At 48.2% G+C, this 71,822-nt stretch overlaps 7 non-coding genes across 7 annotated transcripts; 3 read left to right on the forward strand and 4 right to left on the reverse strand.

Annotated features, from left to right (window-relative positions):
- Positions 1-1,576: 1,576 nt before the first annotated feature.
- Positions 1,577-1,649, forward strand: trnak-uuu (transfer RNA lysine (anticodon UUU)). The gene has a single exon. It is a non-coding gene; the product is annotated as a tRNA-Lys (tRNA).
- Positions 1,650-9,742: 8,093 nt separating this feature from the next.
- trnar-ccu (transfer RNA arginine (anticodon CCU)) lies at positions 9,743-9,815 on the reverse strand. The gene has a single exon. It is a non-coding gene; the product is annotated as a tRNA-Arg (tRNA).
- A 7,215-nt stretch (positions 9,816-17,030) lies between these two features.
- trnap-cgg (transfer RNA proline (anticodon CGG)) lies at positions 17,031-17,102 on the reverse strand. The gene has a single exon. It is a non-coding gene; the product is annotated as a tRNA-Pro (tRNA).
- Positions 17,103-22,197: 5,095 nt separating this feature from the next.
- Positions 22,198-22,270, forward strand: trnar-ccu (transfer RNA arginine (anticodon CCU)). The gene has a single exon. It is a non-coding gene; the product is annotated as a tRNA-Arg (tRNA).
- Positions 22,271-30,331: 8,061 nt separating this feature from the next.
- trnak-uuu (transfer RNA lysine (anticodon UUU)) lies at positions 30,332-30,404 on the reverse strand. Its single transcript has one exon. It is a non-coding gene; the product is annotated as a tRNA-Lys (tRNA).
- Positions 30,405-58,291: 27,887 nt separating this feature from the next.
- trnak-uuu (transfer RNA lysine (anticodon UUU)) lies at positions 58,292-58,364 on the forward strand. The gene has a single exon. It is a non-coding gene; the product is annotated as a tRNA-Lys (tRNA).
- Positions 58,365-66,720: 8,356 nt separating this feature from the next.
- Positions 66,721-66,793, reverse strand: trnar-ccu (transfer RNA arginine (anticodon CCU)). The gene has a single exon. It is a non-coding gene; the product is annotated as a tRNA-Arg (tRNA).
- Between the last annotated feature and the right edge of the window lie 5,029 nt (positions 66,794-71,822).

Here is a 71,822-nt window from a genome sequence, read left to right on the forward strand (position 1 = left end):
GCGGTCGCCGTCTCTCAGAAAGGGCACGGGAGAGCGTGTTCCGGCTATCGGGGTATCGCACTTCTCGGCCTCCCGGGGAAAGTCTATGCCAGTGTGCTGGAAAGGAGGCTCCGGCTGACAGCTGAACCTCACGTTGAAGAGGAGCAATGCGGGCTCCGTCCGGGCCGTGGAGCAGCGGAGCAGCTTTTTACCCTCTCGCCGATAACTGAGGGGGCACGGGAGTTCGCTAATCCAGTCTCCACGTGTAGCGTGGACTTGGATGAGGCCTACGGCCGCGTTCGCCGAGAAATTCCGCGCGAGGCAGTTCGGGAGTACGGGGTGCCGGGGCCACTGCTGCGGGTCAATCGGCCTTCGCAACACACCGAGCGAGAGCCGCGTCCGCACACTCGGCATCAAGTCAAGCCCGTTCAGCGTGGCTGTTGGACTCCGCCGAGCTTGCGCCTTGCCCCCCTCACCCGCTTGTGGTCTTCATGGGCAGCACATCAAGGCGCGGCCGAGGTCAGGAGGAGGGCATTCTGCGTGAGGGCCGGAAGGTGCTCTGGTACCAAGTACACTTATGAGCATCCTTGCGTTCGAACATGGTGTTTGTTATGGACAAGCCACGACTAGCACAGAAGTCCAATAACATTTCACCATTCGGGTTCAGATTGGGCAAGCCGTTCTTCCCAATCACCCTCCCCCGCCAGATTTTCCAGTCATTGCCAACGTGAGCATTGAAGTCCCCCGGCAGGACTATGGAGTGTGTAGGTGGGGTCCTGTCCAGAACTCCACCCACCTTCTCCAAGAAGGCCGAATACTCTGAGCTGCTGTTTGGTGCATAAGTGCACACACAACAGTCAAAGTCTTCCTCTCTGCGACCCTAAGTCGCACTGAGGCGACCCTCTCGCCCACCAGGGCAAACTCCAACTGTATGGCAGCCAGCCGGGGGCTTGTGAGTATCCCCACGCCCGCCCGGTGCCTCTCGCCTCGTGCAACTCCTGAGTAGGAGAGGGACCACCCCTTATCGAGGAGTTTTGTTCCAGAGCCAACACTGTGAGTGGAGGTGAGCCCAAGTATATCCAGTTGGTATTTCTCAACCTCCCGCACCAGTTCCGGCTCCGTCCCCCCAAGCGAGGTGACATTCCACGTACCAAGAGCCAGTTTCCGTCACGAGGGGCTACGACGCCATGCGCCACCCCGCTCCCTCCTGCTCCCTCCCGCCGCCTCCCGCTGCCAGGTATACATTGCACCGGACCCCCATGCCGGACCTTTCAGGTGGTCCCCCCACCGATGCCTTTTCGGGCTGAGCCCGGCCGGGGTACGTGGGCTGCCCGGCCACCAGGTGCTCGCCTAGGAACACTACCCCCAGGCCTGGCTCCAGGGGTAGGTCCCGGTGACGCTATTCCGGGCAGGGTAAACGATCTCGTGTTTACCTTTTCCATGGAGGTTTTTGGATCGTGTTAGTCTGGATCTTCACTCCAGACCTGTTCGCCTTGGGAAACCCTACGAGGAGCATAGTGTTCCTGACGATGTAGGTCTGGAGTTCCCTAGATCACACGAGCCCTTCCACCACGCCAAGCGCCCACTTACGCTAAAGGCCTGGGTAGCTCAGTTGGTAGAGCATCAGACTTTTAATCTGAGGGTCCAGGGTTCAAGTCCCTGTCCAGGCGTAATGTTCAGTGTTCATCTGAGGCTCTCTAAGGTCCCAAGTGTGTATGCAGTAGTGTCACCTTTGAGTAATAATGTAAGTTCTGATGTGTAAGGAGAAGCCATACACTCTCTAACTCAACAGCAGTGAGGAGTTTTGTTATTTTTTTAAATTAGAATTTTATTGTTGATTAACTTATTTATTTTATTTTCCCCTCTGTTTTGTTTCGCACCCGAGGAACCGCTCTCTCTTACCCCTCACTTTTTCAGGCTCCAGTGAGGGCTCCCACCTGGAAGCGCGATTATTCTCTGGGAACAGTCACTCTTCAATGTTTCATTTCTGTAGCAGGATTGCACTGGATTTTAATTCTCCCCCGTGTTTAACACTTTTGTGACTCCAGGTGTTTATTCAGAACTGTTTATTCTTCTCTTGAGTCTCTTTTTGTCCCGTTTGGTGCGTGATTTTAATATGTGACATCGATCGCGTATACTGAAAGTCATGACTGCTTTTTGTTGGACTCTCGTGAGCATTTCACAAGAGAGAGGCAAAAGTGCGCTCCGCTTTGTGCGGCCAAAGCCCAAGCAGGCGCCGCATGCTCGAGCGTTCTTTGCGTGAGCCTTTCACGGGTAGCAGCTACAAGTAGGGCATAGGCGGCACATCTACTCGTTTGCAGCCCTACCGCCCTGAATATGTCCTGTCTTGAAAGGTAAGCAAAGTGGGGCCTGTTACGTGCTTGGATGGGAGACCGCCTGGGAATACCAGGTGTTGTCAACTTTTTTTTTTTTTTTTTAAATATAATTTTACTATTGATTTACTATGTGGTGGCGCAGTGGGTTAGGCCGGGACCTGCTCTGCGGTGGGTCTGGGGTTCAAGTCCCACTTGGGGTGCCTTGCGATGGACTGGCGTCCCGTCCTGGGTGTGTCCCCTTGTCCTCCAGCCTTACGCCCTGTGTTGCCGGGTAGGCTCCGGTTCCCTGCGACCCTGTATGGGACAAGCGGTTCTGAAAATGTGTGTGTGTGTATAATTTTACTATTGATTTACTATGTGGTGGTGCAGTGGGTTAGGCCGGGACCTGCTCTGCGGTGGGTCTGGGGTTCAAGTCCCACTTGGGGTGCCTTGCGACGGACCGGCGTCCCGTCCTGGGTGCATCCCCTTCCCCTCTGGCTTTGCGCCCTGTGTTATCGGGTAGGCTCTGGTTCCCTGCAACCCCATATGGGACAAGGGGTTCTGAAACTGTGAAATGTTTTTTTTTTTTTTTTTTTTTTTTTTAATAGGGAGGGGAAAAAAAAAAAAAAAAAAAAAAAACTTACAACACCTGGTATTCCCAGGCAGTCTCCCATCCAAGTACTAACCAGGCCTGACCCTGCTTAGCTTCCGAGAACAGACAACTTATTAACTGTCTATTTCTGGAATTTTCCACTTAGCTTTTTTTGGACCACAGTTAACTGCAGGTAACTGGGAACCGCTGTGTTGTTTCTTTGTGGTCAACGAACACAGAGCAGAGCGTCCAGAGCCAGGCAGAGCATGGAGTCACACACCAGTTGCTGAGATGGCGTCTTTGGAAAGAATGGAATCCCTGTTCAACGCAAGTTCTATTCTGAATGTATCGTCTGACGGCACACCTGTGTGTTATGTAACATGTTTTGTTTGGTTGCACCTGCTGACATTTTAGAAACAGTTCATTTGCTTGGAATGCGTAACAAATAATGACTTGGTGCGGAAAGTCCGCGATTTTGAAGAGCGCATTAAGAATTTGATTTCTACACGAGAAACGGAGAGTTGGTTGGACTCGGTGTGTCCCGATGCCTCCGTAGTGTCGAACTCGGCGTCGACCCTTACAGGCCCCAGTACAGCTAATGAGAAGCCGGGTACCCCGGAGCGCTCTCACGGCGACTGGGTCACGGTTCAGAGTAAGAAGTCGAATAAAGCGAAGCCGAAGCTACGGGTTCCTGGTTTGGGTTCTCCCGTCCAAACCCAAAATAGATTTTCGGCTCTAAGCAGTTCACCTAATAATAATAGTAATAATAATAATAATAATAATAATAATAATGTGCTCATTTTGGGATATTCGGCTGTCCGAAATGTTAAGGTCCGGGGGCCTGGGAATCGAAATGTAAATGTAAAGGTAAAGTGTTTCTCACGCACACGTGTGTCCGACGTGAAGGCTCGTGTCAGTTCTCTGGCCGATAATGCCGTGTCGACTATGACGGTGCATGTTGGTGGTAATGATATTCGTCATCAGCAGTCTGAGGTGTTAAAGAGCCAATTTATTTCTATGTGTAACAAGGCCAGAAGCAAATGTCGTAATCTAATAGTGTCTGGTCCTTTACCTAGACTCTTCATGGGGGACATGGTGTACAGTAGATTGGTGTCTTTTAACAGGTGGTTAGAGACGTGGTGCCGCTCCGACCGTATATCATTTGTCAATAACTAGGATGGTTTCTGGGAATGGCCCAGGTTTTTCACGCGTGATGGTGTACACCTCAACTGGAGGGGTTCATTTGTTCTGTCCCAGAACTTGGCCTTCAAGTTGGGAAAGAACAATCAGAAGCCCTTTCTAAACTCTGTAGCAATTAAAGACAGTAACTGTCAAGTTAATCTTCCAAAACTTCAACGTGGTTCTATGATTGAGTGCTAATAATGCTGGCTCGTGAACCAGGTCCCTCTGTGAGACTTCTGTGTCAACAATGCGGACGGCCCACTTCTTTAAGAAACCCTTACGCAACATTCTGCACGCAGAAGAAACGAGTTTATCTGTTCTTCCAGATGTTGCACTGCAAGATTCACAGCCTTCTGCTAATCAGAGAGAACAAGAAAAATGTAGATTTGCAGCCTTGTATGGCAAAGGCACTTGGACAGAAGGGTCTAATTCCTAAATCTTAAAGGAGAACAACATGACCACTCCAGTGGTATGTTGACCGAAATCCATAACACAATGGGTGGGGTCAGAAAAAAAGACTCCAGAGACTGGCAATGGAGCAATGAAAGACACCTACCTGCATGGCAGTTCCGAAGGCATGACCAAAGTCAATTCCGATCATTCCTCCTGTCTCCATGTTGATCAAGAAGTTGGACAAATGGCGGTCTCCGATGCCTAAGAGCCAGTGACTAACACACGAGGGCATGTGACGCCGTGAAGTGGGACCTCAAGAAAAGGAAGGCCTCTGGTGATGTGCTCATCTTGACGAAAGCTCTCCTGAACAATGGAGACACTTAAATCAATGGTCAGAGGCTTGCGGATCATTCCGGTAAAGCCCGACTTCTCTTGTGTCTAGAGCTGTGACAGTCTGCCTTGGGTTGGTAAACAGAGTTGGGTTTGGCAAACTGGTGGAAGACCAGAAAAAAGAAAAAATGTTTCTGTGAGTGGTTCTGTTTGGCCAGTAAGGAATGTGAAGTACAGTGACAGTGGGAACCATCAACTGAATCATACGTAAAACCAACGGTTCTGCATTTCTTCTGATCGACATCACCTCATCATCCTTTGTATTTAGAATGACTTAAAATTCTTACCCTCATCCCCTAAACCAATCATTATCTGTGCTGCTCCAGTGAATGTACTTAACTGATGTGAAGCTCTTCAAAAGAGAAAAAAAAGTACGTACCCACACTGTATTTCTGCAGCTTAGTTTCTGTTGTTACTGGGATAATGTTGAATGCTCACCTTAGAAGATCCTCTGGTACAAGATTCTCTGTTTTCCTGAAATTGGCTACAGTCTCATCTCGTTTGGCTTTCCTTTGAGATATAAGATCATTCAATGAGAATCAAAACCATAGTAAAATGAAGAGAAACGCCAAAGATCCTGCCAAGGATACACAGCTATACTAATACATTCTACAATACTGGCACAAGTTTAATGAAGTCATTTAAAATTCTGAATGAGACTTTTTAAAAATATTATTTCAGTCTTTTTTGTTCATCTTTATCAAGAGTGCTAAAAATTGGAGGTTATATGTCACGTTTAAGTTCAGGCTCACAAACAGAAAAATTAACAGAAAAATAGTTCTAAGGTGAGGCAGATGACAGAAGGGCTTTGCTGTAGCCATACGTATACACACACACACACACACACACACACACACACACACACATTTTCAGAACCGCTTGCCCCTTACGGGGTCACGGGGAACCGGAGCCTACCCGGCAACACAAGGCGTAAGGCCGAAGGGGGAGGGGACACACCCAGGACGGGACGCCAGTCCGTCATACGTATACTCTCTATATATATTATACATATACATATACATATATATATATATATATATATATATATATATATATAAAAACAATACTAATTCAACAGTATTTGCTTATAAGGTTCCACATAGCGCAGCAACCCTACAGTCTTCCCAGCCACTTTGTCCAGCGAGGTTTCAAAGGCGTCCGCAGTAATGCGGTCATTGTGCCGGTCTGTTGTGGTGAAGAAGGAGCTGAGTCGTAAGGCGAAGCTCTCAATTTACCGGTCGATCTACGTTCCTACCCTCACCTATGGTCATGAACTTTGGATGATGACCGAAAGAATGAGATCGCGCATACAAGTGGCAGAAATGAGTTTCCTCCGCGGAGTGGCTGGGCGCACCCTTAGGGATAGGGTGAGGAGCTCAGTCACCTGGGAGGAGCTCGGAGTAGAGCCGCTGCTCCTCCGCATCAAGATAAGCCAGTTGAGGTGGCTTGGGCACCTGTTCCGGATGCCTCCTGGACGCCTCCCTGGGGAGGTGTTCCGGGCATGTCCCACTGGGAGGAGGCCTCGGGGCAGCAGACCCAGGACACGTTGGAGAGACTACGTCTCCCAGCTGGCCTGGGAACGCCTTGGGGTTCCCCCAGAGGAGCTGGAGGAAGTGTGCGGGGAGAGGGAAATCTGGGGGGCTCTGCTTGGACTACTGCCCCTGCGACCCGGTCCCGGATAAGCGGAGGAAGATGGATGGATGGATGGATGGATGGATGGATGGATGGATGGATGGATGGATGGAGGTTTCCTACAATAGTGCTTCAATAAAATTTTTCATAACCTATTTGCTTCTAACTAGTCACATTGATTAATGCAGCTGGGACTTTCCTCCAAAGGAACTTACCATGTTAAGATACCTCTTCAGCCATTTACACAGCTGAAGAATTTCATCAGAGTAATCGAGGGTAGGTACTTTGCTCAAGGGAACTGTAACAGTAGCTGAGATTCAAACCTACCAACATCAGGTCAAGAGGCAGCAGCACTCACCGCGACGCTACCAAGTGTCTCCGTGGGCTTTAAAAGGCAAACAGTTAAGGCAGTCAAGATGACATTAACCACTTTTTTTTAGTGTTTACAAACACTTTTACCACGGCAACTCATCAACACGTTTCAAATGCACAGAGGTTCTCGGTTCCGGCTCCGTTGTGGTGGAATGACCTTCCCCTCTCACTCAGAACTGCCTACTTTTAAAAAGGGTCTGAAAACTCATCTCTTCCGGACCCATTTCGCCCAAGATCTCTCCAGCTCATGTATGGTTTAAATGTTCATGCACCATAACTTCATGAACGTCACCAGATAAAGCCTTCACTCAGCCACTACTCTGGCATCTTATTTGCTTGCTTGTGTATCTTCTAATATTAAAAAAAAATAAATAAATAAAATAAATAAATAAATAAATAAAAATTTTTAAAAACAAAATTGCTAGGAGGATATCGGGATTTGTCTATCTTGTGTTTTATGCACCTCCTTGAATGATGAACCTCGGTGCAGCAAGTGGTAGGTAACAAACTAGGTTTACGTGGGTCATATGTCTCTTAATGTAATGCATAAATTGTACTTTTGCTGAGATGTACGTCGCTTTGGTCAAAAGTGTCTGCCAAATGAATAAATGTAAATGTAAATGTGGCTCCAAACACTTGAGGTAGAATCCACACACAGGAAATTAAGCTGACGTGATGATGCCATTGAAAGTCCTGAGATGACACCCATGAGCTACAGACTTTACACCAAGGATCTTCAAAGACCCGTGAAGGTAAACGTTAAGCGCAGGCTAAGGCAGTACCTCTCTGCATCGTTGTGCTCTTCCTCAGACATCCTGCTGCAAAGGAAATCCTTCAAGGTGCAGGTATTTTCCATCCACTCAATGAGACCAACGCTGAGGGCAGAACCACAATGTATCGGATATGTATCGCACAGATGCCGCACAACGTTTCCCAGACACAAACCCATGGACACCATAACTAATTAAACACTGTGCCTTACTGACCATTGAGAGCTGACCTTAGAGTTGAGGCTAATTTGTTGAAATCATCAACACCCCACAGTAAACTGGTAAATTTCTTAATTTGATTTATTATGGAAAGTAACCTAAATGATTACAGTGTGATATCCAGCATTGTTAACACTAATCAGTATTAATCTGTAAGTGACCTATTTAATTTGCTACATAAATTTCATTGACTGGATCCAAAAAACAAAGGCCATTATTCAAGATGCCTAGACAATAAAACAAAATTGCAAAATGTATAAGAAAAAAAACAATTAGGACAGTTGTATTAAAGCAATAACCACACACGTGCACACGCACAGAGAAAAATGCGAAAACGAGAGCGCACCGTGTTGTCATGGGGATGACTTTATAGATACGCAGCACCATGTTCTTCTGAGAGCAGGTGGCGTCACTCCGAAGGATGGTGTTCATGATGCTAAAAAGCTGCTCGATGCGCTGGTGGAAAGGAGCTTTTGTGCTGTTTTGACCACGGTTTCGATGGTGTTGGGCCCGGGATAAGTCCTCGCTGATGTTGAGCCCCACCTACTAAACACAGCCCACCCTCTCCACTGCCGTCCCACTGATTAGAACAAGTGTGCGGTCTCCTCCCACAGTCATCTCCTTGGTTTTACTAACGTTCAGAGAAGAGGTTGTCGTGCTGACATGGTACTGAACGCTGAGCTGTAATCAAGAAGCAACATTCTCACATATGCCCCTTTCCTGTCCATGTGTGAGAAGGCAGTATGGAGGGCAGTGGCAATAGCACCCTCCGTAGACCTGTTCTGGCAATATGCAAGTGCAGTGGGCCTAGGGTGTCAGGTGGCGAAGAGGGGATGTGAGATTTGACTAACCGCTCAAAGCACTGCTGCGGTGAGGTAAGGGTGCCTCCCAACTTGACACAGCCCACACGGTTGCACTGCACAGCACGCTTCTTTGCCAAAGAAACCGTAGAGTATCGGCAAGAGTCGCATGAGTTTCCGGCAAACAAACTTGAGGAAGAGAGAATCATTATGTCGGATTTGTTCCTGACAAAGTGTCCCGCTGCAGCCTCTTTCGTTCTGATCCCGGCCCAAAGTAGGTGGTACGAATGGGATTCAGTTCCACATATATCACTGGGGAAGACAGGAAACTCAGAATGGAAAGATTTGGGTATTTAAGGTTGAAGGCATCGACTCACCCGTAAACACCATAGCAGTGTGGTACCGGAATAATCTCCTGTTACAAGATGACAACGAGGAGGACCATATGCAACCATGTCGTGTGAATGTTTCATGCTCAAAGGCGGAAATGTGGTGTGAGAAATTGTTCGTTCAAGTGTGGTGTGAAAATATGTTCAAGTAGTCAATATTTTCAAGTGCTTAATATGTTCTAAAGTGATGTAAGAGTTATGACGTTCAGAAAATATATGCTGTCCGTTTAACGCAATGGAGAAACGTTGATAGGGAAAACAAAACACAAAGAAATTTTAACCTTTACGATGCGTCCCGGCAGACTTCTAAAGCAGGGACAAACTGTTTGGAGGGACGTAGAAGACCGGCAAATAGAGAGCTTTGCCTTACGGCTCAGCTCCTGCCTTCACCACCACAGTCCGGTACAGCAACCGCATTACTGCGGCCGCTGCCACCTCACTTGTGAATAAGACCCCAAGATGCTTAAACTCCTCCACCTGGAGCAAATTTTCTGCCCTCACCTGAATGAGAGGGGGCAACACAACCTTTTTCCATGAGAGAAGCATAGATTCAAACTGAAAGGTGATGATCCTCATACCAACCACATCAATATCAACACATCCACTCCATAACCTTTTTGGCTTGCTGGTTTTTTTTTTTTTTTTTTTCCCCCTCCTCTCCCCCCCACCAGACACTGAGGAGACCACTACCAACACATCCTTTTCACCCCACCCCAGATGGGACTTGAACCCACAACCCCTGGCTTAGGAGATCAGTGCCTTATCCATTAGGCCACTGGGGCTAAACTCAGCAGAATACCTAAAGGAAGTGTAAATGAAGAGGAACACCACAGTGATGCTTGGTTCTTACATTTTTCAGTAATGCCTTTCAGTTTAACTGTGAAGCCAGAATACACTAAAAACTCCCAAGTGTTGTTCCAACAACAAGGTGTCGCCTGCCTTATGACACTGTGGCAAACGGATGTGTACTTCAGAAGAAAGGAATTATATCATGCGGGCATATGAACTAGAAATGGATAACAGAGTGTTAATTGAACCGCGAGCGACTTTGCATCGTCATGGCAATACAGAAACGCGGATGTGTCTTGCGGAAGAAATTCGACATGACTCAAACAACGGACCCAAGATAGGAGAGAGTATCTTACTTTGTCTCTCCCCAGCTGGAGAGAGAGTCCTTCGTCCCCTGTGCTGGACTTAAGGGAGTCTCCCCGAGCATCCAAAGCACACTCCTTACGTACATCTAGAGACGCATGCTAAGTGCGCACATGCGCACACACACACACACACACACACACACACACACACACACACACACACACACACACACACACACACACACACACACAAATAGTCTTAACCGCTTGCCTCATACAGGGTTGTAGGGAGCCAGAGCCTAACCCAGCAACTGAGGGCATAAGGGGACACACTCAGAACAGGACACCAGTCCATCGTAAGGCACCCCAAGCAGGGCTCAAACCCCAGATCCCCTGGAAAACAGGACCTGGTCCAATCCCCACTGCGCCACTGCGCCACTGCACTAGTGCACCCCCCTCTCATGCTAAGCATATGGTGGCATTTCTCATTGGCTTTCTCTCTGCATGATCAGCACGTGCTCAGCTCGTGTTTGCTTCGAATTTGTTACTTACTTATCTGGTACGTTCCCTACAGGCTAGAGTGAGCTATGCACATTAACCTTATTTATTTTCTTGTTTTTTCGCTACCAGCCAGTGTCTGGTTAGTGTCTGAGTTGGGGGCGCAGTTTCGGTACATTCCTGCTTCTTGCGCAGCGGGCTTCCTGCAGCAGTCGTGGAACAAATCAGTTGCACAAAATTGCACAATTTTCTTTTTTTTTTTTTTTTTTTAATATAAAGTGGAGGGAACTGTTTGGTGGGGCATGAGGGGTATGTGGGGTTTTGGGAGGGATGGAGTACTGGTGGCGTGGTTGGTTTGTGTCCAGCCCCCCTTGATTTTGGCACAAGGGGTTGAACATCTTTCCCTGTGTATTATTGCATGTTGGTTCTAGGTGACTAGTGACTGCTGTGAGCAGGGCAGCTGGCGGCATGGGAAAGATCGTGTGACAGCAAGGAGAGACTGCTGGCAGGAGGGAACAGACCCCACTAGGGGCTGACATGGGCTAGCAACCTGTGTCAGCAGCATCTTGTGCTTTTGAGTAGCAGGAGGTGCGCCCTGTTTAAGCTACAGACACACAAATGTTATCAATACCCCAAGAGTCAGTGAGAGCAGGGGTGGAAGACGACTCATCGGTGGATATAACGGCTTTAGACCTTGGCGTGAACTTGACCATGAGTCAGGGGGAAAGCACGAACACAACCACGCCAAGTAGGGGTGGATCGGTGCTGCAGGTGTGTATTTGTGGTTGGAGGAAGGTGACTTCAGTGAGGGGCCTAAGAATTCATCAAGACAAGAAGAAGTGTTTAGGGGGACGAGGCAGGGGCCCCCCATTGATCGCCACGACCTACGGAGTGGTCCAGATAAGTCAGGTGAAGTCCAGGGGCAGGTTGCACACCAAAGACCACAGGACATCAATACCTCTGTCTTAGAGGAGACAAGACCAAAGATGGATGCACAAGGCAGCATCGATCATGGAGAGGATGCGGGGCAGATGATACCAAGATGAGAACAAAAACCTAAGGTGAGATGGCCAGGCGCCACTGACTGTAAGGAGTGGACCTCTAAAAACAATGACTTGAGAGGGATTTTAAATGGCCTGAAGGGTACGGCTGAGTCTAAGATAAACCAACTGGGTGAGATTATATACGACTATGGGAAGAAGAGGTTCGAGGTGTTCGAGAAGAAGCGTAAGGGTGAGCAGAGCATGTTAAGGTCAAGACGGCAGATGGAAATTGAGAGGTTGATTCAGGAAAGAAGACACTTAAAAAAGCTTTGGAAACGAGCAGATGAGGAAGGTAGAAGTGGCATTAATATTTTGCAGGAAGAATTGAAACGTAGATTGGTAGTGTTGAGGAGAGCGGAAAAGCTTAGATTGAGGAGGAAGAAGAAGGAGCAAGCTATGGTGGCAATTTTTAAGGACCCATTGAAATTTGTGAAGTCCTTGCTTGAGCAAGAGAAGTCTGGTTGTTTAAATGTTCAAAGGAGGGAGTTGGAGAGCTGTCTGCTGGAAATGCACACCGATGGTGAAAGTGAGAGGGTTTTTAAAGTACCTGCAGATATTCCTCCATTAGGGGAGATCGTGGCACAAATGGACATGTGTCCTCCAAGGTTGAAAGAAGTACAAGAGGTGGTGCGGCGTGCGAGGGCAGAATCTGCACCAGGACCCAATGGGGTTCCTTAATGGGTTTATAAAGGTGCCTGGATGTTTTACAGTTTTTGTGGAAGCAGATGGTGGTCGTATGGAAAAAAGGTATCATTCCAAAAGAATGGCGGCGAGCAGGAGGGGTATTTATACCCACAACGAGAAAGATGAGGTAGAAATAGGGCAATTCAGGCCAATGTGCCTTCTTAATGTTGAAGGGAAAATATTTTTTAGTGTTGTGGCGCAGAGGTTGCCTGCATATTTGTTGGCCAGCAACTTAATTGACACATCTGTGCAGAAAGCAGGAATTGCGGGTTTTTCAGGCTGTTTAGAGCATTTTTGTATGATCTGGCACCAGATAAAGGAGGCCAAGATGGAAGGTGAAGACCTCCACGTGATTTTTTTGGACTTGGCGAACGCCTTTGGTTCAGTGCTGCATGTTTTGTTGTGGAGGGCATTTGTTTTCTTTTAAAGTCCCAGAGTGTATTACGAGACTGGTTAAGGTGTATTTTGAAGACATCCAGTTTTATTTTTGTACCAAACAATACACCGCAACTTGGCAGCGGGTTGGGGATTGGCATAATGGCCGGATGCACAATCTCGCCTCTGGCTTTTACCATGGCTATGGAGGTGATAATAAGGGCGTCGAGATGGGTGGTTGGGGATATGAGGCTGAAGGATGGTTCTCGCCTTCCGCCAATCAGAGCGTATATGGACGATATGACTGTGCTTGCTACTACTGTCCCATGTACTCGTCGCTTATTAATGAAGTTCAATGGAAATCAAAAGTTGGCCGGACTGAAAATTAAACCTAGCAAAGTGTAGGAGCTTGTCAATAGTTAAAGGAAAGTTATCGCAGGAGAATTTCCAGATCGATGGAGAAAAGGTTCCGTCAGTAGCTGAAAGGCCAATTAAAAGCTTGGGTCGATGGTATGATTCCTCACTCAGCGACAGGGAGCAGGTTAAAAGATTAAGGGAGAATGTAGTGCAGGCAATTAATAGGATTGATTAATCTTTTTTACCAGGGAAGCTGAAGGTTTGATGCCTGCAGTTTGGTTTGTTGCCTCGTATTAGATGGCCGCTAACTATATACGAGGTTTCTGTGTCAGGGGCTGAAAGACTGGAAAGGCTTATGAGCAAAGCTATTAGGAGAGGGTCTTGGAATTACCGCTGACTAGTCTTGTGGAAGAATTCAAGTGTGCCAAGGTTGGCTTGGAATTAACATTGTCAAGCACAAGAGACCCAGTGGTGAGATCGATTCCTGTAAGTTTAAAAACAGGATGTAAGTGGGATCCACGGGAAGCTGTTGCGCATGCACAGACAGCGCTTGAGCACAGAGATGTGGTCGGTCAGGTGCAGGTAGGTAGGGCGGGGCTTGGTGCCGGCGATCGAATGAAGTTGCGGAGTAAAGCTAAGTTGCCGGAGAGGGGAAAGATGGTGATTGGTTTTATCCGCGAACAGGAAGAGGAGACGAGGCGGGTAAGTGCGACGCCACATGGTGTGCAAGGGCGATGTTTGGCTTGGGAGCATGTGGAGAAACGGAAGATCAGCTGGCGTGATCTGTGGGCGATGGACGCCGGTCGTATTAAGTTTCTCATCGGAGCCACCAACGATGTACTCCCTACTCCACAGAATCTTAAATCGCTGGGTAGGTACGGAGCCGACTTGCAGCTTGTGTGGTGGTATAGCCTCTTTGAGGCATATTTTGTCTGCATGTAACTGTTAGTTTATCTCAGGGAAGATATACTTGGAGGCATAATGAAGTGCTAAAATCCTTGGCATGCTTGTTGGAGAACAAGCGGGTTGAAGTCAATTCACTCCCGTGTTGCGGGAGAAATAAGGTAATTTCTTTTGTGCAGGAGGGGGAGAGCGTTGCATGCCATGCGAGTGGACGCGGCGGTACGTGTTTTAAGTGGGGTGACGTGTGAGACTGGAAGTTGGTAGCGGACGTGGGAAAACAGCTGCAGATGCCGCAGTGCATTGCGGTCACGGCATTGAGACCCGATATTGTCCTGTACTCCGAGGGCGCACGGATAGTGTGCTTCATTGAATTAACGATACCCTTCGAAGATGCATTAGAAGATGCCTTTGAGAGGAAGAAACTGAAGTACACTGAGTTGGCTGGTGAGGTGAGGGAGCGAGGCTGGCAGTGCGTTATTAGACCGGTGGAGATTGGTGCAAGAGGGTTTGTTGCAAAATCAACCACGTCACTACTGTTGGATTTTGGTTTCAGGGGTCAGTCGTTAAGAGCAGCGATTAAAAGCTTGTCAGAGGTAGCAGAAAGATCCAGTCAGTGGTTGTGGAGGCAGCAGGGTGTTTGGGGGAAGCACACCTGAGTGGGGAATACTCGCCTATGTGAACATCAAATGGTTCGAGTTTTGTTGTCACTTCCATATGCTGATGTGGTGTGTTGGTTGGTTTGTTGGTGGTCAATGTGTGGCTGGGGTGGGAGGTCTTTTGGTGGATGGAGTCACCGGGATGGCACTGGGGGCATGGGTCTGGGACGCCACATCTCGCCGTTGAGCCTTCTGGAGGTGCTCACTCTTCTGACTCAGATTCTTCTTCACGAGGTTCAAGTTCACGAGCTTTCTCGCCTAGCTCGTCCCGGTCGGGTATTAGGGCACAATCATCTTCGTCGTTTATCCCCTGTGCCATTGCTGTAGTCGTGAACGTTGTTTCAGCAATAGCAGCCTTAACACACGACAAGCAACACATCAATAACAGGAAGACGGATAAAATAGCAAGAAGTATTCATAATAAGAGAGTTTCAATAGACCACCCCACCAGCTGCTTATTCCTAGCCAGTCCCAGAGTTCGTCACCGTTCTTAAAATCACGAAACTGAGAACCAACTTCCATAACGTTACCCGCCAACGAGTTTATACGCTCGGAATTGCCCGGGACATACGTGCAACATTCTGATCCGACGTTAACGTTTATTCATTTAGCACACGCTATTTCTCCAAAGCGACTTCCAAGGAACTCTATGTAGTGTCATCAGCCCACACACCTTATTCACCAAGGTGACTCGCACCGCTAGATACACTACTTACAATGGGTCACTCATCCATACATCAGTGGAATACACTCACACACTATGGGTGAACCACACTACACGCTACAACAGCACATGTTGCTCCTTCTGCGGCCAGAGGATAATCTACTGCCATTCGCCTTTGCATAGCAACAGCATTAATGTCCTTAAGGCTCTCAGTCGTACCGTTGGCTATTTCTTCTGATGCTTGTGCTGAATAGAGCGTCTGCCGAGCAGCTTTACCGATACCACGCGTTGGGAACAATACCAGAAAATATCTCTCCCGTTTCAGAAAGTCCAGTTTTCACCAAGGGGGGACTATTTCTCCGATAGCGGAGGAGACGAGAATCTGGACGCCACGGAGGTTGGGACAACTTTCGAACGTGGGGCACTACATAGGACAAATAACAGGAACCTCCGGACTGATTCTTTGGAAGCCATGGCTAGGCGCATTTACCACACACCCAGAAAGTACCGTTTGGCAAAATAAGTCACCGTGAAGGTAACATTAAAGGTATTTTCCTGCGTACCGTTGGACATTGGAAGAAGCTGTTGCGAACTATCAGGGCTTGTTTGCCTGGCCATGTAGGTGCATTTAGAACTACCCACACGTGTGACAGAGCCAGGCTGACTTCTGACGACACAGATCGTTCCATTCAGGTTGGCTCTAAGAGTCACGTAAGGGTGTAATTTGTCTTTAGTCAAATTCGGCGTGGAAAAGTCGCGATAGTATCCCAAGGAGACAGGATTACCCGGTTGGCTCACACTAAATATTTTACTGTTAGAGGCCTCACGCGGAGTGGCTATGAGTGTACGAATTCCTCATACACTTTTCCAGAAGTCACCGGTGCCGTGTAACAGGACACCGCGATGCAAAGCTGCTGTGGGGTAAAGGTTCGGGAAACGGCTCCATCCACAAAACCCTAGGGGTAAAGGCATGAGTGGTAGTCCAGATGACACTGATTTTGGCACATGAGTACAGGCCCAGCAACTGGTGCTATTGTCAGCAGCTGCATAACCCTTGCTCAGAGCCAGGAAAGCGCTGACGCCATGCGAGCCTTCCTCATGTAGATGGGGACAGTTTGCGTCCCCCGTGGATTTCGTCGGCTTGCGAAGGAACCCTGCAAATTTCACGAGGCGTTTGTTGTCGAAGAGGGAAAGCCGCATTTCTTCCCACGCCAGGTTGCAGGGCTCACACTGCAAAAGAGAACCTCCCCCAGGCACCTTTAATGAAATACAGTTTCCCAGACCGTGGCTTGAGCCCATGACCCTCAGCTTAAGACTCTTGCACACTACTGACTGAGCTAGGCAGGAACATCACTGCTACCAGCACTCCTGTGGAAGTGCAAGCAAGCTGAAGTGTGCAAATTCAGGAGGAGCACAAGCAAAATGCAGCTCCAGAATCCATCTTGCTACCTTCTGACTTGCTGGAAAGCAGCATCAGAGCAAGCCTTAAAGCTTCCTCCTGCATGGAGGGAACAGCTGGTTGACTCCTGAGGTGCCAGGAAGAAGGCACTGCTTCCACACACATACAGGAGGACCAGCCTGGCCTGCTCTACCAGGGATCTTTCCCCTCCTCAGCAGGAGCCTTCCCGCAAGCCCCTTGGCCCATGCTGAACCTTCCCGCAACACTCCTGCTGCCAGTACACTTTCAAGAGCTCAACTGACACAGCCAAGCAGGGAGCTGGGCGGGCTCGTCCGGGATTTGAACCCGGGACCTCTCACACCCGAAGCGAGAATCATACCCCTAGACCAACGAGCCCCTGACTCTCTCTTTGTCCCCCCTTCCTCGGCCTGCTGTCGGGAACTGCATCATCCATGGCATTTGTACCCGGCTTGAGATTCTTACCAAACGCCTTTGAGATTTTTAAATGAAGCGTACCGCTTTGCGCCAGTCGACAGAGCCACTCTACAATGGAGACGGCGCAGTGACGCCCCTCGGCAGGGGTTTCTTCCTCTTCCCAGCAACGTCCAGTAGCGCTTGCGGCCTGCCGTCCGGTCGAGGGAAGACGGCGCGCATAGCGGAACGACTCGAATCTCCGACCTCCAGGCCACACAGGTTCTTCTTTCGTGCTCCCTCGACGTTCAGAGCCTTCGCTGGAGAAACACCAGCGTCGGTGGGGTGCACTACCTTCAGGCGCCCGGGAGACAAAGCGGCCTTCCCCGACACCTAAGCACAGGTGGTGCAAGTCAATCAATCAATCAATCAATCAATTGGTCAAAGGTTTAGTCACCAAATGCACAACAATAGAGCATGCAGCAGTGGTTGCTGCGATGAAATGTCTTTGAGTGCGTGTGGTAGGGTGATTTTTTAAAAAAAAAAATAAAAGGAACAACATACCTCAAGATTACAAATAACGTTTTCAATTTGCAGCGCAACAGAAATCTGGTAACACCAATAACTATGAAGTGAAACTACTTAACGAAAACCGGATGAGTTGCTGCATTCGGATGCCGCTCGACTGTTCGGGCGTCTAACAGCCTGGAGATAGACGTTATCCCGCAGTCTGTTTGATTTTGATTTGATGTTTTGGCAATATTTAGCGGACGGCAGGAGAGAAAACGGTGCGTGACCAGGATGACTGGGCTCCTTGAGGATAGCCCAGGCCTTCTTCAGGCATCTGGCTGCGTAGATGTCCCGGATGTTTGGAAGCTCAGAGCCACCGATGAGCTGTGCCGACTTCACCGCCCTCTGCGGTTCCTCACAATGCTGGGCCGAGCAGCTCCCATACCAGGCAGTGATGCAGCCGGTCGGGATGCTCTCGGCTGTACGCCTGTAGAAATTAGCCCCGGATCCGGGATGGCATGCCAAACTTGTTCAGCCTACGGAGAGAGGACAGGCGCTTCCGTGCTGTTTTGACCACGGTGTCGGTGGTGACGACATTCAGTCACAGCGCCTAGGATGAAGGGGGGACGAGCGGTGAAGGAACTGGTCTATTGACCGCTCCGACCTGGTGCCCCACATCAGTTCAATTCAATTTATGTTTATAGAGCGCTCTTCTCACAGAGGTTAACTGGCAGACTATTCCACAGTTTTGGGTTTGTTGGACGAATAGTCGCGAACCTCTCACTTACTCCTCGTGCCGTCTTTCCTGGCATGAGAAGCACCGTTTCTGCAACCCGGGCCTATGTGTTCCTGTTTCATGAAATTGATATTTTGGATGCCACAGAGACAATAAGAGACTACATTAACGTTTTGTATGGACACAGTTGTTGAGAAGAAAGCTGTAACTGTATTTCCTAAGAACAAAAGTTATATAACAAGGGAGGTCAAGGAGTCTTTAAACAGGACGAGGTTGGTTTTCATCAATCAAGATAAAATGGAATTAAAATTAGTCCAAAAGGAATTAAATGCGTTGTTGAAGGGGACAAGGAAAAAACACAGAGCAAACTGTAGAACAAAATTTTAATTCAGGGGACTCCAAAAAACTTTGGGTTGCTATAAAAGTAGTAACCAATACGGAATCCCCCGAAAAAGGCTCATGACTAGCAATGACCAACAAAGAGCAGATGACTGAAATGACTATTTTCTTAGGTTCGAGTCACCTTCGGTGTGAATGGTAGATCAGGACTCTATCATGTGTAATTCAGATCAGAGATTAGAGGTAGCTCCACACGCAGTTAGTTTGCTATTTAGAGGCATACGAGCCAAGAAATCCACAGGTCCTGATGGAATTTCTGGTTTTTTGCTGAAAACTTGTGCCAGTGAACTTCCTCCAGCATTCTGCCCTATTTTCCAGAAATCATTTGACTCGCATACCAATCCATCTTTGTGGAAAAAACTAGAATTACGCCGGTTCCCAAGAAAAATTGCCCAGTTGAGAATTGTGATTTTAGACCTGTGACTTTTGACTTCAAATGTTATGAAATGTTTTGAAAGACTTGTTGTAACTGTTCTAAAGGATGAGATTAAATTATCCCTTGACCCGTTTCAGTTCATCTTTAAGGCTGGGCGGGGCACCGAGGACGCCATTAATTGTATCACTCATTTGGTGAATAGGCATTTAGAAGATATGCACGCATTTGCACGTTTACTTTTTATAGATTTTAGTTTGGCTTTTAACACACTTCAACCCCAGCTACTAATTAGGAAGCTGACAGAGTTAAAAGTGAATCCCTTTTGCATTAAGTGGTTTCATTCGTTTCTAACAAATTGAACACAACAAGTTACGGTCAACAATTCTTATTCTGAGGTGAAGACTACCAATATGGGGGCCCCGCAAGGTTGTGTTAGCGCACCCATTTTATTTACATTAGACACTAATGAGTGTTTAACTAGTCAGGATAACAGTACTTTTCTGATGTTGCCAGGTTTGTGGGGTGGTGTGACGATAATTGCTTGATTTTAAATGAAATGAAGACTGTTGAAATGATCTTTGACCCCAGATCTGTGGGGGATCATAGACCTGTAATAATACATGGTAATATTACTGAACAGGTTTCTTCATATAAATACTTGGTTGTTTGTTTATATAGATAATTTGTTATGCTGGTCTTCTCACATAAACAGTCTGTGTTCGAAAACTTCAGCAGAGACTACATTTTTTGCGAAGGTTAAAAGTATTTGGGGTTAACCAGAAGATTTTGTTTCTGTTTTACCAGTCTGTTTTTGAGAGCTTGCTAAGATATGGTATTACAGCATGGCATGGAAACTTGACTGTCCAATCAAAATCGAAACTTGCACGACTAGTACATACTGCTCTAAAAATTATAGGGTGGGAAGAGGAACGACGCATGCAGGAGTTGTACGAGGTATCTATTTTAAAAGAAGCGAAACAAAAAAATTGCTGCTAATGACACACATATTTTACATGAGAATTTCAACATGTTACCCTCAGGGAGACGATTTAGGATTTTGATGTGTAAATCAAATTGTTATGAAAATTCTTTTGTGCCATCTGAGGTTAAGTTTTTGAATAGAGAATTCTAAAACTGAGATTTAGATTGGGATTCAGTAGATTTTTCATATCTTTTGATTGTTGTTTTATTTATTCTTATTTTAATGTATGATATGATATGTATTGTTTTATGTGAGTCCAACGTTGCGCACTGGCCGTGTCATGGTTGTCCAAGACAAATTTCCCATAAATGGGACAATAAAGTATATTCTATTCTATTCTATTCTATTCTATTCTATTCTATTCTACCTGCAGCTGTGTCACGTATTCTGTCCGAATCGATCGGTGCACCGCAGGACGGGCCAGCCCTAACTTTTGCTCGGGCTCGGTCACCAGCAGGTCCCCTAGACCTAGGAGGGTTGCCCCCTTAGTCGGGTTCCTCGCGGCACACGGGTCGGTCCCGGCAGAAGGTCGTGATCCCGGACGAGCCCCCAAAACTGTGGTAGGAAAAATGAGAATTGTCATACAGATAGATCACTCGGTCACTTGAGTTGCAGAAAACCTTATTTATTCGTATGCGCAGAGTCACACCAGAGCAGCCAGTCAAGCAGATATTTATACACATTCTAGGGCAGATTTTTGTAAGCACAGGCAGAATACATGTTATTTTTTGAACATTCCAGGCGTGTCACTGTGCCCTTCAATCTCTCATCACACGCGTCCACTGTCACCAGTTTATCTCCTTTCTTATGTGAAACAGTTACACACATCCTCTGGGCTTTACGTGAGTCTGCGTAAGCCACATTTCTCTGATATCTCATGGGAACAGGCTGGCACAAAAGGGGACATACAGAGAGCAAACTATAGCCTGGAATGTGCCGCTTTCTTGCATAGGCTATTCAGCAGTTAAACATTCTTAAACGTTCTATTACAGAAGCATGTAGGCATAGCAAAGCTTTTAAAATCAAATTTTCATTCAGACTCCATGTCTCCTACCTCCTCTGGGACATGGGAGGAGTTCTCACGGAGGTGGGAGTTAAAATCATTCCGGACAGGGTCCTCTGACGCTTGTTCCCAGCACGCCCTCACTATACGCTTGGGCCTACCGGATCTGTCTGTCAGTTTTCCCTGCCGTCTGATCCAGCTCACCACCAGACGGTGATGGGTTGACAGCTCAGCACCTCTCTTCACCCAAGTTTTCCAGAACATGTTTTCCTCAAGCCAGATGAAACGACTACAAAGTTGATCGTTGGCCTTTGGCCCAAGGAGCTCTGGTACCAAATACACTTATGAGCATGCTTGTATTCAAACGTGGTGTTTGCTTCACCACAGCGCTGTGTAGCAAAAAGCAGAAGGCTGTGTTGTCTTGGCTCCATGGGAGCTGCAACCCACAGAGCGCTCATCACAGGAGCTTTCACCTGCTCCGCCACCAGCCTGGATTCTTTCACCTCTCCCCAAGAAGCACCGTGCCGACGCTCCCTGCAACCCTGTATGAGGCAAGCGGTTAAGACTATTTGTGTGTGTGTGTGTGCGCGTGTGCGCACTTAGCATGCGGCTCTAGACGTATGTAAGGAGTGTGCTTTGGATGCTCGGGGAGACTCCCTTAAGTCCAGCACAGGGGACGAAGGACTCTCTCTCCAGCTGGGGAGAGACAAAGTAAGATACTCTCTCCTATCTTGGGTCCGTTGTTTGAGTCATGTCGAATTTCTTCCGCAAGACACATCCGCGTTTCTGTATTGCCATGACGATGCAAAGTCGCTCGCGGTTCAATTAACACTCTGTTATCCATTTCTAGTTCATATGCCCGCATGATATAATTCCTTTCTTCTGAAGTACACATCCGTTTGCCACAGTGTCATAAGGCAGGCGACACCTTGTTGTTGGAACAACACTTGGGAGTTTTTAGTGTATTCTGGCTTCACAGTTAAACTGAAAGGCATTACTGAAAAATGTAAGAACCAAGCATCACTGTGGTGTTCCTCTTCATTTACACTTCCTTTAGGTATTCTGCTGAGTTTAGCCCCAGTGGCCTAATGGATAAGGCACTGATCTCCTAAGCCAGGGGTTGTGGGTTCAAGTCCCATCTGGGGTGGGGTGAAAAGGATGTGTTGGTAGTGGTCTCCTCAGTGTCTGGTGGGGGGGAGAGGAGGGGAAAAAAAAAAAAAAAAAAAAAAAAAACCAGCAAGCCAAAAAGGTTATGGAGTGGATGTGTTGATATTGATGTGGTTGGTATGAGGATCATCACCTTTCAGTTTGAATCTATGCTTCTCTCATGGAAAAAGGTTGTGTTGCCCCCTCTCATTCAGGTGAGGGCAGAAAATTTGCTCCAGGTGGAGGAGTTTAAGCATCTTGGGGTCTTATTCACAAGTGAGGTGGCAGCGGCCGCAGTAATGCGGTTGCTGTACCGGACTGTGGTGGTGAAGGCAGGAGCTGAGCCGTAAGGCAAAGCTCTCTATTTGCCGGTCTTCTACGTCCCTCCAAACAGTTTGTCCCTGCTTTAGAAGTCTGCCGGGACGCATCGTAAAGGTTAAAATTTCTTTGTGTTTTGTTTTCCCTATCAACGTTTCTCCATTGCGTTAAACGGACAGCATATATTTTCTGAACGTCATAACTCTTACATCACTTTAGAACATATTAAGCACTTGAAAATATTGACTACTTGAACATATTTTCACACCACACTTGAACGAACAATTTCTCACACCACATTTCCGCCTTTGAGCATGAAACATTCACACGACATGGTTGCATATGGTCCTCCTCGTTGTCATCTTGTAACAGGAGATTATTCCGGTACCACACTGCTATGGTGTTTACGGGTGAGTCGATGCCTTCAACCTTAAATACCCAAATCTTTCCATTCTGAGTTTCCTGTCTTCCCCAGTGATATATGTGGAACTGAATCCCATTCGTACCACCTACTTTGGGCCGGGATCAGAACGAAAGAGGCTGCAGCGGGACACTTTGTCAGGAACAAATCCGACATAATGATTCTCTCTTCCTCAAGTTTGTTTGCCGGAAACTCATGCGACTCTTGCCGATACTCTACGGTTTCTTTGGCAAAGAAGCGTGCTGTGCAGTGCAACCGTGTGGGCTGTGTCAAGTTGGGAGGCACCCTTACCTCACCGCAGCAGTGCTTTGAGCGGTTAGTCAAATCTCACATCCCCTCTTCGCCACCTGACACCCTAGGCCCACTGCACTTGCATATTGCCAGAACAGGTCTACGGAGGGTGCTATTGCCACTGCCCTCCATACTGCCTTCTCACACATGGACAGGAAAGGGGCATATGTGAGAATGTTGCTTCTTGATTACAGCTCAGCGTTCAGTACCATGTCAGCACGACAACCTCTTCTCTGAACGTTAGTAAAACCAAGGAGATGACTGTGGGAGGAGACCGCACACTTGTTCTAATCAGTGGGACGGCAGTGGAGAGGGTGGGCTGTGTTTAGTAGGTGGGGCTCAACATCAGCGAGGACTTATCCCGGGCCCAACACCATCGAAACCGTGGTCAAAACAGCACAAAAGCTCCTTTCCACCAGCGCATCGAGCAGCTTTTTAGCATCATGAACACCATCCTTCGGAGTGACGCCACCTGCTCTCAGAAGAACATGGTGCTGCGTATCTATAAAGTCATCCCCATGACAACACGGTGCGCTCTCGTTTTCGCATTTTTCTCTGTGCGTGTGCACGTGTGTGGTTATTGCTTTAATACAACTGTCCTAATTGTTTTTTTTCTTATACATTTTGCAATTTTGTTTTATTGTCTAGGCATCTTGAATAATGGCCTTTGTTTTTTGGATCCAGTCAATGAAATTTATGTAGCAAATTAAATAGGTCACTTACAGATTAATACTGATTAGTGTTAACAATGCTGGATATCACACTGTAATCATTTAGGTTACTTTCCATAATAAATCAAATTAAGAAATTTACCAGTTTACTGTGGGGTGTTGATGATTTCAACAAATTAGCCTCAACTCTAAGGTCAGCTCTCAATGGTCAGTAAGGCACAGTGTTTAATTAGTTATGGTGTCCATGGGTTTGTGTCTGGGAAACGTTGTGCGGCATCTGTGCGATACATATCCGATACATTGTGGTTCTGCCCTCAGCGTTGGTCTCATTGAGTGGATGGAAAATACCTGCACCTTGAAGGATTTCCTTTGCAGCAGGATGTCTGAGGAAGAGCACAACGATGCAGAGAGGTACTGCCTTAGCCTGCGCTTAACGTTTACCTTCACGGGTCTTTGAAGATCCTTGGTGTAAAGTCTGTAGCTCATGGGTGTCATCTCAGGACTTTCAATGGCATCATCACGTCAGCTTAATTTCCTGTGTGTGGATTCTACCTCAAGTGTTTGGAGCCACATTTACATTTACATTTATTCATTTGGCAGACACTTTTGACCAAAGCGACGTACATCTCAGCAAAAGTACAATTTATGCATTACATTAAGAGACATATGACCCACGTAAACCTAGTTTGTTACCTACCACTTGCTGCACCGAGGTTCATCATTCAAGGAGGTGCATAAAACACAAGATAGACAAATCCCGATATCCTCCTAGCAATTTTGTTTTTAAAAATTTTTATTTATTTATTTATTTATTTTATTTATTTATTTTTTTTTTAATATTAGAAGATACACAAGCAAGCAAATAAGATGCCAGAGTAGTGGCTGAGTGAAGGCTTTATCTGGTGACGTTCATGAAGTTATGGTGCATGAACATTTAAACCATACATGAGCTGGAGAGATCTTGGGCGAAATGGGTCCGGAAGAGATGAGTTTTCAGACCCTTTTTAAAAGTAGGCAGTTCTGAGTGAGAGGGGAAGGTCATTCCACCACAACGGAGCCGGAACCGAGAACCTCTGTGCATTTGAAACGTGTTGATGAGTTGCCGTGGTAAAAGTGTTTGTAAACACTAAAAAAAAGTGGTTAATGTCATCTTGACTGCCTTAACTGTTTGCCTTTTAAAGCCCACGGAGACACTTGGTAGCGTCGCGGTGAGTGCTGCTGCCTCTTGACCTGATGTTGGTAGGTTTGAATCTCAGCTACTGTTACAGTTCCCTTGAGCAAAGTACCTACCCTCGATTACTCTGATGAAATTCTTCAGCTGTGTAAATGGCTGAAGAGGTATCTTAACATGGTAAGTTCCTTTGGAGGAAAGTCCCAGCTGCATTAATCAATGTGACTAGTTAGAAGCAAATAGGTTATGAAAAATTTTATTGAAGCACTATTGTAGGAAACCTCCATCCATCCATCCATCCATCCATCCATCCATCCATCTTCCTCCGCTTATCCGGGACCGGGTCGCAGGGGCAGTAGTCCAAGCAGAGCCCCCCAGATTTCCCTCTCCCCGCACACTTCCTCCAGCTCCTCTGGGGGAACCCCAAGGCGTTCCCAGGCCAGCTGGGAGACGTAGTCTCTCCAACGTGTCCTGGGTCTGCTGCCCCGAGGCCTCCTCCCAGTGGGACATGCCCGGAACACCTCCCCAGGGAGGCGTCCAGGAGGCATCCGGAACAGGTGCCCAAGCCACCTCAACTGGCTTATCTTGATGCGGAGGAGCAGCGGCTCTACTCCGAGCTCCTCCCAGGTGACTGAGCTCCTCACCCTATCCCTAAGGGTGCGCCCAGCCACTCCGCGGAGGAAACTCATTTCTGCCACTTGTATGCGCGATCTCATTCTTTCGGTCATCATCCAAAGTTCATGACCATAGGTGAGGGTAGGAACGTAGATCGACCGGTAAATTGAGAGCTTCGCCTTACGACTCAGCTCCTTCTTCACCACAACAGACCGGCACAATGACCGCATTACTGCGGACGCCTTTGAAACCTCGCTGGACAAAGTGGCTGGGAAGACTGTAGGGTTGCTGCGCTATGTGGAACCTTATAAGCAAATACTGTTGAATTAGTATTGTTTTTTATATATATATGTATATGTATAATATATATAGAGAGTATACGTATGACGGACTGGCGTCCCGTCCTGGGTGTGTCCCCTCCCCCTTCGGCCTTACGCCTTGTGTTGCCGGGTAGGCTCCGGTTCCCCGTGACCCCGTAAGGGGCAAGCGGTTCTGAAAATGTGTGTGTGTGTGTGTGTGTGTGTGTGTGTGTGTGTGTGTATACGTATGGCTACAGCAAAGCCCTTCTGTCATCTGCCTCACCTTAGAACTATTTTTCTGTTAATTTTTCTGTTTGTGAGCCTGAACTTAAACGTGACATATAACCTCCAATTTTTAGCACTCTTGATAAAGATGAACAAAAAAAGACTGAAATAATATTTTTAAAAAGTCTCATTCAGAATTTTAAATGACTTCATTAAACTTGTGCCAGTATTGTAGAATGTATTAGTATAGCTGTGTATCCTTGGCAGGATCTTTGGCGTTTCTCTTCATTTTACTATGGTTTTGATTCTCATTGAATGATCTTATATCTCAAAGGAAAGCCAAACGAGATGAGACTGTAGCCAATTTCAGGAAAACAGAGAATCTTGTACCAGAGGATCTTCTAAGGTGAGCATTCAACATTATCCCAGTAACAACAGAAACTAAGCTGCAGAAATACAGTGTGGGTACGTACTTTTTTTTCTCTTTTGAAGAGCTTCACATCAGTTAAGTACATTCACTGGAGCAGCACAGATAATGATTGGTTTAGGGGATGAGGGTAAGAATTTTAAGTCATTCTAAATACAAAGGATGATGAGGTGATGTCGATCAGAAGAAATGCAGAACCGTTGGTTTTACGTATGATTCAGTTGATGGTTCCCACTGTCACTGTACTTCACATTCCTTACTGGCCAAACAGAACCACTCACAGAAACATTTTTTCTTTTTTCTGGTCTTCCACCAGTTTGCCAAACCCAACTCTGTTTACCAACCCAAGGCAGACTGTCACAGCTCTAGACACAAGAGAAGTCGGGCTTTACCGGAATGATCCGCAAGCCTCTGACCATTGATTTAAGTGTCTCCATTGTTCAGGAGAGCTTTCGTCAAGATGAGCACATCACCAGAGGCCTTCCTTTTCTTGAGGTCCCACTTCACGGCGTCACATGCCCTCGTGTGTTAGTCACTGGCTCTTAGGCATCGGAGACCGCCATTTGTCCAACTTCTTGATCAACATGGAGACAGGAGGAATGATCGGAATTGACTTTGGTCATGCCTTCGGAACTGCCATGCAGGTAGGTGTCTTTCATTGCTCCATTGCCAGTCTCTGGAGTCTTTTTTTCTGACCCCACCCATTGTGTTATGGATTTCGGTCAACATACCACTGGAGTGGTCATGTTGTTCTCCTTTAAGATTTAGGAATTAGACCCTTCTGTCCAAGTGCCTTTGCCATACAAGGCTGCAAATCTACATTTTTCTTGTTCTCTCTGATTAGCAGAAGGCTGTGAATCTTGCAGTGCAACATCTGGAAGAACAGATAAACTCGTTTCTTCTGCGTGCAGAATGTTGCGTAAGGGTTTCTTAAAGAAGTGGGCCGTCCGCATTGTTGACACAGAAGTCTCACAGAGGGACCTGGTTCACGAGCCAGCATTATTAGCACTCAATCATAGAACCACGTTGAAGTTTTGGAAGATTAACTTGACAGTTACTGTCTTTAATTGCTACAGAGTTTAGAAAGGGCTTCTGATTGTTCTTTCCCAACTTGAAGGCCAAGTTCTGGGACAGAACAAATGAACCCCTCCAGTTGAGGTGTACACCATCACGTGTGAAAAACCTGGGCCATTCCCAGAAACCATCCTAGTTATTGACAAATGATATACGGTCGGAGCGGCACCACGTCTCTAACCACCTGTTAAAAGACACCAATCTACTGTACACCATGTCCCCCATGAAGAGTCTAGGTAAAGGACCAGACACTATTAGATTACGACATTTGCTTCTGGCCTTGTTACACATAGAAATAAATTGGCTCTTTAACACCTCAGACTGCTGATGACGAATATCATTACCACCAACATGCACCGTCATAGTCGACACGGCATTATCGGCCAGAGAACTGACACGAGCCTTCACGTCGGACACACGTGTGCGTGAGAAACACTTTACCTTTACATTTACATTTCGATTCCCAGGCCCCCGGACCTTAACATTTCGGACAGCCGAATATCCCAAAATGAGCACATTATTATTATTATTATTATTATTATTATTATTATTACTATTATTATTAGGTGAACTGCTTAGAGCCGAAAATCTATTTTGGGTTTGGACGGGAGAACCCAAACCAGGAACCCGTAGCTTCGGCTTCGCTTTATTCGACTTCTTACTCTGAACTGTGACCCAGTCGCCGTGAGAGCGCTCCGGGGTACCCGGCTTCTCATTAGCTGTACTGGGGCCTGTAAGGGTCGACGCCGAGTTCGACACTACGGAGGCATCGGGACACACCGAGTCCAACCAACTCTCCGTTTCTCGTGTAGAAATCAAATTCTTAATGCGCTCTTCAAAATCGCGGACTTTCCGCACCAAGTCATTATTTGTTACGCATTCCAAGCAAATGAACTGTTTCTAAAATGTCAGCAGGTGCAACCAAACAAAACATGTTACATAACACACAGGTGTGCCGTCAGACGATACATTCAGAATAGAACTTGCGTTGAACAGGGATTCCATTCTTTCCAAAGACGCCATCTCAGCAACTGGTGTGTGACTCCATGCTCTGCCTGGCTCTGGACGCTCTGCTCTGTGTTCGTTGACCACAAAGAAACAACACAGCGGTTCCCAGTTACCTGCAGTTAACTGTGGTCCAAAAAAAGCTAAGTGGAAAATTCCAGAAATAGACAGTTAATAAGTTGTCTGTTCTCGGAAGCTAAGCAGGGTCAGGCCTGGTTAGTACTTGGATGGGAGACTGCCTGGGAATACCAGGTGTTGTAAGTTTTTTTTTTTTTTTTTTTTTTTCCCTCCCTATTAAAAAAAAAAAAAAAAAAAAAAAAAAAACATTTCACAGTTTCAGAACCCCTTGTCCCATATGGGGTTGCAGGGAACCAGAGCCTACCCGATAACACAGGGCGCAAAGCCAGAGGGGAAGGGGATGCACCCAGGACAGGACGCCGGTCCGTCGCAAGGCACCCCAAGTGGGACTTGAACCCCAGACCCACCGCAGAGCAGGTCCCGGCCTAACCCACTGCACCACCACATAGTAAATCAATAGTAAAATTATACACACACACACATTTTCAGAACCGCTTGTCCCATACAGGGTCGCAGGGAACCGGAGCCTACCCGGCAACACAGGGCGTAAGGCTGGAGGACAAGGGGACACACCCAGGACGGGACGCCAGTCCATCGCAAGGCACCCCAAGTGGGACTTGAACCCCAGACCCACCGCAGAGCAGGTCCCGGCCTAACCCACTGCGCCACCACATAGTAAATCAATAGTAAAATTATATTTAAAAAAAAAAAAAAAAGTTGACAACACCTGGTATTCCCAGGCGGTCTCCCATCCAAGCACGTAACAGGCCCCACTTTGCTTACCTTTCAAGACAGGACATATTCAGGGCGGTAGGGCTGCAAACGAGTAGATGTGCCGCCTATGCCCTACTTGTAGCTGCTACCCGTGAAAGGCTCACGCAAAGAACGCTCGAGCATGCGGCGCCTGCTTGGGCTTTGGCCGCACAAAGCGGAGCGCACTTTTGCCTCTCTCTTGTGAAATGCTCACGAGAGTCCAACAAAAAGCAGTCATGACTTTCAGTATACGCGATCGATGTCACATATTAAAATCACGCACCAAACGGGACAAAAAGAGACTCAAGAGAAGAATAAACAGTTCTGAATAAACACCTGGAGTCACAAAAGTGTTAAACACGGGGGAGAATTAAAATCCAGTGCAATCCTGCTACAGAAATGAAACATTGAAGAGTGACTGTTCCCAGAGAATAATCGCGCTTCCAGGTGGGAGCCCTCACTGGAGCCTGAAAAAGTGAGGGGTAAGAGAGAGCGGTTCCTCGGGTGCGAAACAAAACAGAGGGGAAAATAAAATAAATAAGTTAATCAACAATAAAATTCTAATTTAAAAAAATAACAAAACTCCTCACTGCTGTTGAGTTAGAGAGTGTATGGCTTCTCCTTACACATCAGAACTTACATTATTACTCAAAGGTGACACTACTGCATACACACTTGGGACCTTAGAGAGCCTCAGATGAACACTGAACATTACGCCTGGACAGGGACTTGAACCCTGGACCCTCAGATTAAAAGTCTGATGCTCTACCAACTGAGCTACCCAGGCCTTTAGCGTAAGTGGGCGCTTGGCGTGGTGGAAGGGCTCGTGTGATCTAGGGAACTCCAGACCTACATCGTCAGGAACACTATGCTCCTCGTAGGGTTTCCCAAGGCGAACAGGTCTGGAGTGAAGATCCAGACTAACACGATCCAAAAACCTCCATGGAAAAGGTAAACACGAGATCGTTTACCCTGCCCGGAATAGCGTCACCGGGACCTACCCCTGGAGCCAGGCCTGGGGGTAGTGTTCCTAGGCGAGCACCTGGTGGCCGGGCAGCCCACGTACCCCGGCCGGGCTCAGCCCGAAAAGGCATCGGTGGGGGGACCACCTGAAAGGTCCGGCATGGGGGTCCGGTGCAATGTATACCTGGCAGCGGGAGGCGGCGGGAGGGAGCAGGAGGGAGCGGGGTGGCGCATGGCGTCGTAGCCCCTCGCGACGGAAACTGGCTCTTGGTACGTGGAATGTCACCTCGCTTGGGGGGACGGAGCCGGAACTGGTGCGGGAGGTTGAGAAATACCAACTGGATATACTTGGGCTCACCTCCACTCACAGTGTTGGCTCTGGAACAAAACTCCTCGATAAGGGGTGGTCCCTCTCCTACTCAGGAGTTGCACGAGGCGAGAGGCACCGGGCGGGCGTGGGGATACTCACAAGCCCCCGGCTGGCTGCCATACAGTTGGAGTTTGCCCTGGTGGGCGAGAGGGTCGCCTCAGTGCGACTTAGGGTCGCAGAGAGGAAGACTTTGACTGTTGTGTGTGCACTTATGCACCAAACAGCAGCTCAGAGTATTCGGCCTTCTTGGAGAAGGTGGGTGGAGTTCTGGACAGGACCCCACCTACACACTCCATAGTCCTGCCGGGGGACTTCAATGCTCACGTTGGCAATGACTGGAAAATCTGGCGGGGGAGGGTGATTGGGAAGAACGGCTTGCCCAATCTGAACCCGAATGGTGAAATGTTATTGGACTTCTGTGCTAGTCGTGGCTTGTCCATAACAAACACCATGTTCGAACGCAAGGATGCTCATAAGTGTACTTGGTACCAGAGCACCTTCCGGCCCTCACGCAGAATGCCCTCCTCCTGACCTCGGCCGCGCCTTGATGTGCTGCCCATGAAGACCACAAGCGGGTGAGGGGGGCAAGGCGCAAGCTCGGCGGAGTCCAACAGCCACGCTGAACGGGCTTGACTTGATGCCGAGTGTGCGGACGCGGCTCTCGCTCGGTGTGTTGCGAAGGCCGATTGACCCGCAGCAGTGGCCCCGGCACCCCGTACTCCCGAACTGCCTCGCGCGGAATTTCTCGGCGAACGCGGCCGTAGGCCTCCTCCAAGTCCACGCAACACGTGGAGACTGGATTAGCGAACTCCCGTGCCCCCTCAGTTATCGGCGAGAGGGTAAAAAGCTGCTCCGCTGCTCCACGGCCCGGACGGAGCCCGCATTGCTCCTCTTCAACGTGAGGTTCAGCTGTCGGCCGGAGCCTCCTTTCCAGCACACTGGCATAGACTTTCCCCGGGAGGCCGAGAAGTGCGATACCCCGATAGCCGGAACACGCTCTCCCGTGCCCTTTCTGAGAGACGGCGACCGCCAGCCCAGTTTGCCAATCCAAAGGCACCGTCCCCGAGGTCCGTGCAACATTGCACGGGCGTGTCAGCCATGACAGGCCCCACAACATCCAGGGCCCTAAGCAGTTCCGGGAAAATCTCGTCCGCCCCACCCCGCTGCTTTGCCACTGTGGAGCTTTCCAACTACCTCAGCGACTTCCACCAGGGAACTGGACTCTGATATGGCGATAAGGATAGGAATGGGAATAGGAATAAGGATGGGGGGCTTAGGGTCAGAGAGAGGGTTGAGGAAAGGGATAGGGATAGGTGTAGGGTTAGGTTTATAGTTAGGGTGAGGGCTAGGGATAGGCATAAGGATAGGGACAGGTTTCGGGTTTGAGGTTGGGTTGAAAACAGTGACAGGGACAGGGATAGCCGCAAAGTGACCGTTTGTTCTAGGAAAGTGATTCGGATAGGGTTAGGGTTAGGGTTATGGATAAGGATATGGATCGGGCGGTCCGCGAGGGTGGCCAGGGCTTCCACCAGGGCCCGGCGCTCTGCGAGCCGGACCGCTACGATCGCGTCCAGCGACTCCTGCTGCTGCAGCTTGCATCCATTGGAGAATGCGCTCCAGCTGGTCTCTGTCCGTCTCGCCGGCTCCCGGGTTTCGGCACGACCGCAACAGACGAGGCAGGTGACCACGGACGCGGTGCCCGTCTGTGAAGGGGTTTTGTTCAGTCACGGATCAGGGAGAAGGAAGGAGATGGGAAAGGGGAGGTAGGAGGAAACTGGCAGGATGGGCTTCGTGCGGGTCAGGGGGGCTAGGGCCCTTGGGTCGGTCCGGGCGGCGTCGTCTCCGGGCTCGGGTTCGGGTTCGAATTCGCGCTCGTGCTCGTCTGCGTGGATCCGCTCTCCTCTTCCGTCTCTCTCCCTCACTGCTGGGCACAGGGGAAGAAATAGGGAGTGCAATCAACCCCAGCTGCGACTGCCTCGTCCCCATCTCCGCCCCCTTCCCCGGCCGCCTCGGCGTGCTACATACGCATTTGTATGAAGGTGGTCAAAACAAACACAGGCAAGCGGAATTACATTTCGAGGTGGAATGCCTGAGTGAACGTGTAAGAAGTCTTTAGTCTAGATTTGAAGGCAGAAACAGACGGGGCATTTCTGACGGTAACTGGCAAAGTATTCCACGGTTCAGGCATTCAGTAGCGAAAGGCACGACCTCCTACTGAGGTCTTATTGATCACAGGCACTTTAAGGTAACCTGCATCCAGTGAACAAAGGTATCATCCTGGGATATGAGAATCAATAATCTCACAAAGGTATGCAGGAGCAATGCCATGTATTGCCATACAGGTCAAAAGTAGGATTTTATACACACACACACACACACACACACACACTTTCAGAACCGCTTGTCCCATACGGGGTCACGGGGGAACCGGAGCCTACCCGGCAACACAGGGCGTAAGGCCAGAGGGGGAGGGGACACACCCAGGAAGGGACGCCAGTCCGTCGCAAGGCACCCCAAGCGGGACTCGAACCCCAGACCCACTGGAGAGCAGGACCGTGGTTCAACCCACTGCGCCACCGTACCCCCCTAGGATTTTATAATTAAGTCTAAATGCGACCGGGGCCAACGTAACGATTTAAGTTGCGGTGTCATACGGTCGTACTGCCTAGTTCTAGCGACAGCTCTTGCAGCAGCATTTTGTACCGACTGTAGCCTGGATACAGTATCGTATGGACAGCTCGATAATAAAGCATTACAGTAGTCCAGCCTGCTTGAAACAGAAGCACGAACCAGTTTCTCAGCATCCCAGCTGCATAGGAATCGCCGTAACTTAGCTATGTTTCTTAACTGAAGGAAGCACGACTTAGTCAAAGCACTTACATGAGATTCAAATGACAGCTTCCCAAATCCTCGACACAATCCGTACGTTTTAAGCTAATAGCATTTGTCGTAAAAGACTGGCGTGATTATGTCGAGAGTTTTGCCATTGCCTCCCACCGCAAGTACCTCTGTTTTACTGGCATTTAGAGATGTAGATTTTTTTATTTTTTTTTTTTTTAACACATCCGTAATTTTATACTGGTAAAACAATTAGCTGAAGACACCACACGTGATGGATCATCAGGTTCAAACGATACATATAGCTGTGTGCCAGCGACATACGAACGGAAATTCACATTGTGCTTGCGAATAATGTCACCCAGTGGTAACATATAGAGTGAGAACAGTAATGGCCCCAACACAGAGCCCTGCGGCACGCCATACTTGAACCATAGTTGAGATGAAGGGGGTGCAGTCAACAGATTTTAGTACAAAATTGCTCACGGTTGGCTAAATACGAGTCAAACCGCTTCAGAAGGGTGCCCTCTTAGGCCAACCGGGTTTTCAAGTCTACTCAGTAGGATGCCATGGTCTGCGGCACTGGAGTCCGGCACTTACTTTCTTACTTATGCCTACTACCCCTCTTGGGGCATAGGCCGTCAACAAGGGCTCTCCAGGCATCTCTGTCCTGGGCCAGTTTTTCCAGTTTTCCCCAGGTGTGGCCCATCCTCTTGGCTTCTGCATCCAGGTGGCGTCGCCATGTGTTTTTTGGACGGCCTCGAAAGGTTGCTATGATGATGCGTGGTCCATGGGCCTCCCATCCGGTGAGAGCTCTCTGGGCTGTCTTATTTAACATCAGAGCCACACCTTGGGTGCGGGGGGCGTTGTCTTCCTCGTGTCCTGAAAGCAGCAGCATTTCTCCCGATGATAGCCTCTTCTGGCCTGAGCCAGTCCACCGTGACTCGCTGATTCCCAAGATGGCAAGTCTGTAGGCCCTCATTTCTGCGGCCACCTGTGCCGCCTTTCCAGCTTCGTACATGGTCCTCACATTCTAGTGGGGACTGGGTCTAAAGGACAGGTAGTACCTTTCACAGAGCGAACTATTCTCTAATTTCTTATTGAAAAACAACATAAATTCATCATTAGTAATGGTTGCAGAATTGCACTGTTTATTATCTTTGCGTTTATCAGTTGAGTAAGCGATGGCATTAAACAGGAAGTGAGAGTTCTTCCGATTTTCATCAATTAACTTTGCGTAGTATTCGGATCTGGCGTGAAAAAATGCCTTTTTTTTTTTTTTTACTTATTCATTTATTTTTTTAAGACAAACGGACCAGGCTACGTAACAAACGTTTAGCTTAGTTGAGCGCCATCTACGCTGTAATTTACGACATTCTAACTTTACTGCATGAGTTGCGCGGTGAGTTTCTTACAGTTCGAATAAGTTTAGCTTTTGGTGGGCCTGCAGAGCCTTGGGCGAATATCTTTGCTCGTTCCAGAATATGAGCTTCTAATGTAATCAACAATTTTTGCAGTAGTGTTTTCGTCAGCATGCCGCACGATTTTGGTCTTACTGTGGTCGGACGGCACCGGCACGCATAGATCAAAGCTTAATAGGAAATGATCAGAAATAGTCTCGTTTCAAGGAATAACATTAACACGATGAACATGTGTGCCGTAGGTTATGACGGGATCGAGCGTATGGTTACGGGAACGAGTAGTACCGTTAACAACTTGAGTAAAGTCGACGGAGTTTAAGAGAGACTTAAAACTGTTAGGGAGAGTATCCGATGACGCGCCTATATGAACATTGAAATCACCCATCAAGATAATTTTGTCATGAGTAATGACTAAATGGGTGATAAAGTTACTGAATTCCTCGAGAAAGGAGGAGTACGGTCTAGGTGGACGGCAGAAAAAGGAACAAAGGTATGTTGGGTGTTGACTTAAAATCTAGCTCTAGAACGTCAAACGAGGTGAAATTATCATGATTTCTCAGTGTTATCAGAATCAGCTTTATTGCCAAGTATGTTCACACGTTGAGAGGGTTCGGGATTCCGCTAAGGGTGTCCCCTGGGCACCTCCCCTTTGGGGCTATACCAGGCACGGCCGACTGGGACGAGAGCCCGGGATCGGCCCAGGACCCGTCGGAGAGGCGGCATCTCACCGCTGTCCCAGGTGTAACTGGGGATTCTTCAGCTTGAGCTGGAAAAGATTGCGAAGGACAGGTACACCCACTCTCCACCACAACCCTAGAAGGACAAGCAGCATGCAGCACTGCAGGTTTAACAGCAGCATAGCAAACACAGCTTAGGTAGGACTCACAAGATCCCCATCAGGGAATCAAATCCCAGTCTCCTGCATGACACGTGGGGATACATACCACTATACTAACGAGGAGGCAGCTGCAGGTGATTTTTCTATTTCTTGGTGCCACTCCAAAGCACTCCCTGGGAGCGTGCTGGGTCAGGATGGCCGAGCGGTCTAAGGTGCTGCATTCAGGTTGTTGTCACGAACCACGTTGCAGCTTCTCAAGTTCGCAAATGACGAGACTGACTCCTGGCTTTCTAATAAAACGTTACATTTAATTAAAATACCAACAAACATCCGTCGCTCCACTTGTACACTCTGAGGCAGTACACTCTGAGCCAAACTCTTCTTCTCTGCTTCTTTTTTCATTTACGCAAAAGACCAAGGAACGTAATTAACGTATGGACATCTAGTGGCAGTTCTATAAATCGCATTTCAAATTGTACAATCAAACTCAATGCCAATCATTTCATCAGCAATTACAAGTTGACAACCAAATACAAACAACACCTTTCCACACAACATCAACAACACCACCTCAAACAATGAAAATACAGCATCCCCCCCCCCCCATGAAGACCGTAACACCATCAAATTTCTAAAGGATATAAACGCTGAACAGGTCTTCTTAACACAGTCCCAGCTGGAAGATGCACAGTGCACGACCTCACACGTCCATCTCTGCCTGGGATCAGCTCCTTTATTATCCCAGTTTTCCAGATCTGTCGTGGCATTCGGTCATCTCCAACCAAGACCAGATCTCCTTCCTTTAGCGGAGTAGGAGGGGGTATCTTATTGGCATGTGCAGACTTCAAGTCTAACAGATACTCCGTTCTCCATCGCTTCCAGTACTCATTCAGAAGCTTCTGACGATATTTCCATCTTCGTGTGAGTTCCTCTTTGCCAACGTTGGTGGCTCGACTCTCAGTGTGGAAAGACATTGGTGGTAAAGAAGTAAGTCTTTTCCCAACAAGAAAATGTGCGGGTGTCAACGCTTGAGGCTCTTCCAACTCACTGTACACAAATGTGAGCGGCCTTGAATTGACTATCGCCTCCACCTCTGTCAACAACGAAGACAATTCTTCAAAACTCAGTGAAGCTCTCCCCATCACTCTTTTCAGGCTTGTTTTCACTGATCGGATTAACCGTTCCCAGAATCCACCCCACCAAGGTGCTCTTTCTGCGATGAACTTCCTCCTGATGCCGTTTGAGGAAAAATATTCCAGACGCTCAGGCTCTTTAATTGCCGCCCAGAGTTCTCTGAGATCATGATCAGCCCTTTTGAAGGTTTGAGCATTGTCTGAGTAGATGACTCTGCAGAGGCCACGCCTGGACACGAACCTTTTTTAGAGCCAGGAGGAATTTTTCTGTGGACAAGTCTGACACCAACAGGATACCTGCCCGGATCGAGGCCTGTTCTCCCGGAGGAGCTCAGGAGGAGACGCCGCGGGTGCAGAGCCGGTGCAAAGAGAAGAGCAAAGAGGAGGAGATTTAAACCATCTGTCCCGTCGATCATCACCGGGAACGTGAGGTCTTTGGGAAATAAGATGGACGAGTTGTGGGCACTGATTCGGACCCAGAGGGAGTACCGGGACAGCAGCATTTTGTGCTTTACGGAGACATGGCTGCAACCGGACTTCCTGGAACACAGTGCCTCCATCCCCGGCTTCAGGACAGTTCGGGCGGACAGAGACGTCAGGCTGAGCGGTAAGAAGAAGGGCGGTGGGATTGCAGCGTTTGTGAATGAACGGTGGTGCAATCCCGGACATATTACTGTGAAGGAACGTTTCTGCTCGCTGGACACCGAACTCCTAGCTTTGAGTATGCGTCCATATTATTTACCACGGGAGTTCTCCTCCGTCATACTGGTCGGGGTTTACATTCCACCATCAGCTGATGAGGCATCGGCATGTGACGCGGTACACACCACCATTGCTAGGCTACAGTCTCAGCACCCCGATGCTTTTGTGGCTGTTACTGGAGATTTTAATCATGTTAGATTGGACTCAATTCTTGCAACTTTTCATCACTTTATTGATTGCACTACGTGGGAGAACAAAACATTGGATCTGTTCTATGCAAATGTTGAGGATGCATATACCGCCACTGCACTGCCCCCACTTGGTAGATCAGACCACAATCTTATCCTTTTAACACCTCAGTATGTCCCTGCAGTTCAAAGGCAGCTCATTTCCGCAAGGAATGTGAGGAGGTGGACTCAGGAGGCCAGTGAGGTCTTGCAGGACTGCTTTGAAACAACAGATTGGGATGTGCTCTGCAGACCACATGGGGACGACATCAGTAACATCACTGACTGTATCACGGACTATATTAATTTCTGTGAGGACACTATCATTCCAACCCGGACAGTACGCTGTTTTCCTAATAACAAGCCTTGGATTACCAGTGACCTGAAGGGTTTGCTGAACCAAAAGAAGAGAGCCTTCAGGTCTGGTAACAAGGACGAGATGAGAAGGATACAGCGCCAACTGAAGGTGGCACTGAGGAAGTGTAAAGACTCTTATAGACAAAAGCTGGAGAATAAACTCCAGCTGAACAACGTGAGGGATGTGTGGAGGGGCATGAAGCAGATCACAGGATATAACATCAAAGATCGCCAGCAGGACGGCAGCCTGGACAGAGCCAATGAGCTGAATTTGTTCTTTAACAGGTTCAGCACTGGACCCCCTGCTGGCCCTCCCCACACCGGACCAGTCTTCACACCCTCTTTGTCACCCTCTTATGCCTTGCATCGTACCCACACCCACCCCCCACAGTGTACGTCTGACCACAACCCCCCAACTCCAACCCCCATGAATGTGACCATTGGCCAGGTGAGACGACAGCTGGAGAGACTCCATCAAGGCAAGGCTGCAGGCCCGGATCACATCAGCCCCCGGGTCCTGAGGTCCTGTGCAGCCCAGCTGTCTGGCATCCTGCAACACATCTTCAACCTGAGTCTGTTGCAGGAAAGGATTCCGGTGCTATGGAAGACATCTTGCTTAGTACCGGTGCCAAAGATAGCCATCCCATCTGGCCCCAGTGACTTCAGACCAGTTGCCCTAACGTCACATGTTATGAAGGTACTGGAGAGATTGGTGCTGAAGCAGCTGAGACCACAGGTAAAATCTAGTCTGGACCCTCTTCAGTTTGCCTATCGGCCTCATGTGGGTGTGGATGATGCCCTCGCCTATCTGCTGCATCGAGCTCATTCTCACTTGGATGGTAGTGGCAGCACTGTGAGGATCGTGTTTTTTGACTTCTCCAGTGCCTTTAATACCATCCAACCTCTTTTGTTGAGTGAGAAGCTGCTGGGGATGGGTGTCAGTGCATCTACGGTCTCCTGGATCTCTGACTATCTGTCAGACAGGCCTCAGTTTGTACGGCTGGGGAGCTTCCTGTCTGATGTTTTCGTTAGCAACACAGGAGCGCCACAGGGAACTGTTCTGTCACTATTCCTGTTCACTCTGTACACCTCTGATTTTCAGTATGATACTGAACTTCTGCCATTTGCAGAAGTTCTCTGATGACTCTGCAGTGGTGGGGTGTATCAGAGATGGACAGGAGTTGGAGTATAGGCACCTGGTGGATAACCTTGTGGAGTGGTGCAGCAGGAATCATCTACTCCTAAATGTCAGGAAGACCAAGGAGATGGTCGTCGACTTTAGGAAGACAAGAGCTGCAGTCAGACCCATAAAGATTCTGGGGGAGGAGGTTGAGACTGTTCAGAAATACAAGTACTTAGGTGTCCACTTGAACAGCAGTCTGGACTGGAAGGACCACACTGATGCTGTGTACAAGAAGGGAATGAGCAGACTCTATTTTCTGAGAAAGCTCAGATCTTTCAATGTGTGCAGCAAGATGCTGGAGATCTTCTACCAGTCTGTTGTTGCGAGTGCCATCTACTTTGCCGTGGTCTGCTGGGGGAGCAGCATCAATGCCAGAGATGCAGGCAGGGTGAACAAGCTCATCCGTAAGGCCGGTATCATCATTGGACAGAACATGGAGACGTTTGAGTCAGTGAGGAATAGGAGGTCACTGAACAAACTGCTCTCCATCATGGACACTCCATCCCACCCACTTCACAGCACGCTGCAGAGACAGCGAAGCTCATTTTCTAAAAGACTCATTCAGCTCCGCTGCCGTAAAGAACGGTTCAGGAAATCATTCCTACCATTTGCAATAACTTTGTACAACAGCTCGCCTCTGTGTGACAGATGAACTATTCAGCACTATTGTTAGTTCATTTTGTTAATACTTCATGACTATATTACCGTTTTGTACAACTTGCACTTTACTCTTGCACTACATACTGTTTTAATTTCTTTATTTAATATACTTTTTATTCTTCCAACTGTATACATAATTGTACATTCTTATATTTTTATCTTGTATTTTTAACTTGAATTTTTCCACTTGTTTTATATGTTTTTTAAATATATTGCAAGTATTTATTTGACTTGTGTTCTGCTGCTGTAACATAATAATTTCCCTTGTGGGATCAATAAAGTATATCTATCTATCTATCTATCTATCTATCTATCTATCTATCTCTAAGTGTACCGCTCGTGTCACAGCACAAGTGAACAATGCAATGTATGCCTTTTCTACGGTGGTCTGAGTTTTCACATAAAGAGGGCCAGCAAATTCAATGCCTGTAATTTCAAATGGAGGCGCTTCAACAATCCTGTCCCTTGGTAGGGGTGCAGTCACCTGCTGAGCTGGGGTTGCTGTGAACCTTTTGCAGATCATGCAGGCAGATATGATCTTCTTTACCTTCCGTCTGGCACCTGGGATCCAGTATCTTTCTCTCAGCTGGACCAATGTGTCCCTGACCCCTGAATGCATTACCTTGTTGTGGCAACACATAACCAGCATGTCAGACAGTCAGTGGTTGGTAGGTAGCAGCCATGGATGCTGCTCTCTCTCACTCAGTCTTGACTGCTGCAACCTTCCTCCCACACATATTACTCCATACTTACCAAGGAAAGCGTTAAGGTCTCTGATTTTTGAGTCCCTGTGGGTATTCTGCCCTGTCTTCAATTCATTTATTTCTCTGGCAAACACCTTGCCTTGTGCCTCCTGAATCCACAATCTTTCAGTTTCTGACAGCTCCTCTGCTGTGAGGTCTCCTCGTTTCTTGTCTTGAGCACGACAATTATGGACAAATCGTCTGATCCAAGCAGTGACTCTTAAAACAGTGGTAAGCTTACTGAATGCTTCTAGTTGTAGTAGTGGTTCAGACTGAGTCACTTCAGTGTTGCTAAGCTGGACTGTCACTTGACATGGCTTCATCTCAGACTTCAATTCTTCCTCAGAACACCCTTCCACTGTTGATTCTGGTTGTGTTGGTGACGTTAGCAAAGGCGGACCTGACCACCACAACCCATCTCCTTTCAGCTTGGATGCTGTCTGTCCTCTTGTGATAAGGTTTGCTGGGTTGAGCTTACCACAACAATGTGACCATGATTATGGTGCTGTCAGTGACTGTATTTCTGTGACTCTGTTCGCAACGAACTGCTTCCACTTTTGTGCTGAGCCACGAATCCACTGAATAACTATCATGGAATCTGACCACAAACAAAGCTGGGATGGCATCATGTTCAGAATCTTTAACAAGTTGCTCCCTACTCTAGCTCCAACTAAAGCTCCCATCAACTCCAAACGTGGTAGAGTTAGTTTCTTTATGGGAGCCACTCTCGATTTGGATGCAACAAAACTGGTGACAGTTCTTCCATCCTTAGTTCGTCCTTGGAGGTATGCAACTGCTCCATATGCCCTTTCACTGGCATCACTGAAGACATGAAGAAGTGGGGATTGCTCATTCTGCCAGTCGCTTACTCCGTACCACCTCGGAATGGCAATCTGATGCAGCTGTGGGAGCTCCATGCACCACTGTTGCCACTCATGACTGAGGTCTTCTGGCAGCTCCTCGTCCCATCCTAAGCCCCTTTGCCACATGTCTTGGAAAAGGCACTTAACTCGTATAGTGAATGGTGCCAGGAAACCAATGGGATCGAATATTCTAGCTGATGATTTTAGGACGCTTCTTTTCGTGTTACCCTGCTCCTTTAAGATGCTCATCAGTTGTCTAAGGTCAAAGACAAAATCATCACTATCCGGCCTCCACACCAACCCAAGCACCTTTAGCACGCAACCATGTGCTTCAGATTCTGGCATACATTCAAGTGCACCATTCAGCCACTTAGCCTTCAGTTCTGCGGAATTCGTCGTCCACTTACGCAAGTTCATGCTGGCTGTGGACAAGATCTCCTTTCCTCCTGATGTCAACATATAAGCCTCGTCGATATCCTCTGCGCTGGCAATCAGATCATCTACATAAAGGCAGGTTTCTAGAATGTTAACAGCATGTGGATGGCTGTTTCTGTAACCTTGTAGATGATGCCGGATCGTGGCTGCCAGCAGGAATGGGCTTGAAGAAACCCCAAACACGACACGAGTCATCCTCATCTTGCGTGGCCTTGTGTTCTCAGTGTCAGTCAGGTGGTCCTGTTATCCATAAAAATCTTAAGGCATCTCTGTCTTTCGTTGCAATGGATATCTGTAGGAAAGCCCTTGTAATGTCTGCTGTGAATGCAACTGGATGCAGTCTAAATTTCACTAAAATGCTTAAAAGGTCTGGATTAAGGTTTGGACCGGTCAGTAAACAATCGTTAAGAGATGGACTGCCATGCTCATGAGAGCAGGCATCAAAGACCACTCTCAGTTTAGTTGTCATTTTGTCTTCTCTGATAACAGCATGATGGGGCAAGTAATACATCACATTGTCCTCCGTCACCTGTGAACAGTTGTCTTCTGGGACATCTTCACACACCCCCTGCTGTAGATAATCCTCAATGACATCATTGTATCTCTTGAACAATGCTACACCTGTTTTCAGTTTCCTTTGCAGTCCATTGAGTCTTTCCTGGGCAATTCTGAAATTGTCTGGGAGGTGTGGGGTATTTTGCTTCCACGGTAACCCTACCTCATATCGCCCTCTAATATATTTGACTGACTCCTCAAAGCTCTGTCTAGCTTCGCGGTCATCTGCGTAGTCCCCATCTCCCTGTGTTATGCCAAGGGAATCCAATTCCCAGAACATGCGCAGCTGCTTTGAGACTTCATTGCATTCACTTATTCCAATGTTCATACAAGCAACCTCGCCCATATTTGAAGCAGAGACTGGTCCGTGTAGTGCCCAGCCAAATATTGTTTCTACAGCTACTAGGGCTTCTGATATTCGCTCTACTCTTCCTGACAATATCCTCCAGTAGAAATCGGCGCCAATCAGTACGGATATTTCTGGCTCCTCCCTGCTATCGACTGAGACATCTGCTAGTGGTAGGCCCCTCTTCTCTAGCTGGTGTCGAATGTGTTCGCCAGGCACCTTCATAATTGCAGTGCACACTTGCGGTGTCTCAATGGCTTCAATCTCTATTTTCTGTTCCTTATTCCAGACATTCTCCAGCACTAATTTTACAACATTCCTCACAGCCGTTACCGGGTTCTCAGAGCCAAAGGTATGCAACTTTAGAGTCTCCCTCCTTTGAACTGGCAGACCCAAAATCTTTACCTGCTTCTCGTGGATGAAACTTCGTTGGCTCCCACCATCCATTAAACAGCGCACCGCCTTCCGTCCGCTGGGTCCTTCAGTCCATGCTCTCACTGTTTGCAACAGCACAGTGTTCTGGTCCTTCGTGTGTGTGTTTGCAGTACGGGGCATAACGGATGAAATTAGTGCATCTGTAGAACCTTCAGTGTCACTGGGGGCTTCTGCTTGTTTGGCCTTGTCACACAATGTAGCGTGGTGTCTTCTGCCACAAGCAGTGCATGACACACCCTTTGTTTTGCAAACCTTTGCGATGTGTCGTGGTCGTAGGCAAATAAAACACCTCCCCATTTTCTTTAATTTCTCTTTTCGGGTGTTCACTGTGTCATCCGTGCACGCTTCTGATTTGTGGCTTGTGCTATCACAGAATATACAAGTAAGAGGTGCGGTCGAACTGCCTGTGTGGAGAGCTGCGGCTGTAGGCACATTTGCCCCTCTGACCCTTGTCTCGCTCCGTACGTCTACTTTACAGTGTTGCTTGTGAGAAGCCTGTGCATCCTTGGTTATGGTTCCTGCGTTAGTCAAGTGCATCGCACGCTCTCTACTTTCAACCTCCCGTTGCAGAAAAGTAACAAGCTCAAGAACCTTCCATTCATGACCTGGACTCATTTTGCGGGTGTACTCAAGGGCAAGATCATCTGGTATCATTTGAAGCAGTATGGGGCACAATAATCCTCCATAAGTGTCTGATACGACACCTAAGGATTCTAAACTTCTGATCTGTACCTCACATTCGTCATACAGTTGTCTTAATGCTTCAGCGTCGGAAGATTTCTTTACTGGAGTCAATTTCAATAATTTGGACATGTGCGCACTCACCACAAGGTCCTTTCTTCCAAATCTTTCCTTCAGCATATCAACTGCTGTGTCATAATTGCTGTCCGATATCTTTAATCCTGCAACAGCTCGGGCAGCAGGTCCAGCGAGGTATGACTTCAAGTAAGCAAATTTCTCAGTTTTGCTTAATTCTCTGTTTTCATGGATAGCAGTTTCAAACTGATCCCAGAACTCTTGCCAAAGACATACTTCTCCGTTAAATTTACTTATAGACAGCTTCGGTAATTTCACCGATGATCTATTAGTTAATCTGTCTGCATGCGTACTCACATCACTTAGCCGGGCCGCCCTTACTCCCTCCGCCGCTTCAGTCTGACGTTCAATCAACCTGGCAGCATGGGTTTTCCACAGACTGATGTGGTCCTGATAGTCTGCGGTTTTCGCGACATCTGCATCTAGCTCGTCTATTGGTATTTCGTCTTCTATGTCTTTATCCAATTCGCGGAGATTCTCCTCCTTAATGGAGAGCATGGACAACAACTCTCTCAAACGGTCACAATTCACGTTGTCCTTACATGTTTCTTCTTCTAGAGACCGCAGTAGTTTCGTTGCGGATGCCCGCAAAACTCCGCGTTTATGTTTCAGCCTCTGTAGTCGGTCCGACATTTTCTCTTTCACCTTTTACTTCGCGGCTAGGTGCAACGAGCTATCCGTTTAGTTCGCCTCGTCCCGGGTTTCGGCACCAAAAAATGTTGTTGTCACGAACCACGTTGCAGCTTCCCAAGTTCGCAAATGACGAGACTGACTCCTGGCTTTCTAATAAAACGTTACATTTAATTAAAATACCAACAAATATCCGTTGCTCCACTTGTACACTCTGAGGCAAACTCTTCTTCACTACTTCTTTTTTCATTTACGCAAAAAGACCAAGGAACGTAATTAATGTATGGACATCTAGTGGCAGTTCTATAAATCGCGTTTCAAATTGTGCAATTAAACTCAATGCCAATCATTCATCAGCAATTACAAGTTGACAACCAAATACAAACAACGCCTTTCCACACAACATCAACAACACCACCTCAAACAATAAAAATACATTCTGTAAATAAACAGAATGACAAAGGGAAGGAGACGGAAGAAACAGGCAAGGGAACGGGAGGAAAGGGACAGAGACGTATGGGACCTATAAGAACCAGCACCAGCGTAAGGTCCCAGGAGGCAGCAATAGTTGAGGCCCTCCCGGAGAGCAGAAGAGTTGTGGAAAAACAGACAAGCGGGGAGGGAAACAGAGAGACTATAGTGGAAAGGACACAGAATTTACTGAAAGCAGAACAGGCCATAGACGGCAGTGCAACACTCAGGACGGAAATGGGTGTGGAACAGGAGCAAACAGATAACATAAGAAACATGCACAGGAGCCGGAGCCCCCCTGTCAGTTCGGAGGAGGAATTGGTGCCACAGACTGCAGTAGCACTTCGGGCACCTACACGACACTCGGCCACGGAAAGGAAGATTGCAGAGTGGGAATTAGAAGTAAGGGAACCGACCGTAATTATAGGGGATGAAAATATAAGAAGAATCGCAGGCACCACGTCGAACGGGGTTCTGGTAGACAGCTACCCAGAGGCCAACTTCTTTCGCATAGCTGAAATATTAGAAAAAAACAAACGTACACCTCCAGACACAACAGGGGATATTAGCTGCAGGACTTCATGACCGTCTGCAACAAGCGTACAAAGACGGCTATCAAGCGATTACAGCACATGTGGAGGGCGGCAAGGGAAACTTTCCCGAATGCCTCCATACACACGACCCTGATACAATACTCAGACATGTTACTCAGGGAGCAACAGAACACACTGGACGCCATCAACGGACACATTGAGCAACATGGGAGTTCATTACCGATGATCAACAAACTTCTATTTAAAGTTAACCATCTTAACGTAACACAGTGGACAACAGGAACAGCGCATTTGACCATCGGACACTGGCTGGACCAGTTAAGCTTTTAAGGGTGGAGACGTGCGACGATAACACAAAGCACACCAACATTGTCAACTTGCCCAAAACTTTCACCCTGACAAAGAACTTCTGGAAAGAAGGCTCACTTTCATTCCCACACCAGATGGACCAGACTTGGGGGAACTCCTCAGGGACATCCATTCATACAACAGAAAACTAAACCTAACCCTAACCCTAACCCTGGGTTAGGATAACCCAGGCCTTCTTAAGGCATCTGGCTGCGTAGATGTCCCGGATGTTTGGAAGCTCAGAGCCACTGATGAGCTGTGCCGACTTCACCACCCTCTGCGGTTCCTCACAATGCTGGGCTGAGCAGCTCCCATACCGGCCAGCGATGCAGCCGGTCAGGATGCTCTCGACTGGGCACCAGGTAGAAATTAGCCCGGACCCGGGATGGCATGCCGAGCTTGTTCAGCCTACGGAGAAAGGACAGGCGCTTCCGCGCCGTTTTGGCCACGGTGTCGCTGGTGCTGGGACCGGGATATGTCCTCGCTGATGTTGAGCCCCAGGTACTAAAAACCGCCCACCCTCTCCACCGCTGCCCCGTCGATTAGAACGGGTGTGCGGTCTCCTCCCACAGTGTGTGAGAGAAGGAGACATAGCTGCAGACATGAAAGTCTCAAGCAAACCTAGTTTGTTCCCTACCACTTGCTACACCGAGGTTCATCGTTCAAGTAGGCGCATAAGACACAGACAAATCCCGATACCGAGACCATTTTTTTCTTTCTTTTTCTTTTCTTAAATGAAATATTATAAGATACACAAATGAGTAGTACAATACCAGAGTAATGGCGGAATAAAGGTTGTATCTGGGGATGCTTCTGGAGTTACGATGCGAGAACGGTTACGCCACAGATGATCTGAAGAGATCTTGGGCAAAGTGGATGTGGAAAAGGTGGGTTTTCAGAGCCTTCTTGAAAACAGAGTTTCTGCAGTTCTGAGTGACAGGGGAAGGTCATTCCACCACAACGGACCCAGAACCGAGAACCTCCGAGCTTTGCCTTTCGTGCGCGGGACCACCAAGCGAGCAGAAGTAGATGAGCGAAGGGGCCTGGCTGGGGTGTAGCGGTTGATCAAGTCCTGTAAATAGCCGGGAGCAGTTCTATTGATGCATTTGTACACAGCAACTAGGGTTTTGAATTTGATACGGGCAGCTATAGGAAGCCAGTGCAGAGAGATGAGTAGACGAGATAGATGGGAGCGCTTTGGCAAATCAAACACAACTCGTGCAGCAGCATTCTGTAGAAGCTGCAGAGGTTTGATGGCATTAGCCGGAAGGCCACACAGAAGAGAGTTGCAGTAGTCTAGACGGGAAGTCACCATGGCCTGGACAAGTAGTTGGGCGGAGTCAGTAGTGAGGTAGGGACGGATCCTACGAATATTATGCAGGATGTATCTGCAGGACCGGGTTGTGGCTTCAATATGTTGAGAGAATGACAGACTCGCATCAATCGTAACTCCCAGACTCTCAGCAAAGGAGCTAGGCGAAATGAGTGAGTTGTCCAGTTTGATCGAGAGGTCGTGACAGGAGGGCAGGCCAGCTGGAAGGTAAAGAATCTCTGTTCTGGAGAGGTTGAGTTGGAGGTGGTGATCATACATCCATGAAGAGATGTCCGACTGGCAGGCAGCAATGCGTACGGAGATGCCTGACGCACCAGGTGGAAAGGAGAGGAAGAGCTGGGTATCATCAGCATAGCAGCGGTATTTGAAACCATGGGAGGCTATGACCGGACCCGAGGGAGGAGGTGTAGATGGAGAAAAGAAGAGGATCCAATACCGAGCCCTGCGGAACACCGGTTGAGAGAGGCAGAGGAGAAGAACGAGAGCTCCGCCAGACCACTTGATAGGATCTGTCAGAGAGGTAGGACTCAAACCATCTGAGTGCCGCACCTTTGATCCCAAGCTGGTTCAGAGAGGAGAGTAGAGTCCGGTGATTTACCGTGTTGAATGCTGCAGACAGATCGAGGAGGATGAGGATCGAGGAGAGGGCGGCAGCCCTAGCAGCTTGGGGAGGGTCAGACACCGCCAGAAGGGCGGTCTCAGTGGAGTGACCAACTTTGAAACCAGACTGATAACCATGAAGGAGATGGTTCCGGGTGAGTTGATCACAGGCTGCCCGCTCAAGGGTTTTGGACAGGAAGGAGAGGAGAGAGACCGGTCTGTAATTTTCAACCAGGTTGGGGTCCAGGGAGGATTTTTTTAACAGAGGTGAAATTAGATAGAGCAGTTTTGAAGGCAGCTGGGAAACAGCCAGAGGAGAGTGAGGAGTTGATGATAGAAGAGATGAAGGAGGAGAGTTGCGGGGAAATGTTCTGAAGCAGTGATGACGGGATCGGATCAAGCGAGCAGGTGGTGGCTCTGCGCAATATCAGGAGGTCAGCGACTTCAGATTCCGAGAGCGGCTTGAAGCTGAAGAGGATAGCTTCGCAGGGAGGTCCAGCGCGAACCGGGCAGGTTGATGGTGAGAATTTATCAGTGATCACTTTGACTTTGTCTCTAAAAAACAAAGCAAAGTCTTCAGCAGTGAGAGGAGAGGGAGGAGGAGGTGGCGGGGGACACAGAAGGGATGAGAAGGTGGCAAAGAGCCTGTGTGGTTTTTTTGGATGCAGACTGTATTTTGTTGTGGCAGAAGGAGGTTTTAGCTGAAGAGACAGCAGACTGAAAAGCAGCTAAGAGTGACTGGTAAGCATCCAGGTCCGATGGAGTTTTGGATTTACGCCATCTTCGCTCTGCCGCCTGCAGTTCGGTCCTGTTATCACGTAACGTATCAGACAGCCACGGGGTAGCAATGGGGCGTGCTGGTCTAGAAGACAGAGGGCAGAGAGGGTCAAGGGTGGAAGACAAGGCAGAGAGGAAAGTGTTAGTGGCATCATCTGTAGATAGATCTGAGAATTGTGGAGCAGAAGGGAGAGCGGCCAGAGTAGCAGAGGCAAAGCAGGAAGGAGAGAGAGATTTTAAGTTGCGGCGAAGGGTGACAACGGGTGCAGGAAGTGACGAAGAGTTAGTGGTGAGGGAGGGTTGAAAGGAAATGAAGAAGTGGTCAGAGACATGCAGCGGCGTGACAGAGAGAACGGGACAGCCACAGTTGCGGGAAAACACAAGGTCAAGACAGTTGCCCGCTTTGTCAGTAGCAGGGGATTGGGACAGGGAGAGATCAAGGGACTGTAGACCAAACGCTGAGCTGTAATCAGCAGCCCACATCGTCACGTATGACCCTTTCTTGTGCAGGCGCGAGGAGGCAGCGGCAACGGGGTCCTCCGTAGGCCTGTTCAGGCGAGACGCGAAAGTGCAGGGGGTCCAGGGTGTCAGGCAGCCGACGGGTGACGCGAGCTTCGGCTAACCGCTCCACAACGAGCCGCGCGGGCGCAAAACAGCAGGCGGCTCACAAACCCGGGACCTCTCGCACCCTAAGCGAGAATCATACCCCTAGACCAACGAGCCCTACCCAGGAGATTGCTCGACTTTGCTTTTCAAGCCACCGCATGTTATCAGTCTGTTTATTGATCTATTTATTTATTTTTAAGCCCAGCATCTTCCAAACATAACATTTTCCTTGGCTCACTCACTGGGCAGAGACACTACAAGGCAACATGGTCCCTCTACTCATTCATTCATTCATTTCCCTGCAAGCAGAGGTGAACTCACCACACATCCAACTCTGGAGTCAATGGGTTTTTGCAACTCTGCAGAACTTGTGTTCCCCCACTTGCAAAGGAACCCTGCAAATTTCACAAGGCACCAGTTGCCCAAGGTGGGGAAACCAAGCTTTCCCCATGCAAAGTCACAGGGTTCACACTGTAGAAGGGAGCCTCCCTTCCACCCAGCAAAGAGCTCAAACCCACCACCCCAAGATGAAGAGTCTCATGCACTACCCACTGAGCTAGCCAGGCACACCTGCACTCTGTCACAAGTGAGAGCAAGCTTAAGTGTGCAAATTCAGGAAGAGCACAAGGAAAAAACTGCTACAGCATACACACCTCACCACCTTATCTCTCTGCTACTCACCACAAAGGAGCAGCCTTGCATTACATTGCAGCATTTGCTGAATAGAGACAGTTGCAAAGTGCTTCATGCTTTGAGGATGTAACACTCTCCCTCAGCAGAGGGAGCCACCACCCCACAGAAGAGTGACACACACGAGCTCCTCCCTCTACCTCACCACTGGGCCATCCAGCTCAAAGGTTTTCCCCACCACAGAGGGAGCTGCTGGTTCACACCCAAGGGGCTATGGAGCAGGCTCTGCTTCCACCCTCCACCGGAGCACAGCCAACATAGGAGAGGGCAGGCTTGCTCCAGCCAGGCTCTCCTCCCCCTTCAGCCAGAGCCTTCCCCACACCCAGCTCAGCTCTGAAGCAGCCAGGCAGGGAGCCCACAGGGCTCACCCAGGATTTGAAGCAAGGACCTCTCACTCCTAAAGCAAGGATCGTACCCCGAGGCCAATGAGCCCCGGCGACATGTACCCCTTCCTCGGACAAGCTGTCCAGAACCGCATCGTCCGTAGCATTTGTACCTGGCTGGAGATTCTTACCAAACGTCTTTGGGACTCCTGAAGGAAGCGCACCCCTTCACTCCAGTCAACCAGGCCACTCTGCAACAGAGACGGCGCAGTGACGCTGCCTCGGCAGGGGCTCGTTCCTCTCCCGCGCAATGCCCCGTTGTGCTTGCGGCCTGTTGCCTGGTCAAAAGAAGATGGCGCACGTAGCGGAACGACTCGAGTCACCGACCTCCGGGGAGTGCAGGAGCCAACGTGGCCTTCCCCAACACCTAAGCACAGTCAGTCAGTCAGTCAGTCAGTCAGTCAAAGGTTTTGTCACCAAATTCACAACAAAAGAGCATTCAGCAGTGGTTGCTGCGATGAAATGTCTTTTTCCGCATGTGGTAGGGTGATTTTTAAAAAAAAAAAAACAAAATGAAATTATACCAACATACCTCAAGATTATAAATAACTTGACCTGTGTACTTTTTCGTAATAAATGAGGTAGCCAAAGACCCTCTGAAAAGCTGTTAGGAGTGGGACTCCAACCCACGCCTCCAGGGGGAGACTACGACTTGAATGCAGGGCCTTAGACCACTCGGCCATCCTGACTCACCAGGGTCCTGCTTGTCACGTGGCTTGGAGAGGCTGACGCGCTCCCAGGGAGTGCTTTCGAGTGGCACCGAGAAAGAGAAGGGCCACCTGCAGCCGCCTCCTCGTTAACTTAGTGGCGAGTGTCCCCGCTTGTCATGTGGGAGACTGGGGTTTGAGCTCGTGAGTCCCCCCCCGTGTTTTGCTACGCCGCTGTTAAGCCTGCGGTGGTGTGATGCATCTGCCCGTTTCCTTGTGTGCTTGTTTTTCTAGGGTCGCGGTGGCAATAAGGAGAGCAGGGGAGAGTAGACATGCCTGTCCCTTGCAAGTTCCTTCAGCTCAAGCCAGGGGATCCCCGGCCGCTCCCAGGACAGCGGTGAGACGCAATCTCTCCGACGGGTCCTGGGCCGACCCCGGGCTCTCGTCCCAGTCGGCCGTGCCTGGTATAGCCCCAAAGGGGAGACACCCAGGGGACACCCTTAGCGGACTCCCGAACCACATCAGCTGGCTCCTCTCAACGTGGACGAGTAGCGGCTTCTACTCCGAGTTCCTCCCGGATGGCCGAGCTCCTCGGCCCGTCACGGGGAGTGAGTCCCACCACCCTGCGGAGAAAACTCGTTTCAGCCGCTTGTACCCGTGATCTTATTCTTTTCGCCCATTACCCAGAGTTCATGAGCATAGGTGAGGGTAGGGACGTCAGCCAGCTGACCGGCAAATAGAGAGCTTTGCCTTACCGCTCAGCTTCCCCGTTCACCACTACAGCCCGGCGGAATCTTGCTCCGCGGCAGAATTAGTGTCGGTGGTTTCGCTCACCTCCGACACAGAGCCCTGCCTGTCCACAGACGAGACACACTGCTCCGCGTCGTCCAGCACGGCGTCCGTCCTGCTCGGGAAAGCGACACTCTCCACGGGGCGACTTTCCTCAGCTTCCGCGTTCGACGGCGGTTCGCTGCCTTTTCCTGCCGCTCCTACCGTGGGCACAGGGAAACCCCACTCGACCTGCTCACCCTTCTTCAGCGGCACCTCGCAGCTCTTCCCCACCATCCTCGCCACAGCGTGCGCTTCCCCGGCGTCCCCCTGGACACCCGTGCTCCGCCACAGCTCCTCCGCATCGACCTCCACCATCGCAGGCGCTTCATTCGCCGGACGCCGCTCTTCCGTCCCGTGGCTCTCAGCGTTGCGCTGTTTTCCCTTTCCCCGTGCTTGGTGTTCAGCTGCTCCCTTATCCAGCCTCTCATCGTCCTGCCCTATCCCACCCCTGACACCAATGTGGCACGCGGTCATAACAACCAGGAGCTGAACACGCTCAAAACGGTGGAGATGATTGTGGACTTTAGGAGAAACACCTCAGCATTATCCCCACTCACCATCATAAACAGCACTGTGGCAACAGTGTAGTCATTCAGGTTCCTGGGCACTACCATCTCGGCCCCGCCTCGCAGTCCCATTTTTATTCACATATTCGATCTTCTCATCTGTGTCTTCTCACTGTCATTCTGTCTGTGCCGTGGAAGTTTCTGTCACCAAGACAAATTCCTTGCATGTGTGAACATACTTGGCAATAAAGCTCGTTCTGATTCTGATTCTGATAACACTGAGAAATCATGATAATTTCACCTCGTTTGACGTTCTAGAGCTAGATTTTAAGTCAACACCCAACATACCTTTGTTCCTTTTTCTGCCGTCCACCTAGACCGTACTCCTCCTTTCTCGAGGAATTCAGTAACTTTATCACCGATTTAGTCATTACTCATGACAAAATTATCTTGATGGGTGATTTCAATGTTCATATAGGCGCGTCATCGGATACTCTCGCTAACAGTTTTAAGTCTCTCTTAAACTCCGTCGACTTTACTCAAGTTGTTAACGGTACTACTCGTTCCCGTAACCATACGCTCGATCCCGTCATAACCTACGGCACACATGTTCATCGTGTTAATGTTATTCCTTGAAACGAGACTATTTCTGATCATTTCCTATTAAGCTTTGATCTATGCGTGCCGGTGCCGTCCGACCACAGTAAGACCAAAATCGTGCGGCATGCTGACGAAAACACTACTGCAAAAATTGTTGATTACATTAGAAGCTCATATTCTGGAACGAGCAAAGATATTTGCCCAAGGCTCTGCAGCCCCACCAAAAGCTAAACTTATTCGAACTGTAAGAAACTCACCGCGCAACTCATGCAGTAAAGTTAGAATGTCGTAAATTACAGCGTAGATGGCGCTCAACTAAGCTAAACGTTTGTTACGTAGCCTGGTCCGTTTGTCTTAAAAAAATAAATGAATAAGTAAAAAAAAAAAAAAAGGCATTTTTTCACGCCAGATCCGAATACTACGCAAAGTTAATTGATGAAAATCGGAAGAACTCTCACTTCCTGTTTAATGCCATCGCTTACTCAACTGATAAACGCAAAGATAATAAACAGTGCAATTCTGCAACCATTACTAATGATGAATTTATGTTGTTTTTCAATAAGAAATTAGAGAATAGTTCGCTCTGTGAAAGGTACTACCTGTCCTTTAGACCCAGTCCCCACTAGAATGTGAGGACCATGTACGAAGCTGGAAAGGCGGCACAGGTGGCCGCAGAAATGAGGGCCTACAGACTTGCCATCTTGGGAATCAGCGAGTCACGGTGGACTGGCTCAGGCCAGAAGAGGCTATCATCGGGAGAAATGCTGCTGCTTTCAGGACACGAGGAAGACAACGCCCCCCGCACCCAAGGTGTGGCTCTGATGTTAAATAAGACAGCCCAGAGAGCTCTCACCGGATGGGAGGCCCATGGACCACGCATCATCATAGCAACCTTTCGAGGCCGTCCAAAAAACACATGGCGACGCCACCTGGATGCAGAAGCCAAGAGGATGGGCCACACCTGGGGAAAACTGGAAAAACTGGCCCAGGACAGAGATGCCTGGAGAGCCCTTGTTGACGGCCTATGCCCCAAGAGGGGTAGTAGGCATAAGTAAGAAAGTAAGTGCCGGACTCCAGTGCCGCAGACCATGGCATCCTACTGAGTAGACTTGAAAACCCGGTTGGCCTAAGAGGGCACCCTTCTGAAGCGGTTTGACTCGTATTTAGCCAACCGTGAGCAATTTTGTACTAAAATCTGTTGACTGCACCCCCTTCATCTCAACTATGGTTCAAGTATGGCGTGCCGCAGGGCTCTGTGTTGGGGCCATTACTGTTCTCACTCTATATGTTACCACTGGGTGACATTATTCGCAAGCACAATGTGAATTTCCGTTCGTATGTCGCTGGCACACAGCTATATGTATCGTTTGAACCTGATGATCCATCACGTGTGGTGTCTTCAGCTAATTGTTTTACCAGTATAAAATTACGGATGTGTTAAAAAAAAAAAAAAATAAAAAAAATCTACATCTCTAAATGCCAGTAAAACAGAGGTACTTGCGGTGGGAGGCAATGGCAAAACTCTCGACATAATCACGCCAGTCTTTTACGACAAATGCTATTAGCTTAAAACGTACGGATTGTGTCGAGGATTTGGGAAGCTGTCATTTGAATCTCATGTAAGTGCTTTGACTAAGTCGTGCTTCCTTCAGTTAAGAAACATAGCTAAGTTACGGCGATTCCTATGCAGCTGGGATGCTGAGAAACTGGTTCGTGCTTCTGTTTCAAGCAGGCTGGACTACTGTAATGCTTTATTATCGAGCTGTCCATACGATACTGTATCCAGGCTACAGTCGGTACAAAATGCTGCTGCAAGAGCTGTCGCTAGAACTAGGCAGTACGACCGTATGACACCGCTACTTAAATCGTTACGTTGGCCCCGGTCGCATTTAGACTTAATTATAAAATCCTACTTTTGACCTGTATGGCAATACATGGCATTGCTCCTGCATACCTTTGTGAGATTATTGATTCTCATATCCCAGGATGATACCTTTGTTCACTGGATGCAGGTTACCTTAAAGTGCCTGTGATCAATAAGACCTCAGTAGGAGGTCGTGCCTTTCGCTACTGAGCGCCTGAACCGTGGAATACTTTGCCAGTTACCGTCAGAAATGCCCCGTCTGTTTCTGCCTTCAAATCTAGACTAAAGACTTCTTACACGTTCACTCAGGCATTCCACCTCGAAATGTAATTCCGCTTGCCTGTGTTTGTTTTGACCACCTTCATACAAATGCGTATGTAGCACGCCGAGGCGGCCGGGGAAGGGGGCGGAGATGGGGACGAGGCAGTCGCAGCTGGGGTTGATTGCACTCCCTATTTCTTCCCCTGTGCCCAGCAGTGAGGGAGAGAGACGGAAGAGGAGAGCGGATCCACGCAGACGAGCACGAGCGCGAATTCGAACCCGAACCTCAACCCGAGCCCGGAGACGACGCCGCCCGGACCGACCCAAGGGCCCTAGCCCCCCTGACCCGCACGGAGCCCATCCTGCCAGTTTCCTCCTACCTCCCCTTTTCCATCCCCTTCCTTCTCCCTGATCCGTGACTGAACAAAACCCCTTCACAGACGGGCACCGCGTCCGTGGTCACCTGCCTCGTCTGTTGCGGTCGTGCCGAAACCCGGGAGCCGGCGAGACGGACAGAGACCAGCTGGAGCGCATTCTCCAATGGATGCAAGCTGCAGCAGCAGGAGTCGCTGGACGCGATCGTAGCGGTCCGGCTCGCAGAGCGCCGGGCCCTGGTGGAAGCCCTGGCCACCCTCGCGGACCGCCCGATCCATATCCTTATCCATAACCCTAACCCTATCCTATCCGAATCACTTTCCTAGAACAAACGGTCACTTTGCGGCTATCCCTGTCCCTGTCACTGTTTTCAACCCAACCTCAAACCCGAAACCTGTCCCTATCCTTATGCCTATCCCTAGCCCTCACCCTAACTATAAACCTAACCCTACACCTATCCCTATCCCTTTCCTCAACCCTCTCTCTGACCCTAAGCCCCCCATCCTTATTCCTATTCCCATTCCTATCCTTATCGCCATATCAGAGTCCAGTTCCCTGGTGGAAGTCGCTGAGGTAGTTGGAAAGCTCCACAGTGGCAAAGCAGCGGGGTGGGGCGGACGAGATTTTCCCGGAACTGCTTAGGGCCCTGGATGTTGTGGGGCCTGTCATGGCTGACACGCCCGTGCAATGTTGCACGGACCTCGGGGACGGTGCCTTTGGATTGGCAAACTGGGCTGGCGGTCGCCGTCTCTCAGAAAGGGCACGGGAGAGCATGTTCCGGCTATCGGGGTATCGCACTTCTCGGCCTCCCGGGGAAAGTCTATGCCAGTGTGCTGGAAAGGAGGCTCCGGCCGACTGCTGAACCTCACGTTGAAGAGGAGCAATGCGGGCTCCGTCCGGGCCGTGGAGCAGCGGAGCAGCTTTTTACCCTCTCGCCGATAACTGAGGGGGCACGGGAGTTCGCTAATCCAGTCTCCACGTGTTGCGTGGACTTGGAGGAGGCCTACGGCCGCGTTCGCCGAGAAATTCCGCGCGAGGCAGTTCGGGAGTACGGGGTGCCGGGGCCACTGCTGCGGGTCAATCGGCCTTCGCAACACACCGAGCGAGAGCCGCGTCCGCACACTCGGCATCAAGTCAAGCCCGTTCAGCATGGCTGTTGGACTCCGCCGAGCTTGCGCCTTGCCCCCCTCACCCGCTTGTGGTCTTCATGGGCAGCACATCAAGGCGCGGCCGAGGTCAGGAGGAGGGCATTCTGCGTGAGGGCCGGAAGGTGCTCTGGTACCAAGTACACTTATGAGCATCCTTGCGTTCGAACATGGTGTTTGTTATGGACAAGCCACGACTAGCACAGAAGTCCAATAACATTTCACCATTCGGGTTCAGATTGGGCAAGCCGTTCTTCCCAATCACCCTCCCCCGCCAGATTTTCCAGTCATTGCCAACGTGAGCATTGAAGTCCCCCGGCAGGACTATGGAGTGTGTAGGTGGGGTCCTGTCCAGAACCCCACCCACCTTCTCCAAGAAGGCCGAATACTCTGAGCTGCTGTTTGGTGCATAAGTGCACACACAACAGTCAAAGTCTTCCTCTCTGCGACCCTAAGTCGCACTGAGGCGACCCTCTCGCCCACCAGGGCAAACTCCAACTGTATGGCAGCCAGCCGGGGGCTTGTGAGTATCCCCACGCCCGCCCGGTACCTATCGCCTCGTGCAACTCCTGAGTAGGAGAGGGACCACCCCTTATCGAGGAGTTTTGTTCCAGAGCCAACACTGTGAGTGGAGGTGAGCCCAAGTATATCCAGTTGGTATTTCTCAACCTCCCGCACCAGTTCCGGCTCCTTCCCCCCAAGCGAGGTGACATTCCACGTACCAAGAGCCAGTTTCCGTCACGAGGGGCTACGACGCCATGCGCCACCCCGCTCCCTCCTGCTCCCTCCCGCCGCCTCCCGCTGCCAGGTATACATTGCACCGGACCCCCATGCCGGACCTTTCAGGTGGTCCCCCCACCGATGCCTTTTCGGGCTGAGCCCGGCCGGGGTACGTGGGCTGCCCGGCCACCAGGTGCTCGCCTAGGAACACTACCCCCAGGCCTGGCTCCAGGGGTAGGTCCCGGTGACGCTATTCCGGGCAGGGTAAACGATCTCGTGTTTACCTTTTCCATGGAGGTTTTTGGATCGTGTTAGTCTGGATCTTCACTCCAGACCTGTTCGCCTTGGGAAACCCTACGAGGAGCATAGTGTTCCTGACGATGTAGGTCTGGAGTTCCCTAGATCACACGAGCCCTTCCACCACGCCAAGCGCCCACTTACACTAAGGGCCTGGGTAGCTCAGTTGGTAGAGCATCAGACTTTTAATCTGAGGGTCCAGGGTTCAAGTCCCTGTCCAGGTGTAATGTTCAGTGTTCATCTGAGGCTCTGTAAGGTCCCAAGTATGTATGCAGTAGTGTCACCTTTGAGTAATAATGTAAGTTCTGATGTGTAAGGAGAAGCCATACACTCCCTAACTCAACAGCAGTGAGGAGTTCTGTTATTTTTTTAAATTAGAATTTTATTGTTGATTAACTTATTTATTTTATTTTCCCCTCTGTTTTGTTTCGCACCCGAGGAACCGCTCTCTCTTACCCCTCACTTTTTCAGGCTCCAGTGAGGGCTCCCACCTTGGAAGCGCGATTATTCTCTGGGAACAGTCACTCTTCAATGTTTCATTTCTGTAGCAGGATTGCACTGGATTTTAATTCTCCCCCGTGTTTAACACTTTTGTGACTCCAGGTGTTTATTCAGAACTGTTTATTCTTCTCTTGAGTCTCTTTTTGTCCCGTTTGGTGCGTGATTTTAATATGTGACATCGATCGCGTATACTGAAAGTCATGACTGCTTTTCGTTGGACTCTCGTGAGCATTTCACAAGAGAGAGGCAAAAGTGCGCTCCGCTTTGTGCGGCCAAAGCCCAAGCAGGCGCCGCATGCTCGAGCGTTCTTTGCGTGAGCCTTTCACGGGTAGCAGCTACAAGTAGGGCATAAGCAGCGCATCTTCTCGTTTGCAGCCCTACCGCCCTGAATATGTCACGTCTTGAAAGCTAAGCAAAGTGGGGCCTGTTACGTGCTTGGATGGGAGACCGCCTGGGAATACCAGGTGTTGTCAACTTCTTTTTTTTTTTTTTTTTAAATATAATTTTACTATTGATTTACTATGTGGTGGCGCAGTGGGTTAGGCTGGGACCTGCTCTGCGGTGGGTCTGGGGTTCAAGTCCCACTTGGGGTGCTTTGCGACGGACCGGCGTCCCGTCCTGGGTGTGTCCCCTTGTCCTCCAGCCTTACACCCTGTGTTGCTGGGTTAGGCTCTGGTTCCCCCGCGACCCCGTATGGGACAAGCGGTTCAGGAAAAGTGTATGTGTGTGTTTGTATTGATTTACTTACTTACTTATTTATTTATTTTTATTTTATTTTCCCCTCTTTTTGGTTTCGCACGTGAGGAACTGTTCTACTTGTAGCTGCTGCCCGGGAAACGCTCACACAAAGAGCGTGAAAATCCAGTGCAATCCTGCTACAGAAATGAAACATTGAAGAGTGACTGTTTCTAGACAATAATCGCTTCCAGGTGGGAGCCCTCAATGGAGCCTGAAAAAGTGAGGGGTGACAGAGAGCGGTTCCTCGCGTGCACAACAAAACAGAGGGGAAAATAAAATAAAAATAAATAAATAAGTAAATCAATAATAAAATTATGTATTAGGCAGGGGGGTTTGGTGGCGCAGTGGGTTGCTCCACAGTCCTGCTTTCCGGTGGGTTTGGGGTTCGAGTCCTGCTTGGGGTGCCTGGCGATGGACTGGCGTCTAGTCCTGGGTGCATCCCCTTCCCCTCTGGCTTTGCGCCCTGTGTTATCGGGTAGGCTCTGGTTCCCTGCAACCCCATATGGGACAAGGGGTTCTGAAACTGTGAAATGTTTCTTTTTTTTTTTTTAATAGGGGAAAAAAAAAAAAAACTTACAACACCTGGTATTCCCAGGCAGTCTCCCATCCAAGTACTAACCAGGCCTGACCCTGCTTAGCTTCCGAGAACAGACAACTTATTAACTGTCTATTTCTGGAATTTTCCACTTAGCTTTTTTTGGACCACAGTTAACCGCAGGTAACTGGGAACCGCTGTGTTGTTTCTTTGTGGTCAACGAACACAGAGCAGAGTGTCCAGAGCCAGGCAGAGCATGGAGTCACACACCAGTTGCTGAGATGGCGTCTTTGGAAAGAATGGAATCCCTGTTCAACGCAAGTTCTATTCTGAATGTATCGTCTGACGGCACACCTGTGTGTTATGTAACATGTTTTGTTTGGTTGCACCTGCTGACATTTTAGAAACAGTTCATTTGCTTGGAATGCGTAACAAATAATGACTTGGTGCGGAAAGTCCGCGATTTTGAAGAGCGCATTAAGAATTTGATTTCTACACGAGAAACGGAGAGTTGGTTGGACTCGGTGTGTCCCGATGCCTCCGTAGTGTCGAACTCGGCGTCGACCCTTACAGGCCCCAGTACAGCTAATGAGAAGCCGGGTACCCCGGAGCGCTCTCACGGCGACTGGGTCACGGTTCAGAGTAAGAAGTCGAATAAAGCGAAGCCGAAGCTACGGGTTCCTGGTTTGGGTTCTCCCGTCCAAACCCAAAATAGATTTTCGGCTCTAAGCAGTTCACCTAATAATAATAGTAATAATAATAATAATAATAATAATGTGCTCATTTTGGGATATTCGGCTGTCCGAAATGTTAAGGTCCGGGGGCCTGGGAATCGCAATGTAAATGTAAAGGTAAAGTGTTTCTCACGCACACGTGTGTCCGACGTGAAGGCTCGTGTCAGTTCTCTGGCCGATAATGCCGTGTCGACTATGACGGTGCATGTTGGTGGTAATGATATTCGTCATCAGCAGTCTGAGGTGTTAAAGAGCCAATTTATTTCTATGTGTAACAAGGCCAGAAGCAAATGTCGTAATCTAATAGTGTCTGGTCCTTTACCTAGACTCTTCATGGGGGACATGGTGTACAGTAGATTGGTGTCTTTTAACAGGTGGTTAGAGACGTGGTGCCGCTCCGATCGTATATAATTTGTCAATAACTAGGATGGTTTCTGGGAATGGCCCAGGTTTTTCACGCGTGATGGTGTACACCTCAACTGGAGGGGTTCATTTGTTCTGTCCCAGAACTTGGCCTTCAAGTTGGGAAAGAACAATCAGAAGCCCTTTCTAAACTCTGTAGCAATTAAAGACAGTAACTGTCAAGTTAATCTTCCAAAACTTCAACGTGGTTCTATGATTGAGTGCTAATAATGCTGGCTCGTGAACCAGGTCCCTCTGTGAGACTTCTGTGTCAACAATGCGGACGGCCCACTTCTTTAAGAAACCCTTACGCAACATTCTGCACGCAGAAGAAACGAGTTTATCTGTTCTTCCAGATGTTGCACTGCAAGATTCACAGCCTTCTGCTAATCAGAGAGAACAAGAAAAATGTAGATTTGCAGCCTTGTATGGCAAAGGCACTTGGACAGAAGGGTCTAATTCCTAAATCTTAAAGGAGAACAACATGACCACTCCAGTGGTATGTTGACCGAAATCCATAACACAATGGCTGGGGTCAGAAAAAAAGACTCCAGAGACTGGCAATGGAGCAATGAAAGACACCTACCTGCATGGCGGTTCCGAAGGCATGACCAAAGTCAATTCCGATCATTCCTCCTGTCTCCATGTTGATCAAGAAGTTGGACAAATGGCGGTCTCCGATGCCTAAGAGCCAGTGACTAACACACGAGGGCATGTGACGCCGTGAAGTGGGACCTCAAGAAAAGGAAGGCCTCTGGTGATGTGCTCATCTTGACGAAAGCTCTCCTGAACAATGGAGACACTTAAATCAATGGTCAGAGGCTTGCGGATCATTCCGGTAAAGCCCGACTTCTCTTGTGTCTAGAGCTGTGACAGTCTGCCTTGGGTTGGTAAACAGAGTTGGGTTTGGCAAACTGGTGGAAGACCAGAAAAAAGAAAAAATGTTTCTGTGAGTGGTTCTGTTTGGCCAGTAAGGAATGTGAAGTACAGTGACAGTGGGAACCATCAACTGAATCATACGTAAAACCAACGGTTCTGCATTTCTTCTGATCGACATCACCTCATCATCCTTTGTATTTAGAATGACTTAAAATTCTTACCCTCATCCCCTAAACCAATCATTATCTGTGCTGCTCCAGTGAATGTACTTAACTGATGTGAAGCTCTTCAAAAGAGAAAAAAAAGTACGTACCCACACTGTATTTCTGCAGCTTAGTTTCTGTTGTTACTGGGATAATGTTGAATGCTCACCTTAGAAGATCCTCTGGTACAAGATTCTCTGTTTTCCTGAAATTGGCTACAGTCTCATCTCGTTTGGCTTTCCTTTGAGATATAAGATCATTCAATGAGAATCAAAACCATAGTAAAATGAAGAGAAACGCCAAAGATCCTGCCAAGGATACACAGCTATACTAATACATTCTACAATACTGGCACAAGTTTAATGAAGTCATTTAAAATTCTGAATGAGACTTTTTAAAAATATTATTTCAGTCTTTTTTTGTTCATCTTTATCAAGAGTGCTAAAAATTGGAGGTTATATGTCACGTTTAAGTTCAGGCTCACAAACAGAAAAATTAACAGAAAAATAGTTCTAAGGTGAGGCAGATGACAGAAGGGCTTTGCTGTAGCCATACGTATACACACACACACACACACACACACACACACACATTTTCAGAACCGCTTGCCCCTTACGGGGTCACGGGGAACCGGAGCCTACCCGGCAACACAAGGCGTAAGGCCGAAGGGGGAGGGGACACACCCAGGACGGGACGCCAGTCCGTCATACGTATACTCTCTATATATATTATACATATATATATATATATATATAAAAAACAATACTAATTCAACAGTATTTGCTTATAAGGTTCCACATAGCGCAGCAACCCTACAGTCTTCCCAGCCACTTTGTCCAGCGAGGTTTCAAAGGCGTCCGCAGTAATGCGGTCATTGTACCGGTCTGTTGTGGTGAAGAAGGAGCTGAGTCGTAAGGCGAAGCTCTCAATTTACCGGTCGATCTACGTTCCTACCCTCACCTATGGTCATGAACTTTGGATGATGACCGAAAGAATGAGATCGCGCATACAAGTGGCAGAAATGAGTTTCCTCCGCGGAGTGGCTGGGCGCACCCTTAGGGATAGGGTGAGGAGCTCAGTCACCTGGGAGGAGCTCGGAGTAGAGCCGCTGCTCCTCCGCATCAAGATAAGCCAGTTGAGGTGGCTTGGGCACCTGTTCCGGATGCCTCCTGGACGCCTCCCTGGGGGGGGTGTTCCGGGCATGTCCCACTGGGAGGAGGCCTCGGGGCAGCAGACCCAGGACACGTTGGAGAGACTACGTCTCCCAGCTGGCCTGGGAACGCCTTGGGGTTCCCCCAGAGGAGCTGGAGGAAGTGTGCGGGGAGAGGGAAATCTGGGGGGCTCTGCTTGGACTACTGCCCCTGCGACCCGGTCCCGGATAAGCGGAGGAAGATGGATGGATGGATGGATGGATGGATGGATGGATGGATGGATGGAGGTTTCCTACAATAGTGCTTCAATAAAATTTTTCATAACCTATTTGCTTCTAACTAGTCACATTGATTAATGCAGCTGGGACTTTCCTCCAAAGGAACTTACCATGTTAAGATACCTCTTCAGCCATTTACACAGCTGAAGAATTTCATCAGAGTAATCGAGGGTAGGTACTTTGCTCAAGGGAACTGTAACAGTAGCTGAGATTCAAACCTACCAACATCAGGTCAAGAGGCAGCAGCACTCACCGCGACGCTACCAAGTGTCTCCGTGGGCTTTAAAAGGCAAACAGTTAAGGCAATCAAGATGACATTAACCACTTTTTTTTAGTGTTTACAAACACTTTTACCACGGCAACTCATCAACACGTTTCAAATGCACAGAGGTTCTCGGTTCCGGCTCCGTTGTGGTGGAATGACCTTCCCCTCTCACTCAGAACTGCCTACTTTTAAAAAGGGTCTGAAAACTCATCTCTTCCGGACCCATTTCGCCCAAGATCTCTCCAGCTCATGTATGGTTTAAATGTTCATGCACCATAACTTCATGAACGTCACCAGATAAAGCCTTCACTCAGCCACTACTCTGGCATCTTATTTGCTTGCTTGTGTATCTTCTAATATTAAAAAAAAATAAATAAATAAAATAAATAAATAAATAAATAAAAATTTTTAAAAACAAAATTGCTAGGAGGATATCGGGATTTGTCTATCTTGTGTTTTATGCACCTCCTTGAATGATGAACCTCGGTGCAGCAAGTGGTAGGTAACAAACTAGGTTTACGTGGGTCATATGTCTCTTAATGTAATGCATAAATTGTACTTTTGCTGAGATGTACGTCGCTTTGGTCAAAAGTGTCTGCCAAATGAATAAATGTAAATGTAAATGTGGCTCAAAACACTTGAGGTAGAATCCACACACAGGAAATTAAGCTGACGTGATGATGCCATTGAAAGTCCTGAGATGACACCCATGAGCTACAGACTTTACACCAAGGATCTTCAAAGACCCGTGAAGGTAAACGTTAAGCGCAGGCTAAGGCAGTACCTCTCTGCATCGTTGTGCTCTTCCTCAGACATCCTACTGCAAAGGAAATCCTTCAAGGTGCAGGTATTTTCCATCCACTCAATGAGACCAACGCTGAGGGCAGAACCACAATGTATCGGATATGTATCGCACAGATGCCGCACAACGTTTCCCAGACACAAACCCATGGACACCATAATTAATTAAACACTGTGCCTTACTGACCATTGAGAGCTGACCTTAGAGTTGAGGCTAATTTGTTGAAATCATCAACACCCCACAGTAAACTGGTAAATTTCTTAATTTGATTTATTATGGAAAGTAACCTAAATGATTACAGTGTGATATCCAGCATTGTTAACACTAATCAGTATTAATCTGTAAGTGACCTATTTAATTTGCTACATAAATTTCATTGACTGGATCCAAAAAACAAAGGCCATTATTCAAGATGCCTAGACAATAAAACAAAATTGCAAAATGTATAAGAAAAAAAACAATTAGGACAGTTGTATTAAAGCAATAACCACACACGTGCACACGCACAGAGAAAAATGCGAAAACGAGAGCGCACCGTGTTGTCATGGGGATGACTTTATAGATACGCAGCACCATGTTCTTCTGAGAGCAGGTGGCGTCACTCCGAAGGATGGTGTTCACTTATGCTAAAAAGCTGCTCGATGCGCTGGTGGAAAGGAGCTTTTGTGCTGTTTTGACCACGGTTTCGATGGTGTTGGGCCCGGGATAAGTCCTCGCTGATGTTGAGCCCCACCTACTAAACACAGCCCACCCTCTCCACTGCCGTCCCACTGATTAGAACAAGTGTGCGGTCTCCTCCCACAGTCATCTCCTTGGTTTTACTAACGTTCAGAGAAGAGGTTGTCGTGCTGACATGGTACTGAACGCTGAGCTGTAATCAAGAAGCAACATTCTCACATATGCCCCTTTCCTGTCCATGTGTGAGAAGGCAGTATGGAGGGCAGTGGCAATAGCACCCTCCGTAGACCTGTTCTGGCAATATGCAAGTGCAGTGGGCCTAGGGTGTCAGGTGGCGAAGAGGGGATGTGAGATTTGACCAACCGCTCAAAGCACTGCTGCGGTGAGGTAAGGGTGCCTCCCAACTTGACACAGCCCACACGGTTGCACTGCACAGCACGCTTCTTTGCCAAAGAAACCGTAGAGTATCGGCAAGAGTCGCATGAGTTTCCGGCAAACAAACTTGAGGAAGAGAGAATCATTATGTCGGATTTGTTCCTGACAAAGTGTCCCGCTGCAGCCTCTTTCGTTCTGATCCCGGCCCAAAGTAGGTGGTACGAATGGGATTCAGTTCCACATATATCACTGGGGAAGACAGGAAACTCAGAATGGAAAGATTTGGGTATTTAAGGTTGAAGGCATCGACTCACCCGTAAACACCATAGCAGTGTGGTACCGGAATAATCTCCTGTTACAAGATGACAACGAGGAGGACCATATGCAACCATGTCGTGTGAATGTTTCATGCTCAAAGGCGGAAATGTGGTGTGAGAAATTGTTCGTTCAAGTGTGGTGTGAAAATATGTTCAAGTAGTCAATATTTTCAAGTGCTTAATATGTTCTAAAGTGATGTAAGAGTTATGACGTTCAGAAAATATATGCTGTCCGTTTAACGCAATGGAGAAACGTTGATAGGGAAAACAAAACACAAAGAAATTTTAACCTTTAGGATGCGTCCCGGCAGACTTCTAAAGCAGGGACAAACTGTTTGGAGGGACGTAGAAGACCGGCAAATAGAGAGCTTTGCCTTACGGCTCAGCTCCTGCCTTCACCACCACAGTCCGGTACAGCAACCGCATTACTGCGGCCGCTGCCACCTCACTTGTGAATAAGACCCCAAGATGCTTAAACTCCTCCACCTGGAGCAAATTTTCTGCCCTCACCTGAATGAGAGGGGGCAACACAACCTTTTTCCATGAGAGAAGCATAGATTCAAACTGAAAGGTGATGATCCTCATACCAACCACATCAATATCAACACATCCACTCCATAACCTTTTTGGCTTGCTGGTTTTTTTTTTTTTTTTTTTTTTTTCCCCTCCTCTCCCCCCCACCAGACACTGAGGAGACCACTACCAACACATCCTTTTCACCCCACCCCAGATGGGACTTGAACCCACAACCCCTGGCTTAGGAGATCAGTGCCTTATCCATTAGGCCACTGGGGCTAAACTCAGCAGAATACCTAAAGGAAGTGTAAATGAAGAGGAACACCACAGTGATGCTTGGTTCTTACATTTTTCAGTAATGCCTTTCAGTTTAACTGTGAAGCCAGAATACACTAAAAACTCCCAAGTGTTGTTCCAACAACAAGGTGTCGCCTGCCTTATGACACTGTGGCAAACGGATGTGTACTTCAGAAGAAAGGAATTATATCATGCGGGCATATGAACTAGAAATGGATAACAGAGTGTTAATTGAACCGCGAGCGACTTTGCATCGTCATGGCAATACAGAAACGCGGATGTGTCTTGCGGAAGAAATTCGACATGACTCAAACAACGGACCCAAGATAGGAGAGAGTATCTTACTTTGTCTCTCCCCAGCTGGAGAGAGAGTCCCTCGTCCCCTGTGCTGGACTTAAGGGAGTCTCCCCGAGCATCCAAAGCACACTCCTTACGTACATCTAGAGACGCATGCTAAGTGCGCGCATGCGCACACACACACACACACACACACACACACACACAAATAGTCTTAACCGCTTGCCTCATACAGGGTTGCAGGGAGCGTCGGCACGGTGCTTCTTGGGGAGAGGTGAAAGAATCCAGGCTGGTGGCGGAGCAGGTGAAAGCTCCTGTGATGAGCGCTCTGTGGGTTGCAGCTCCCGTGGAGCCAAGACAACACAGCCTTCTGCTTTTTGCTACACAGCGCTGTGGTGAAGCAAACACCACGTTTGAATACAAGCATGCTCATAAGTGTATTTGGTACCAGAGCTCCTTGGGCCAAAGGCCAACGATCAACTTTGTAGTCGTTTCATCTGGCTTGAGGAAAACATGTTCTGGAAAACTTGGGTGAAGAGAGGTGCTGAGCTGTCAACCCATCACCGTCTGGTGGTGAGCTGGATCAGACGGCAGGGAAAACTGACAGACAGATCCAGTAGGCCCAAGCGCATAGTGAGGGCGTGCTGGGAACAAGCGTCAGAGGACCCTGTCCGGAATGATTTTAACTCCCACCTCCGTGAGAACTCCTCCCATGTCCCAGAGGAGGTAGGAGACATGGAGTCTGAATGAAAATTTGATTTTAAAAGCTTTGCTATGCCTACATGCTTCTGTAATAGAACGTTTAAGAATGTTTAACTGCTGAATAGCCTATGCAAGAAAGCGGCACATTCCAGGCTATAGTTTGCTCTCTGTATGTCCCCTTTTGTGCCAGCCTGTTCCCATGAGATATCAGAGAAATGTGGCTTACGCAGACTCACGTAAAGCCCAGAGGATGTGTGTAACTGTTTCACATAAGAAAGGAGATAAACTGGTGACAGTGGACGCGTGTGATGAGAGATTGAAGGGCACAGTGACACGCCTGGAATGTTCAAAAAATAACATGTATTCTGCCTATGCTTACAAAAATCTGCCCTAGAATGTGTATAAATATCTGCTTGCCTGGCTGCTCTGGTGTGACTCTGCGCATACGAATAAATAAGGTTTTCTGCAGCTCAAGTGACCGAGTGATCTATCTGTATGACAATTCTCATTTTTCCTACCACAGTTTTGGGGGCTCGTCCGGGATCACGACCTTCTGCCGGGACCGACCCGTGTGCCGCGAGGAACCCGACTAAGGGGGCAACCCTCCTAGGTCTAGGGGACCTGCTGGTGACCGAGCCCGAGCAAAAGTTAGGGCTGGCCCGTCCTGCGGTGCACCGATCGATTCGGACAGAATACGTGACACAGCTGCAGGTAGAATAGAATAGAATAGAATAGAATAGAATAGAATATACTTTATTGTCCCATTTATGGGAAATTTGTCTTGGACAACCATGACACGGCCAGTGCGCAACGTTGGACTCACATAAAACAATACATATCATATCATACATTAGAATAAGAATAAATAAAACAACAATCAAAAGATATGAAAAATCTACTGAATCCCAATCTAAATCTCAGTTTTAGAATTCTCTATTCAAAAACTTAACCTCAGATGGCACAAAAGAATTTTCATAACAATTTGATTTACACATCAAAATCCTAAATCGTCTCCCTGAGGGTAACATGTTGAAATTCTCATGTAAAATATGTGTGTCATTAGCAGCAATTTTTTTGTTTCGCTTCTTTTAAAATAGATACCTCGTACAACTCCTGCATGCGTCGTTCCTCTTCCCACCCTATAATTTTTTAGAGCAGTATGTACTAGTCGTGCAAGTTTCGATTTTGATTGGACAGTCAAGTTTCCATGCCATGCTGTAATACCATATCTTAGCAAGCTCTCAAAAACAGACTGGTAAAACAGAAACAAAATCTTCTGGTTAACCCCAAATACTTTTAACCTTCGCAAAAAATGTAGTCTCTGCTGAAGTTTTCGAACACAGACTGTTTATGTGAGAAGACCAGCATAACAAATTATCTATATAAACAAACAACCAAGTATTTATATGAAGAAACCTGTTCAGTAATATTACCATGTATTATTACAGGTCTATGATCCCCCACAGATCTGGGGTCAAAGATCATTTCAACAGTCTTCATTTCATTTAAAATCAAGCAATTATCGTCACACCACCCACAAACCTGGCAACATCAGAAAAGTACTGTTATCCTGACTAGTTAAACACTCATTAGTGTCTAATGTAAATAAAATGGGTGCGCTAACACAACCTTGCGGGGCCCCCATATTGGTAGTCTTCACCTCAGAATAAGAATTGTTGACCGTAACTTGTTGTGTTCAATTTGTTAGAAACGAATGAAACCACTTAATGCAAAAGGGATTCACTTTTAACTCTGTCAGCTTCCTAATTAGTAGCTGGGGTTGAAGTGTGTTAAAAGCCAAACTAAAATCTATAAAAAGTAAACGTGCAAATGCGTGCGTATCTTCTAAATGCCTATTCACCAAATGAGTGATACAATTAATGGCGTCCTCGGTGCCCCGCCCAGCCTTAAAGATGAACTGAAACGGGTCAAGGGATAATTTAATCTCATCCTTTAGAACAGTTACAACAAGTCTTTCAAAACATTTCATAACATTTGAAGTCAAAAGTCACAGGTCTAAAATCACAATTCTCAACTGGGCAATTTTTCTTGGGAACCGGCGTAATTCTAGTTTTTTCCACAAAGATGGATTGGTATGCGAGTCAAATGATTTCTGGAAAATAGGGCAGAATGCTGGAGGAAGTTCACTGGCACAAGTTTTCAGCAAAAAACCAGAAATTCCATCAGGACCTGTGGATTTCTTGGCTCGTATGCCTCTAAATAGCAAACTAACTGCGTGTGGAGCTACCTCTAATCTCTGATCTGAATTACACATGATAGAGTCCTGATCTACCATTCACACCGAAGGTGACTCGAACCTAAGAAAATAGTAATTTCAGTCATCTGCTCTTTGTTGGTCATTGCTAGTCATGAGCCTTTTTCGGGGGATTCCGTATTGGTTACTACTTTTATAGCAACCCAAAGTTTTTTGGAGTCCCCTGAATTAAAATTTTGTTCTACAGTTTGCTCTGTGTTTTTTCCTTGTCCCCTTCAACAACGCATTTAATTCCTTTTGGACTAATTTTAATTCCATTTTATCTTGATTGATGAAAACCAACCTCTTCCTGTTTAAAGACTCCTTGACCTCCCTTGTTATATAACTTTTGTTCTTAGGAAATACAGTTACAGCTTTCTTCTCAACAACTGTGTCCATACAAAACGTTAATGTAGTCTCTTATTGTCTCTGTGGCATCCAAAATATCAATTTCATGAAACAGGAACACATAGGCCCGGGTTGCAGAAACGGTGCTTCTCATGCCAGGAAAGACGGCACGAGGAGTAAGTGAGAGGTTCGCGACTATTCGTCCAACAAACCCAAAACTGTGGAATAGTCTGCCAGTTAACCTCTGTGAGAAGAGCGCTCTATAAACATAAATTGAATTGAACTGATGTGGGGCACCAGGTCGGAGCGGTCAATAGACCAGTTCCTTCACCGCTCGTCCCCCCTTCATCCTAGGCGCTGTGACTGAATGTCGTCACCACCGACACCGTGGTCAAAACAGCACGGAAGTGCCTGTCCTCTCTCCGTAGGCTGAACAAGTTTGGCATGCCATTCCGGATCCGGGGCTAATTTCTACAGGCGTACAGCCGAGAGCATCCCGACCGGCTGCATCACTGCCTGGTATGGGAGCTGCTCGGCCCAGCATTGTGAGGAACCGCAGAGGGCGGTGAAGTCGGCACAGCTCATCGGTGGCTCTGAGCTTCCAAACATCCGGGACATCTACGCAGCCAGATGCCTGAAGAAGGCCTGGGCTATCCTCAAGGAGCCCAGTCATCCTGGTCACGCACCGTTTTCTCTCCTGCCGTCCGCTAAATATTGCCAAAACATCAAATCAAAATCAAACAGACTGCGGGATAGCGTCTATCTCCAGGCTGTTAGACGCCCGAACAGTCGAGCGGCATCCGAATGCAGCAACTCATCCGCTCGTCCCATATGGGGTCACAGGGAACCGGAGCCTACCCGGCAACACAGGGCGTAAGGCCGGAGGGGGAAGGGGACACACCCAGGACGGGAGCAACTCATCCGGTTTTCGTTAAGTAGTTTCACTTCATAGTTATTGGTGTTACCAGATTTCTGTTGCGTTGCAAATTGAAAACGTTATTTGTAATCTTGAGGTATGTTGTTCCTTTTATTTTTTTTTTTTAAAAAATCACCCTACCACACGCACTCAAAGACATTTCATCGCAGCAACCACTGCTGCATGCTCTATTGTTGTGCATTTGGTGACTAAACCTTTGACCGATTGATTGATTGATTGATTGATTGACTTGCACCACCTGTGCTTAGGTGTCGGGGAAGGCCGCTTTGTCTCCCGGGCGCCTGAAGGTAGTGCACCCCACCAACGCTGGTGTTTCTCCAGCAAAGGCTCTGAACGTCGAGGGAGCACGAAAGAAGAACCTGTGTGGCCTGGAGGTCGGAGATTCGAGTCGTTCCGCTATGCGCGCCGTCTTCCCTCGACCGGACGGCAGGCCGCAAGCGCTACTGGACGTTGCTGGGAAGAGGAAGAAACCC

Source organism: Scleropages formosus, chromosome 5 (assembly GCF_900964775.1).
Source record: "Scleropages formosus chromosome 5, fSclFor1.1, whole genome shotgun sequence".
Taxonomy (NCBI): Eukaryota; Metazoa; Chordata; class Actinopteri; order Osteoglossiformes; family Osteoglossidae; genus Scleropages; species Scleropages formosus.